At 39.8% G+C, this 72,089-nt stretch overlaps 2 protein-coding genes across 2 annotated transcripts; one reads left to right on the plus strand and one right to left on the minus strand.

The window, feature by feature from the left end:
• The first annotated feature begins 28,903 nt into the window (after positions 1–28,903).
• LOC145095228 (pentatricopeptide repeat-containing protein At5g39680-like) lies at positions 28,904–32,087 on the plus strand. The gene is made up of 3 exons (XM_079033145.1): positions 28,904–29,040; positions 29,132–29,274; positions 29,861–32,087. The coding sequence occupies exon 3, from the start codon at positions 29,916–29,918 to the stop codon at positions 32,085–32,087; it is 2,172 nt and encodes a 723-aa protein (XP_078889271.1). The 5' UTR covers positions 28,904–29,040; positions 29,132–29,274; positions 29,861–29,915.
• Positions 32,088–34,601: 2,514 nt separating this feature from the next.
• On the minus strand, positions 34,602–35,876 carry LOC145094407 (GEM-like protein 7). The gene is made up of 3 exons (XM_079032620.1): positions 35,498–35,876; positions 35,128–35,402; positions 34,602–35,031 (listed from the first exon to the last, which is right to left on the minus strand). The coding sequence occupies exons 1-3, from the start codon at positions 35,664–35,666 to the stop codon at positions 34,846–34,848; spliced, it is 630 nt and encodes a 209-aa protein (XP_078888746.1). The 5' UTR covers positions 35,667–35,876; the 3' UTR covers positions 34,602–34,845.
• Between the last annotated feature and the right edge of the window lie 36,213 nt (positions 35,877–72,089).

Genomic DNA, 72,089 nt, shown 5'->3' on the forward strand with positions numbered 1-72,089 from the left:
CACAAAGGCCCAAGTCCTCCTGAGAGCGTACGCCCAGCGTACCTTTTCTATACGCTTAGCGTACTGGGAAAAAGGGTTGTACGCACAACGTACTACATTGTACGCCCATTGTACAAACGGCTGATGCACAAAATCCATTAAGTGCTTAATGCTTCAAACCAAGGGACCAAATTACAGATCTGAGCTCTACCTAACGTCTAAACCCATAAAGCCACTGACTTGGTGACTTTGCATGCCCCAAACAAACCCAAACTCCAAAAATGGCATTCTACTTCCATAAAAGTGACCCTAACTCATGCGTGAACTCATTAAGACCTTCAAGATGGCAACTGTACATCTTAGGGACTCAAATAGCACCAAGGGTGGTAACCCCAAGTCTAAGAATCGAATTAGAACCATAAAGCTTCATCCTTGGGACCAAAAAGGAACCAAAACCCAAAAATGGTAGATCTAAGAGATGAATGATCAAGTTCAAATCTTTATACCTTCATCAAGCCGAGAATGAGTCCTAAAAGCCAGATCCATAAGCTCCTCCTTGATTCTCATCCTTGCATCAAACTCCATCTTCTTGAAAATGGATTAAACATACCAAAAATGGACTCCATAAGCTCCAAAATACCACTATGGATGATATATGACGATTTCTAGGGTTTAGAAGGGTGGAGGCTGAAGATGAGAGGGTTAGGTTATGAGATAAGGAGCTTAAATAGGGTCCAAGGCCCTAAAATAGGGTTCTGATCTGACCGGCGGTACGCCCAGCGTACTCCGAGGAACATTCGCGACCACCCGAGGAACATTCGAGACCACCCTGGTCAGTACGCCCAACATACTTCCTTCTTCACTAGTACGCCCCCACGTACCCTTTAAGTACGCCACGTGTACTCGGCTAGGCCTGAAAACCACGTAACTTCCGAAGGCCATAACTTCTTTGTTATAAGCCCGATTCCGACAATCCTTATATCCACGGAGAGGTGAAGAGAAGATCTAAACTTCTATCAACTCATATCTTCCTTAAGACCTTCTGAACAAAAATCTATTTTCCACAAAAGCCCGAACCGACACTTTACTGAAATACCCCTAAGCTCCAAAACACAAACCGAATACCCGGATCACTTCTGATACATCACCCGCACCCAAATAGGCCTAGATATTACCTTCTCAAGAGCCATAATCCTTATAATGACCGAACTTCGAGCCACAACCTCATACTAGAAGTCAATTCGGAACAGAGCGTTACATATTGATCAAACATTGTCACCATTGCCAATAACATAAATAATTAAATTTCCTTTCAAACTTTGTGAAAATCCCATTTCAACTGCATATAAAGTGAAACAAAACCACTAATAATTTTTTGAAATATAAACGCACACACAAATATGATTGATTGTATTTAGAATCAACACTATGGAAAACTCGAAAAACCATGCCAAGAAACTGTAACAATAACGACACTTACAGTAGATATGCACTAAGGGGTAAAATTGTCAAATTACAAAATTGTAACACCCGTTTATTTATTAGTTAAATAAATAAATTAATGAATGAATGGTAGCCTAAAATAAATAATTATATATGCATGGTGTTGGGTTCGAGGAGTTAATTGCCACATTTTTAGAAGTCGGGGGGTTTAAAGTGTGAGTTTGGGACTCATTTTATAAATATTTATGAAGGCATGGACTATTGGGTAATTATTGGGACTTAATATGAAGAGATGTTGGGAGCTAAGGGCTAAATGGTAAATTTTGGATTCAATTTGTAAAGAGTTTTGAAGGCAGGGGTTAAAATAGTAAAATTTAGATTTGGATTGTAAAGATTAGAGATGGGAGGGGCTGGAAGTGTCAATACTCACGAAGTTGTATGGGACACGGGTATTAAACCCGTTACCTCCTCTATGCCAAACCCTAAACCTAATTGCTATGTTTCAGCCGCCATGTGAAACCTCCAGCCGCCACTCCCACTTACTCGACCTCCGGCGCCGCACAAGCACCTCCGTTGAGGTCGTCAACCGCCTGATACCGCCACAGCTCTGCCGCCAGACATCTTGGGGCGCCGAGAACAAACCTTTAAGCTATGAATGGAGTCTGGTGCCACCGCTTCTATCTCATCTCCTTCCTTTGCCGCTGTCGTCTTCTACAGACAAACGACATCTGTTGCCGGCGCTACTCTGATCGTTCTTCGCCACCTCCTGCCCAGCACACACCGACAGAGTCGCTGAAGCTGGTTCCTCCGTCACCGACCTCCTCCTCCATGTTCGAGGTGTTGCTGCGTGGTGGGTGCTCGTTCGTCGCGCGTGTGTGTGAATCGTTGCTGCAATCATGTTTGTATGTGCATTTGTTGGCTGGCCGGATGTTGAAGAGAGCCACCATGGCAGCCAACCATGGTGGCTGTCGCCATTTGTTTTCTACCACCTTTGACCACCGTGTGTGGGGCGGCTGTAGGTATAAATTGGTGTGTGCATTTTCATTTCAGTGGAGATGTGTTGGGTGTTTTGTTAGCCGGAATTCATGGGAAAAGTCGAGGACCACCACTGCCACCACAAGGTGGTTAAGTGTGTATGTTTAGCTTAGTTAGTGTGTGTGTGTGTGTGTGTTGCTTTGGTATTTTCATTGTAATATGTAACCGAAAAGAAAAATAAAGAAAAGAAATTGAAAACCACCACCTTAGGGTGGTGGCTGCCATCTCCTGCCGCCACCGGCCGTCGTGTCGGGTGGCGGTGTGTTTGCCTTGTGAGTTGATTTGTTTAGGAGGGGTGCTTGAAACCCAAATGGGCCTTGTAAGCTCAAATGGTCCCAATAAAGTTTAATGTACTCTAATGGGCTTAATGAAAACCCTAATGGGCTTAATATTATTCTAGTGCGCTTAATATGCCCAATAAAGCCCTAATTAATCTAAAAGCCCAACAAGTTGATAATGGGCTAGTAATTGGGTTGGAAACCCTAATTAGGGTTTGGAAAACCCTAATGCCATCGAAACCCTAATTTTGGGAATTAATCGAGACACACGAGAATTATTTAATAATTTGGAATATTAAATAATAATCATTGGCAAAAAAAAATTAATATAGGCAATATTGGACTTAATGGATTAAGTCCTTAGTGGATTACGTCCCTAATGGGTTAAGTGAGAAACACTTAACCCTAATCATCATTTTATGTGAAACCTTAATTTCGCTTGGGTTTATTGTTGGGCCTTGATGATTGGATTATTATTGGGCCATCCAAAGTCAAGCAATTGGACTAGAATAATTATTGGGCTTTGAGGTAAGGCCCATATGAGGAGTTAGGCCCAATTTGGAAAATTGGGCCATAGATGGGCCATAGTTTGGGCCTTAATGATTATATGTGATGTTGGGCCTTAGAATAAAGCCATGTAAGGGGTTTGGGCCCAATTTGGAATATTGGGCCATATGTTGGACTTTGAGTCCTATTCGACTTTGGGCCTATGAATTGGGCCTTGGGCTTAAATAAGCCAAGCCTGGGGTAATGTAGTAATTATCCAAGTATGTATTATGGTTATGTGTTGGGACCCAGTTATTAATTGGGTGTTGTTTTGGTGTTGACAGTTCTGGAATCTGTCATCCAACAGCTGGGGTTGAGTCTGCGGGACTTCAGCAAGTGTGGGATTGTGTCTACGGGACTTCAGCAGTGTGAGGTGAGTTACCTTCCGATAGCGGTGGGTCTACGGCCACAATACCGGCCCACCAGTAGGAGTTGTATGTTAGATGATTGTCTTTGTGATATCATCTAGGTCTGCTACTATCTGATATGTTATATGTTGGCATGATATGTTATATGTGATAGTAGTAGAGTTTGGTTGTTAGGACCGAAGGGTAGGTCAGACACCCCAGATATGTCTGACAGTATGTGATGATATGTTTATATGCTGGCATGATATGTTATATGTGACAGTGGTAGTAGGAGGGGAATAGTCCCCAAGTTCGGTTGTTAGGACCGAAGGGTAGTTCGGACACCCCAGATATGTCTGATAGTATGTTTATGTTATGATATATGTGATAGTAGTAGCAGGGTGGAATAGTCCCTGAGGGTCGGTTGTTAGGACTGACGGGTAGGTCAGCACCCCAGAATGGCTTGACATGGGTAGGTCAACACCCCAGAATGGCTTGACACGGGTAGGTCGGCACCCCAGAATGGTCGTACCGGGTAGGTCGGCGCCCCAGAATGGTCGTACCAGGTAGGTCGGGCACCCCAGAATTCCCTGGCACTTTGTATGCTTTGTGATTGTATGGTATGTGGTATGATGGGGGAACTCACTAAGCTTCGTGCTTACTGTTTTCAGTTTTGGTTTCAGGTACTTCGTGTCTAAAGAAAAGGAGTCGGCTTGATCGCAACGCATCACACTATGTTTTCCACACATGAGATCTTTGGGGATTACACTCTGATATGGTTTTATGATAATATGTTTTGATTACTGACACTTTGGTTTGACACGAGATATTATTATGAATGTTTTTATACTGATGGTTTTATGTAATAACTTATTTAAAAATGAAATTTTTGGCCTTAAATTTTGGGATGTTACAAGTTGGTATCAGAGCCTTGGTTTGAAGGATTCAGGCACACTCCTGGGTGTGTCTGAACTCAAACTATGGGCTTGGTATGAAAATTTTTAAAAGTAAAACCATTTTATAAAAAGGAGTTTGAAAAGAGTCTGAAAAGAGAAAAGAACTTTAAGAAGAACAAAATGTGTGATGCGTGCAATCAGCCGAGCTCAAGTAAGTCTTCCCCAAGATATCCATACATGTTATGTTATGATATGATATGATATGATTATGAGAACTGAATGCTAGATTAGGGCTGAGGATCTAGGAGGATACCTTATATGCCTATTGTATGTGCTTGTAGACTTGCATGTTAGTACTGATCAGTCAGTAATAGGATAGCCTGTTTAGGTTATGCCTGATTGTATGAGCATTTGAATTGCATGTACAGATTCCTGATTAGGGGATAGAATGATTTGATTGGAATATGATGTTTAGATGTTCCATTGTCTGAGTGTTGCTTGCTTTGTGCTTTGTGGGACTCTTAGTAATGTGAGTTAGCTATTAAGTGAGTATGCTAAGTCACATGTGGCACAGGCTAGATAATCTCAAAGTGATAGATTTGACCCTATTGTGCAGCTCTCGTTTGAGTCTAACCGTTATAGGGATCAGTCTGTTACTTGAAGGATTATCTAATCTCTATTGCATGTGGCTATATTCATGAGGTAACTAGTTGACATTACTGGGAATCTTTCAGCAGCTGAGGACTAGGTGAGTTCGGGAACCTAGGGAAGCCTAGGATATATTTCAGTGAGTTAGTAGTGAGGCTCAGTTAGACTTGGGTGTACCAGTTAAGGAAGTGACTTGGAGGATCCGGGAGGATTGTTGAGGAAAGTATGGATAGGTGTGGAAGGTAGTATTGGGCCCATACTACTTAAAGCATGGGATTCATACTCGAATCGGTGAGAGTCTTGGAGAATTTGAGAAGCTTTGTGACCCAGTTTGAGGACAGAGGATGTTCTAGTTTCTGCAGCTTAGCCATTGGCAAGTGAGTTAGTGAGCGTGGCAGGGTGTCAGACCCTAAGGGATTTGATTTCCATGAAGTTGCAGACGCGAGATCGGTTTGGAGCACTTTGAGAAGAGAGGTTTCTGCTAGGTACGTAAAGTAAGGGTCCCGGGAAGAGACATATGATTTTTGATCATCAGGTGAAAGCCCAGCAGGGCCGGAGTCAGTGCAGCACGTACAGGACAGTGCAAGAGGGAGTTTGTCACTCTAAGGGTTTAGGCTGCCACAGGGTAGCGGGATTGGTCATGTCAGCAGAAGGTGATCAGTATTTCTCCAGATGTTGCGGGTATGTCATCTTCTATTGCTACTAAATGGATGTTGGGGATACGTATCGCGTTGGAGTTATGAGTGAGTGTGGATAAGTTAGATCTCGGGTCGGTTTCCTGCTAGCATTTAGGTTATCAAGGATCATATATGCCATCCTGCATGCCGAAAAGTCCTTGATGAACCCACAGAGGGATGCATCTTGTGGAGCGGGTTCCGCGTGTACCGTTATCATTCCGGATCTTTGTCGAGATCTATGCAGGAGTATTGTTTGGAAGATCCTCGGTCAGGGTTAGAGTGATAGTTCTCAGTGTAGTCAGCGTTCAGGGATTCTATCATCGTCCAGGTGTGGTCGACAATTGTCCATGGATGAACTTTGGAGTTCAAGGCACTACCGTTGCTAGGACAAGACTGGTAACATGATGAGGGTAGTGTCAGTTGCGGGTGTTAGGTGCATAAGTAATTGGTCATCGGATGTTCAAGAGAATTGTGTTTTCACATGGGCTGTGTTCGGTTAGAGTTCAGTAGTACTGCAAGATTGGGAATAGGAACAAGGATGCATCATCTAGAGTGAAGATTAAGGTCTTCAATTGACAACATGTGAGATGGATTGAGGTGCCAGACTCGATCAGATTTCAAGAGTACTCATCAAGATTTCCGAGGATGGGAGATCTCAAGGTTTAATCGGTGATTAAACGCTACCATTGGCAGGCACAGGTTGTCATCAGTGGGATATTAGAAAGCGAGAAGGATTGGGAATCCTTCAATTCTTGTGCGCTGTGAAGAATTAGTCGAATCTAAGTGGAGGAGAGACTTTTTATAAAGTTCTCCAAATGTGAGTTCTGGTTGCGCGGGGTGCAATCTCTTGGGCACCTTGTCAACCAAAAGGGTATTCTAGTTGATCTGGCCAAAATAGAGGCCGTGATGCAGTGGGAGATTCCGAGGTCTCCATCTGAGATTCAGAGTTTCCTAGGTCTATCGGTTTATTACCAGAGATTTATGCAAGAATTCTCCGAGATTGCAGTTCCTTTGACCCGACTAACCAAGAAGTCGGTGTCCTTTTTGCTGGGGGCCTGAGTAGCAGGCAACCTTAGAGACTCTCAGACAGTGGTTGTGACAGGCACTTATTCTCACCATGCCAGAGGGTGTAGATGATTCTGTGGGTTACTGTGACGCTTTGATCATGGGCATGGGTGCGGTACTGATACAGTGGGGTCACGTGATATCAGGTTTCAGGAACCAGGTTAGAGTTCCAGTTAGGATTCAAGCTCATTTGTGTGTTAGGTCGAGTGCATGTTCGACTGGTATGGAAAGTGTTGTAAGACTACAGGGGTAGCCGTAGCATGAACTGATGGGTTTTGGTCATAAGAACATCCTATGTGCTCATACAAACCCTAATGCTTGGATCTAGGTTTCTCTATTGTACATGCAAGTTATCCAAGACTATAAACCCTAGATCTAGCATATCATGATCAGTATAACATATAAATTAGGGTTTAGATCATACCTTGATTGTTATATAGCAATAACAATCTCAAATCCTTCTTGTATTGACTTTAGAAAGCTTAGAGTCACAAATGTCACTCCTCTAATGGTTCACAAACACCAAGAGCAAGAGGATGAAAAGGAGAAGAGAATGAGGTTGCTCAAAATGTGTGGAAACCCTAGACAACAAGTTCACCATGTTTTTGGAGCATAAGGGTTCTATATATAGTGAGGCTATTAGGGTTATCTAACCAGGAAACCCTAATTTGGATGCTTAAGCCCTAAGCAACCCATGGACTCCTTCCTTAAAGGTCCTAGGACGATTTCTAATGGTTTTCCCATAGAATTCGTCCACTCCTTTAATATGGAGTCCATTAGCTCAATATTCAACTATCATACAATTGACAGTTCAAGTCCCTTAAGTTTAATTAATCTCTTTTAGTCACAAACTTAATTCTTATTAATTCTTGACTAATATTAATTAAACAATATGATTTCTCCTTTAATATATTATTCTCATAATATATTAATAGATCATATTTAATCCTTTCTCTCCATAATTCATCCTATCAAGTTGCTTTGGTGAAGGCAACCCAAAAGGACCATGCACCATCGGGTCAAGTACATACCAAAATAGTTATGGAATTAGACACTAATCCAATAGTCTCCCACTTGGATAAGTCTAATAACTATTATGCGTATGACTTCAGATGCTGATCTGCAATCGTAGCTTTCTAAATCCGCTGTCAACTCTGATCCTATCAGATACGCGTGTCCTTTAGATAAGGGATCATATATTCCTCCATTCTAGATATTGTATAGATATAAGACATGATTTCTAATCATTCTCTCTATACTATTTCTCGACTTCCGATTTATGACGACTGACTAATTGAACAAATCAAATTAGCCCTAGCCCGGCCGAGCATTTACATTTGTCATCACTAAATCATCGAGGGGCCCAAAGATATCGCTTTTATATCCTACTTTGGATAAAAGGAACGGATAAACATTGATTCAATGCTCGCTTGCACTCACTCACCGAATCACACACAACAATATGTTTTATGACACCAAGTTACTGGTGCGTTTACATTTTATCAATGTGCAACCGATTTGCAAGATACAACTCACACATCTCGGTTTCAAGAATATAAGTTGTTATCGTCTCACCAATCACTCGTGATACAATTCATGGAGTGATCCAAGTGAGCGTGGGTTTAATCCAATGCTCAAATCATATTCATAAGCACTCATGAACGTTGCAGCAAACATTTGCTTATGTCTAATTGTAACAGCCCGGATTCCCAGGTATTATTTATTCTTATAAATTTGGTGATTTGTGAGGAGACTCGGCGAGTTGGAGCTCAAACTCGCCGAGTATGATCGCGGTTTGGGCACGGGTTCGCGTCCGGACTCGGCGAGTCCAAAAGGTGGACTTGGCGAGTCCACGCTGTTTAATGAAACCCTAATTTTCAGGGTATGAGACCTATTTAAAGGGGCTTATGGCCGTCATTTGCGGCCACCAACCCCAGAGAGAACCCTAAAGAGTCTTTGAGCGTTTTGTGAGAGAGAAGAGGAAGATCCTTGACTATTTGTGGGTGTTTTGCATATAGAAGAGGATCAAGGCAAGAGGAGACCAAAGAGGGTGCTAATCCAGTGATTCCTGAGCTCAGAGACTTCATTTGAGGTAACCATTCGTTCCTTTCTCGGTCCTTGGTGTAAATCTTAGAGTTAGGGTTTCTTTGTGGAATGATCCATGGAGTAATTGGCCTCTTCTCGTGTTGGTGCTTTAGATCTGGACCCAAAGAGGTCCAGAGACTCTTTTCCATCAAGCTTTATGAGTGTTAATGGAGGCCATGAGCTTAGAATAGCATTCTAGAGACCATATCATCAAATAAGGCCTTTGAACCTTTGCATGAGCACCAAGATAGTAACTTTACGTGATGTATGTGCTTGGAAGGACTGGATCTATGAGTTATTGGAACGGATCTGACCTCAGGAGTGAGTTTAAGTTTATGCATGGCATAGACTCGCCGAGTCCGAAGAACAGACTCGGCGAGTAGCATGAAGATTGTCCATAACCACTCAGCGAGTGGTCTTGCCGAGTTAAGGGGTTGACTCAGTGAGTCAGGGAGATTCAGAGAGGGTTGACGGGTGGACTGAGTCAAGCTAGAACTCGTCGAGTTGTTCTTGAGACTCGGCGAGTTGAGTCGTGGTGGCCCCGCGATTCATGCCAGGTGGAACTCGTCGAGTTAGGGAAGTACTCGACATGTCAAGAGAGGATCCTAGGGAGTCAGTGAACACGTATAGACTCGCCGAATCGCTCTAGTGCACTCGCCGAGTCTGGTCAAAGTTGACCGTTAACCGTTGACTAGTGTTGACTTGATAGGGGTAGTCAACCTTAGTTGTGAAAGTGTTAATTAGAGATATATTGTGTTATAGGGGGACTATAGCTCGGGGGATCGAGCGCGAGTGATTTGCGGGATTTGAGAGTTATCGAGATACGCGAGGTGAGTCTTCTCACTATACTTTAGCTTGAGTAGGTAATCAGAGTTATGTGACAGAGTATTTGTATGCTATATGTATGTTATGTGTTGTACTGCATTATTTCTATGTGATTTATGTTGTGCATGTTTATAGAGTTGGAACCGGAAGGTTCACAGAGATTAGAACCAGAGGGTTCACAGAGTAGGGTCTACAGACCCACAGAGTTATAGCCTCGAGTGGCTAATATGTGTTATGTGTGGTATATTAGGGAACTCACTAAGCTTTGTGCTTACAGTGTTGGTGTTATTTGTTTCAGGTACTAGTGATGATCGTGGGAAGGCGCCGGCTTGATCAGTACACACACACGGTATTTTTATGTTATGTGATCTTGGGATTCTTTATATCTCATGGATTGGAGTTTCAAACATTGATGTTTTTATGAAAATTAAATGAATATGTTTTTATATTATGCAAAAAATTATTTTGAAATTTACGGTGTTACAAGTTGGTATTAGAGCCTTGGTTTGAGGGATTTGAGTACACCTTCAGGCGTATTTGAACTCAAACTGAGGATTTGAGAAGTATTTTCAAAAAGAGTAAAAGATTTTTGGAAAAACGCAGAGCAGAGTTGTGTGTACGATCAGTCCGCGCCCGAACGGTGATTTCCCAAAATACCCTCATGTTATGTGATATTGATATTGATATGATGTATTCTCATGCTAGAGTAGGCTATGTACTCCTATTAGGACTAGAGTGGTCTGATTTGTGATGCCTTAGCCTAGGGAGAGGTGAGCTGCTATGATATGCTTGGGAGTGAGTAGGTAGCAGCGAAGGGCTTATGAGAGATCTGTTAGAGAGTGGATTATGCATGATAGAGTACTTGGAATTTGGGATCCGAAGAGGAGGACTTGGGGTGTATTCTGATACGGTGCGGACAGTAGTATTGGGCCCGTACTACTGAAAGCACCGGGGCGGAGTACAACCCAAGTAAGAATCTTTGGAATACCAAGGATCAAGGAGGAATGAGTTGTCGAGTGTGAGTATGCTCGAATGGATTCTAATTTATCGTATGTTGTATTTCAGAGGTAGATCATGGTGAGGACATGTATTATGCCTGAGAGCAGTGGGGCCAGTGATGAGGAGATCCGCCAGATCATCCATGAGGAGGTGGTTGCGGCCATCAGGGCAGAGATACCAGAGATGTTCGGGTCTATTAAGACCACGTTGATTGAGACCTTCGACGAGCATTATGCCGCTCTTTCTGAGGCTGCTGTTGAAGCGGCCACCGCAGCTATTGCTGCCGCGAGGCCGCAGGGTGGTGATGCATTGTTGTTCTGAGAGTTCAGCAACACAAAACCGCCAGAGTTTGATGGGACCCAGGACCCAGTGGCGGCTATGAGATGGATTTCTGATATAGAGGGGTGTTTCTTCACTTGCTCATCTCCTGAGCATTTGAGAGTTCGGTTCACGCTGAACCAACTTCACTTAGGAGCAAAGGACTGGTGGAAGTTTGTGACGGCACACATTACGCCTGCTGAGCTTGCAGCAGTGACCTAGGAGAGGTTCACTGTCATGTTCCGAGATGAGTACGTTCCCCAGGTAGAGAGGGAGCGTTTGGCCCAGGAGTTTTTGACCCTCAAGCAGGGTACTGAGTCTGTTACGGTGATTACCAGGATGTTCCATGAGAGGGCAATGTTCTGCCCTGAGCACGTGTCCACTGAACAGGCACGTATGAGCCGATATTTGAGTATCTTGAGGCGAGACATTCGGGAGTTCGTGGCGAACTCCTCGTACCGGACATTTGCCAAGCTTCAGGCAAATGCCCGGAAGAGGGAGATTGAGCTAGAGACTCAGGCCAGGGAGGAGGTGGAGTCTCAGGGGAGGGATCGACGACCGGCGCAGTCTCAGCCGGCAGCCAAGCGGGCCAAGCCCGCTGATCCCAAATCAGGGAACCAGAAGGGCTGCACTTGTGGGAAGTGCGGCAAGGGTCATGATGGAGTCTGTAGAGCAGGATCTTGCTACAAGTGTGGCAAGGAGGGGCATATGGCCAAGGACTGCCCCAAGGGGTTTGCGGTGTGTTTCCATTGCAACCAGACCGGACACCAGAAGGCAGAGTGTCCGCAATTGCAAGGATCACCTCAGGGATCTGCCCCTGCCGCCATCAGAGCTACCGAGAGTCGGCCAGTGAAGGTCGAGGCGCCGAGGGCACGAGGGAGAGCCTTTCAGTTGACCGTGGAGGAGGTCCACGCAGCGCTCGATGTCGTGGCTGGTATGTATTCTTTTGTGTATTTATTTTGATGTTGAGATATTATGCTTATATTATGTTATGCATAGATACTTTCCTTGTGAATTATGTACCTGCCTTGGTGTTATTTGACTCGGGTGCGAGTCGGTCTTTTGTATCTTTGGCTTTTAGTCAGCATATCAGTGTTAGTCGTGAGGCATTGAGTCGGCCTCTGAGAGTTTCCATAACTGAAGAGAGGGTGATATATGCCACAGAGGTTCTCCGGGGGTGTGTGTTCGATATTTTTGGTGTTGAGTTCCCGATTGATTTGGTTCCTATTGCGATGGGTGATCTCTGTGTCATTGTGGGCATGGACTGGTTGAGCAGATTTGGTGCGGTTATCGACTGTGAGCGACAGCTGGTGACCATACGAGACCCTAGGGGGGAGTTCTTACGGTGTACGGCGAGGGTACCCGTTCTAGATCAGCGTTTTGTTCGGCCGCTAGGGTGAGGCAGTGTCTACAGCAGGGTTGTAAGGGTTTTGTGGCGTGTGTGATGGATACGCGGGTGGATTCCGAGAGACCAAGGTCAGTTGAGGAGGTTGTGCGTGAGTTCCCGGATGTATTTCCAGAGGAGTTGTCGGGTGTGCCTCCTGTGAGGCAAGTGGAGTTCAGTATCGATTTGGTTCCGGGGGCCGCGCCTATCGCTAAGGTGCCTTATCGCGTTTCACCTCCAGAGATGCAAGAGTTATCCTCGCAGCTTCAGGAGCTGCTGGGGAAGGGGTTTATTCGGTCGAGCAGCTCGCCGTGGGGAGCACCTATCCTGTTAGTCAAGAAGAATGATGGTTCACACCGGATGTGCTGTAACAGCCCGGAATTTCAGGTATTGCTTTAAAACTATTTTGGGGGCATTTTAGGAAGGGACTCGGCGAGTTGGAGCCAGACTCGCCGAGTAAGACCGCAGACTTGGTCGCGGGTTCGCAACTGGACTCGACGAGTCCAGATATGGACTCGGCGAGTCGACGCTGTTCAGCAGAAACCCTAGCCGTTTGGTTTTGGATCGTATATAACGCCTCTTAGGCCGTCATTGTCCGTCTTTTGGCCGATTGAGAAGAACCCTAATCGTTGTGGACGTCTAGAGCAGGAGAGAAAGCTATTGGGACTTGGAGGAACTTGTTAGGCAAGAAGAAGAAGAGTTTGGCCAAAGGAATATCAAGGAGGATCGAGTCCTGAGGTTTGGGGACACAGAGAGTGCGTTTTTAGGTAATACTCGGACCATTTCTGTTATTTTGATGTGTATACGAATCTAGGGTTTATGAAACCCATTTAGTGATTAGATGGGTTATTATGTTATTACCCAGACGTTTATACCCCAGTAATAAGATGTTTAGAAGTCCAGAAAGTCCCATGATTGTATATCTCGGGACCATATGTATTTCAGGAAGCAGTTGCTCGTCTGCATGGCATGGACTCGCCGAGTCCAATGATCAGACTCGGCGAGTAGCTTGAAGATTTATTGGGACTCGCCGAGTTGTTCTTCAGACCCGGCGAGTAGCTTGAAGATTCACTGGGACTCGCCGAGTTGTTCTTCAGACTCGGCGAGTGGAGTCGGGGTGGCCCCGCGATTCTTCCACGTGGATCTCGTCGAGTCAAGGGGGATACTCGACGAGTAGATAAGGAATCCCAGAGAGTTGGAGGACGTCTAGACTCGCCGAGTCGCCATGGTACTCGCCGAGTCCGGTCGAGCTGACCGTTGACCGTTGACCAGAGTTGACCTAAGTCTGACTTCTTAGGGATAGTCACACTTAGAAGGTATATGTGTTAATGAGATATGTGATGTATAGGAAGGTTGTAGCTCGTCGGATTGTGCACGAGTGATTTCAGGATTTGCTAGCTTTCAGCATTCACGAGGTGAGTCTTCTCACTATACTGTACCCGGAAGGGTTTGACTGTGTGACCGGAAGGTCAGGTATGATATGTGATATGTATGCTATATGTGGTAAGATATTTGTTATATGTGTTATGTATGTTATGTGGGCCGGAAGGCAATATGTTATGGGCCGGAAGGCGAGTATGTTATGGGCCGGAAGGCGTGATGTTGATGACCGGAAGGTCAGAGCCTGGAAAGGCGTATGTGCGTAAGTTGTATATTGGGGAACTCACTAAGCATTTATGCTTATAGTTGTTGTGCATGTATTTCAGGTACTAGCGAGGACCGTGGGAAGGCGCCGGCGTGATCGATACACACTGAAGAATGCTTTTATGATCTTGGGATTTTGATTATTTGTATTTGACGGAATACTTAAACTATTTATGCCTTGTTTGAATGGAAATAAATATATTTTTAAAATGAAAAATTTGTTTGAAAATTTGCGTTGTTACAATTGGTATCAGAGCCTTGGTTTGAGGGATTCGGGTGCACCTTCGAGGGTAACTGAACTCAAACCGAGGATTTGAGGAAATTTTTTTAAAATAAAGGCATAAACTTTTGTAAATGGTTTTGTGGTAAGCAAGAAGGAAGCAGTGTGTACGATCAGTCAGCGCCCGAACGGTAAAGATCCCCAAAATACCTTACAATATTATATGATATGAATTGTTATGCATGCTAGAAGACTAGGTATTCATGATAGGACTAGAGTGGCCTGATTTGTGATGCCTTAGTCTAGGGAAAATTTGCCTATATGAGATGCGTTGCTAGTATGTGGGTAGGTAGTGCATATCAGAAGTAGAGTACTCACTATCCGGGGTTTGGGGAGGAAGACTTGGGATGAATACTGATGCGGTGTGGTCGGTAGTATTGGGCCCGTACTACCGAAGACACCGGGTCAGTGGGAGGCCCAAGTAAGAATCCCTAGATATCGGAGACTGAGTAGGGTTGCGTTATCGAGTGCGAGTACACTCGCTGGAGTCTCTGATAGTTTTATGTTGAATTTCAGAGACATCATGGTTAGACCACGCCACGGAGCGAGTTCGAGCGGTGTGAGTGACGAGGAGATTCGTCAGATGATTCACGAGGAAGTAGCGGCGGCGATCCGGGCTGAGATCCCGGAGATGTTTGGGTCTATTAAGACCACCCTGATGGAGACGTTCGATGAGCGGTACGCCGCATTGACTGAGGCTGCAACCGCTGCAGCTACCGCAGTTGTGGCCGCTGCTAGGCCACAGGGGGGTGACTCGTTGCTGTTCCGAGAGTTCAGCAACACGAAGCCACCAGAGTTCGATGGGACGCAGGATCTGATTGCTGCGATGAGGTGGATCGCAGATATAGAGGGGTGCTTCTACACTTGTTCATGCCCGGAGCACCTGAGGGTACGGTTCGCTTTGAACCAGCTCCGTCTGGGAGCGAAGGACTGGTGGAAGTTCGTGACGGCGAACTTCACTTTGGCAGAAACTGCGGCAGTGACATGGGAGGAGTTCACTACCATGTTCAGGGATGAGTACGTTCCCCCGGTGGAGCGGGAACGATTGGTTCAGGAGTTCTTAACCCTCAAGCAGGGTACTGACTCGGTGGCGGCGATCACACGGAAGTTTCATGAGAGGGCGATGTTTTGCCCCGAGCTGGTGGCCACAGAGCAGGCTCGGATGAGCCGGTACTTGGGTGTTCTGAGGAGGGAGATCCGGGAGTTTGTGTCAAACTCCACTTACCATACTTTTACTGAGCTGCAGGCGAATGCCAGGAAGCGTGAGATCGAGTTGGAGACTCAGGCCAGGGAGGAGGCCGAGTCTCAGCAGGCAGACCGGCGGCCGACTCAGTCTCAGCCGGCAGCCAGGCGGATTAAGTCCGCCGATTCGAGGACGGGAGGTTCGAAGAGCCGCACTTGCGGAAAGTGCGGCAAGGGTCACGATGGGGCGTGTCGAGCCGGTGCTTGCTACAAGTGCGGAAAGGAGGGGCACATTGCTAGGGAGTGCCCCAAGGGGTTTATGGTTTGCTTTCATTGCAACCAGACCGGCCATCGGAAGGCCGAGTGCCCTCAGCTTCGTCAGGGATCTGCACCTACTGCCAGGACTACTGAGACTCGACCGGTGAAGGTCGAGGCCCCGAGGGCTCGTGGGAGAGCCTTTCAGCTGACTGCGGAGGAGGTCCGCGCTGCGCCCGATGTCGTGGCAGGTATGTTGTAATTCATGTATTTATTTTAATGTCGAGATGTTATGCTTATGTTATTGTATGCGTAGGTACTTTCCTTGTGAACTCTGTGCCTGCCTTAGTGTTATTTGACTCGGGTGCGAGTAGGTCCTTTGTGTCCTTAGCCTTTAGTCAGCATATCAACGTTAGTCGTGAGTCGTTGAGTCGACCTTTGAGAGTTTCTATAGCTGACGAGAAAGTGATTTGTGCCACTGAGGTTCTTCGGGGATGTGTGCTAGAGATTTTCGGGGTGGAGTTCCCGATTGACCTGATTCCTATTGCGATGGGTGATGTCTGTGTCATCGTGGGCATGGACTGGTTGAGCCGATTCGGCGCTGTCATCGACTGTGAGCGTCAGTTGGTGACTATACGAGACCATAGTGGGGGAGTTCTTTCGGTGTACGGCGAGGGTACCCGTTCGGGATCAGCTTTTTGTTCGGCCGCTAGGGCGAGGCAGTGTCTACAGCAGGGCTGTAAGGGTTTTGTGGCATATGTGATGGATACGCGGGAGGTTTCCGAGAGACCGAAATCAGTTGAGGAGGTTCCTGTGGTGCGCGAGTTTTCAGATGTTTTCCCCGAGGAGTTGCCGGGAGTACCTTCTGTGAGGCAAGTAGAGTTTGGTATCGATCTAGTTCCGGAGGCCGCGCCTATTGCTAAAGTGCCTTATCGTCTTGCACCTCCAGAGATGCAAGAGTTGTCCTCGCAGCTCCAGGAGTTGCTGGGGAAGGGATTCATTCGACCGAGCAGCTCGCCATGGAGAGCACCTATTCTGTTCGTCAAGAAGAAGGATGGTTCACACCGGATGTGCATTGATTACCGGGAGTTGAACAAGTTAACGGTCAAGAACCGTTACCCGTTGCCGAGGATCGATGATTTATTCGATCAGTTGCAGGGAGCATCTTGGTTTTCCAAGATCAATCTGAGGTCAGGGTACCATCAAGTGAGAGTGCGGGATGGGGATGTCCAGAAGACAGCATTTAGGACGCGGTATGGGCATTATGAGTTTGTGGTGATGCCTTTCGGGCTCACCAATGCCCCGGCTGTGTTCATGGATCTCATGAATAGGGTATGCAGACCGATGTTGGATCGGTCAGTGATTGTATTTATCGACGACATTCTGGTGTATTCTAGATCTAGAGAGCAGCATGAGGAGCATTTGAGGGAGGTCCTCGAGGTATTGAGGTCGGAGAAGCTTTATGCAAAGTTCTCCAAATGTGACTTCTGGCTGCGGGAGGTCCAATTTCTAGGGCATGTTGTCAATCAGAAAGGGATATTGGTCGATCCGGCCAAGGTTGAGGCGGTGATGAGTTGGGAGGTGCCGAAGTCACCCTCCGAGATCAGGAGTTTCCTTGGGTTGGCAGGGTATTATCGGAGATTCATTAAGGATTTCTCCAAGATCGCCGTGCCGCTCACCAGATTGACCCGGAAAGGTGTTGCATTCTCATGGGGGCCCGAGCAGCAGACCTCCTTTAAGACACTTCGCCAGAGGTTGTGCGAAGCCCCGGTATTAGCTCTCCCGGAAGGGATGGAAGATTTTGTAGTATATTGCAACGCATCGATTTCGGGACTGGGTGCAGTGTTGATGCAGAGGGGCCATGTGATAGCATATGCGTCGAGGCAGCTAAAGCCTCATGAGGCGAGATATCCCACGCATGATTTAGAGTTGGGGGCAGTAGTGTTCGCTCTCAAGATTTGGCGTCACTACTTGTATGGGGTTCGATGTACGATATACACGGACCATAAGAGTTTGAAGTATTTGATGGATCAGCCCAACCTAAATATGTGTCAGAGGAGATGGTTGGATGTGGTCAAGGATTATGATTGCGAGATCCTGTACCACCCAGGCAAGGCTAATGTGGTAGCCGATGCATTGAGCCGTAGGGTGGAGAGCACTCCATTGCGAGATGTATGTTTGAGACTGACTGTGATGACTCCAGTATTGGATGCTATTCGTGGGGCACAGGCCGAGGCTGCGCTACCAGAGATGCAGAAGAAAGAGCGGGTTGTGGGGCTAATTTCAGAGTTCGTTAAGGATGGACGAGGGCTTATGACGTTTCAGGGTCGGATTTGGGTACCGTTCGTGGGTGGTACGCGTATTACTTTGATGGAAGAGGCTCATAGATCGAAATTCTCGATCCATCCCGGTGCTACGAAGATGTATTTGGATTTGAGGAAGGAGTATTGGTGGCCCTGTATGAAGAGCGACGTCGCATGGTTCGTTGAGAGGTGCTTGACCTGTCGTAGGGTTAAGGCCGAGCACCAGAGACCATCCCCAGACAGACGGTCAGAGCGAGCGGACGATTGCATTTTAGTACCGCATACCATCCCCAGACAGACGGTCAGAGCGAGCGGACGATTCAGACACTGGAGGACATGCTTCGAGCGTATGTGTTAGACTTCGGGGGTAGCTGGGATACATATTTACCCTTAGCAGAGTTTTCCTACAACAACAGCCATCATTCGAGCATTGGTATGCCACCTTTTGAGCTGTTGTATGGTAGGAGGTGTCGGACCCCCATTTGCTGGGGAGAGGTGGGGAAGAGAGTGATGGGCAGCACGGAGATCGTGCTCCAGACGACAGAGCAGATTCAGCAAGTTAGACAGAGGTTATTGACCGCCCAGAGTCGGCAGAAGAGTTATGCAGACAGGCGCCGATCCGAACTGGAATTTCAGGTTGGCGACTTCGTTCTCCTGAAGGTCTCTCCTTGGAAAGGAGTGATTCGATTCAGGAAGAGGGGCAAGCTGGGGCCCCGGTATATTGGGCCATTTCGTGTGATTGCAAGAATAGGCCGGGTAGCCTATAGGTTGGAGCTGCCAGCAGAGTTGGGACAGATCCACGACACCTTCCATGTGTCGCAATTGAGGAAGTGCATAGCCGATAAGTCGGCGGTGGTTCCATTAGAGGATATTCAGGTGGATGCGAGCCTGAATTCTACTGAGAGACCAGTGGCTATCAGGGATCGGAAGATCAAGGTTCTACGAAACAAGGAGGTACCTCTGGTGTTGGTTCAGTGGCAACACCGGAAGGGATCGGAGATGACTTGGGAGCCGGAACGTGAGATGCGGGAGCAACATCCGGAGTTATTCGCAAAGTGAGACTTCGAGGGCGAAGTCTAGTTCTAGTGGGGGAGAGTTGTAACAGCCCGGAATTTCAGGTATTGCTTTAAAACTATTTTGGGGGCATTTTAGGAAGGGACTCGGCGAGTTGGAGCCAGACTCGCCGAGTAGGACCGCAGACTTGGTCGCGGGTTCGCGACTGGACTCGACGAGTCCAGATATGGACTCGACGAGTCCAGATATGGACTCGGCGAGTCGACGCTGTTCAGCAGAAACCCTAGCCGTTTGGTTTTGGATCGTATATAACGCCTCTTAGGCCGTCATTGTCCGTCTTTTGGCCGATTGAGAAGAACCCTAATCGTTGTGGACGTCTAGAGCAGGAGAGAAAGCTATTGGGACTTGGAGGAACTTGTTAGGCAAGAAGAAGAAGAGTTTGGCCAAAGGAATATCAAGGAGGATCGAGTCCTGAGGTTTGGGGACACAGAGAGTGCGTTTTTAGGTAATACTCGGACCATTTCTGTTATTTTGATGTGTATACGAATCTAGGGTTTATGAAACCCATTTAGTGATTAGATGGGTTATTATGTTATTACCCAGACGTTTATACCCCAGTAATAAGATGTTTAGAAGTCCAGAAAGTCCCATGATTGTATATCTCGGGACCATACGTATTTCAGGAAGCAGTTGCTCGTCTGCATGGCATGGACTCGCCGAGTCCAATGATCAGACTCGGCGAGTAGCTTGAAGATTTATTGGGACTCGCCGAGTTGTTCTTCAGACCCGGCGAGTAGCTTGAAGATTCACTGGGACTCGCCGAGTTGTTCTTCAGACTCGGCGAGTGGAGTCGGGGTGGCCCCGCGATTCTTCCACGTGGATCTCGTCGAGTCAAGGGGGATACTCGACGAGTAGATAAGGAATCCCAGAGAGTTGGAGGACGTCTAGACTCGCCGAGTCGCCATGGTACTCGCCGAGTCCGGTCGAGCTGACCGTTGACCGTTGACCAGAGTTGACCTAAGTCTGACTTCTTAGGGATAGTCACACTTAGAAGGTATATGTGTTAATGAGATATGTGATGTATAGGAAGGTTGTAGCTCGTCGGATTGTGCACGAGTGATTTCAGGATTTGCTAGCTTTCAGCATTCACGAGGTGAGTCTTCTCACTATATTGTACCCGGAAGGGTTTGACTGTGTGACCGGAAGGTCAGGTATGATATGTGATATGTATGCTATATGTGGTAAGATATTTGTTATATGTGCTATGTATGTTATGTGGGCCGGAAGGCAATATGTTATGGGCCGGAAGGCGAGTATGTTATGGGCCGGAAGGCGTGATGTTGATGACCGGAAGGTCAGAGCCTGGAAAGGCGTATGTGCGTAAGTTGTATATTGGGGAACTCACTAAGCATTTATGCTTACAGTTGTTGTGCATGTATTTCAGGTACTAGCGAGGACCGTGGGAAGGCGCCGGCGTGATCGATACACACTGAAGAATGCTTTTATGATCTTGGGATTTTGATTATTTGTATTTGACGGAATACTTAAACTATTTATGCCTTGTTTGAATGGAAATAAATATATTTTTAAAATGAAAAATTTGTTTGAAAATTTGCGTTGTTACATGTGCGTTGATTACCGGGAGTTGAACAAGCTGACAGTCAAGAACCGTTACCCGTTGCCGAGGATCGATGATTTGTTCGATCAGTTACAGGGAGCATCTTGGTTCTCCAAGATTGATTTGAGGTCTGGATATCATCAGGTGAGGGTGCGAGATGAGGACGTCCAGAAGACAGCGTTCAGGACGCGTTATGGGCATTACGAGTTTGTGGTGATGCCTTTCGGGCTCACCAATGCCCCGACAGTGTTCATGGATCTCATGAACCGAGTGTGTAGGCCGATGCTGGATCGGTCGGTGATTGTATTTATCGACGACATTTTGGTATATTCGAGATCTAGAGAGCAGCATGAGGAGCATTTGAGGGAGATTCTCGGAGTTCTGAGATCGGAGAGGCTTTATGCCAAATTCTCCAAGTGTGATTTCTGGTTGTGGGAGGTCCAGTTCCTAGGACATCTCGTTAACCAGAAAGGGATATTGGTCGACCCGACCAAAGTTGAGGCGGTGATGAGCTGGGAGGTGCCGAGGTCACCCTCTGAGATCAGGAGTTTCCTAGGGTTGGCAGGTTATTATCGGAGATTTATCAAGGATTTCTCTAAAATCGCAGTGCCACTCACCAGGTTGACCCGGAAGGGTATCGCTTTTTCATGGGGCCCCGAGCAGCAGGCCTCCTTTGAGACGCTTCGCCAAAGGTTATGCGAAGCCCCGGTGTTAGCCCTCCCGGAAGGGATGGAGAACTTTGTGGTATACTGTGATGCATCGATTTTGGGGTTGGGGCGGTGCTGATGCAGAGAGGGCATGTGATAGCATATGCATCGAGGCAGCTGAAGCCTCATGAGACGAGATATCCCACCCAGATCTAGAGTTGGTGGCAATGGTGTTCGCCCTCAAGATTTGGCGTCACTACCTGTATGGCGTTCGGTGTACGATATACACGAACCATAAGAGTTTGAAGTATTTGATGGATCAGCCCAACCTAGATATGCGACAGAGAAGGTGGTTGGATGTGGTCAAGGATTATGATTGTGAGATCCTGTACCACCCAGGCAAGGCTAATGTTGTAGCCGATGCACTGAGTCGCAGGGCGGAGAGCACCCCGCTGCGGGATGTATGTTTGAGATTGACCGTGATAGCTCCAGTGTTTGACGCCATTCGTGGGGCACAGGCCGAGGCTATGCAACCTGAGATGCAGAAGAAAGAGCGAGTTGTTGGATTGATTTCAGAGTTCATTACCGATGGTCGGGGGCTTATGACATTCTAGGGGCGTATCTGGGTGCCGTTTGTCGGAGGAACGCGTACCATTTTAATGGAAGAGGCTCATCGATCGAAATTTTCGATCCATCCTGGGGCCACTAAGATGTATTTGGACCCGAGTAAAGAGTATTGGTGGCCCTGTATGAAGAGGGATGTTGCGTGGTTTGTTGAGAGGTGCTTGACCTGCCGTAGGGTTAAGGTCGAGCACCAGAGGCCGCATGGTAAGTTGCAGCCGTTGGAGGTTCCCAAATGGAAGTGGGAACAGACGGACAGAGTGAGCGGATGATTCAGACGCTCGAGGACATGCTCCGGGCATGTGTGTTGGATTTCGGGGGAAGTTGGGATACATACTTGCCCTTGGCAGTGTTTTCCTACAACAACAGCCATCATTCGAGCATTGGTATGCCGCCCTTTGAGCTGTTGTATGGGAGGAGGTGTCGGACCCCCATTTGCTGGGGAGAGGTCGGACAGCGTGTGATGGGCAGTACAGAGATCGTGCTTCAAACGACAGAGCAGATCCAGCAGGTCAGACAGAGGTTGTTGACCGCTCAGAGTCGTCAGAAGAGTTATGCAGACAGACGCTGGTTCGAGCTTGAGTTTCAGGTCGGCGACCTTGTGCTCTTGAAGGTCTCTCCTTGGAAAGGAGTGATTCGATTCAGGAAGAGGGGCAAGTTGGGGCCCCGATATATTGGTCCATTCCGAGTGATCGCGAGGGTAGGCAGGGTAGCCTATCGTTTGGATTTGCCAGCAGAGTTGGGGCAGATTCACGACACTTTCCATGTGTCGCAATTGCGGAAGTGTATAGCCGATGATTCGGCAGTGGTTCCATTAGAGGATATTCAGGTGGATGCGAGCCTGAATTATGCTGAGAGACCAGTGGCAATCAGAGATCGGAAAATCAAGGTTCCGAGGAACAAGGAGGTACCCTTGGTTTTGGTTCAGTGGCAGCATCGGAAGGGGTCCGAGATGACTTGGGAGCCGGAGTGTGAGATGCGTGAGAAGCATCCGGAGTTATTTGCAGAGCGAGACTTCGAGGGCGAAGTCTAGTTCTAGTGGGGGAGAATTGTAACAGCCCGGATTCCCAGGTATTATTTATTCTTATAAATTTGGTGATTTGTGAGGAGACTCGGCGAGTTGGAGCTCAAAATCGCCGAGTATGATCGCGGTTTGGGCACGGGTTCGCGTCCGGACTCGGCGAGTCCAAAAGGTGGACTCGGCGAGTCCACACTGTTTAATGAAACCCTAATTTTCAGGGTATGAGACCTATTTAAAGGGGCTTATGGCCGTCATTTGCAGCCACCAACCCCAGAGAGAACCCTAAAGAGTCTTTGAGCGTTTTGTGAGAGAGAAGAGGAAGATCCTTGACTATTTGTGGGTGTTTTTGCATATAGAAGAGGATCAAGGCAAGAGGAGACCAAAGAGGGTGCTAATCCAGTGATTCCTGAGCTCAGAGACTTCATTTGAGGTAACCATTTGTTCCTTTCTCAGTCCTTGGTGTAAATCTTAGAGTTAGGGTTTCTTTGTGGAATGATCCATGGAGTAATTAGCCTCTTCTCGTGTTGGTGCTTTAGATCTGGACCCAAAGAGGTCCAGAGACTCTTTTCCCTCAAGCTTTATGAGTGTTAATGGAGGCCATGAGCTTCGAATAGCATTCTAGAGACCATATCATAAAATAAGGCCTTTGAACCTTTGCATGAGCACCAAGATAGTAACTTTACGTGATGTCTGTGCTTGGAAGGACTGGATCTATGAGTTATTGGAACGGATCTGACCTCAGGAGTGAGTTTGAGTTTATGCATGGCATAGACTCGCCGAGTCCGAAGAACAGACTCGGCGAGTAGCATGAAGATTGTCCATAACCACTCAGCGAGTGGTCTTTCCGAGTTAAGGGGTTAACTCAGTGAGTCAGGGAGAGTCAGAGAGGGTTGACGGGTGGACTGAGTCAAGCTGGAACTCGCCGAGTTGTTCTTGAGACTCGGCGAGTTGAGTCGTGGTGGCCCCGCGATTCATGCCAGGTGGAACTCGTCGAGTTAGGGAAGTACTCGACGTGTCAAGAGAGGATCCTAGGGAGTCAGTGAACACATATAGACTCGCCGAGTCGCTCTAGTTCACTCGCCGAGTCCGGTCAAAGTTGACCGTTAACCGTTGACCAGTGTTGACTTGATAGGGGTAGTCAACCTTAGTTGTGAAAGTGTTAATTAGAGATATATTGTGTTATAGGGGGATTATAGCTCGGGGGATCGAGCGCGAGTGATTTCCGGGATTTGCGAGTTATCGAGATACGCGAGGTGAGTCTTTTCACTATACTTTACCTTGAGTAGGTAATCAGAGTTATGTGACAGAGTATTTGTATGCTATATGTATGTTATGTGTTGTACTGCATTATTTCTATGTGATTTATGTTGTGCATGTTTATAGAGTTGGAACCGGAAGGTTCACAGAGATTAGAACCAGAGGGTTCACAGAGTAGGGTCTACGGACCCACAGAGTTATAGCCTCGAGTGGCTAATATGTGTTATGTGTGGTATATTGGGGAACTCACTAAGCTTTGTGCTTACAGTGTTGGTGTTATTTGTTTCAGGTACTAGTGATGACCGTGGGAAGGCGCTGGCTTGATCAGTACACACACACGGGATTTTTATGTTATGTGATCTTGGGATTCTTTATATCTCATGGATTGGAGTTTCAAACATTGATGTTTTTATGAAAATTAAATGAATATGTTTTTATATTATGCGAAAAATTATTTTGAAATTTACGGTGTTACACTAATGCTCTTTAGACAATCCACACACCAATTCACGACAGTCTTCATTCATACCTACTTCCAACATATGAACGACTGTGGCCCGTTCGAATAATTTGACTGTTCTCAACCAATTAAATTATTCAGGAAGTCAAAACATGCAAAGTGAAACACAAGAATAATACTAATCCCATATGGCCTCAAACCTTTGAGCATAAATAAAACACCTTTTATTTATCACCATATCAATTCCTCATTATTTGTTGTTTCGGGTGATCAACTTCTTACTTGAATTATTACTACACTTGTCCCATGCTCCCAGCATGCACACAATGTTTACCTATGGTTCTTACTTTGTGAAATAGATCAAATTGAACACATTTCCAATCATACTCATTTCACAACTCCTAATCCTTTTTCATAAGTGAAAGAATATCAAATTCTTGCCACTTATGGAATATGCTAGATTATAACATTTTATGCAACGATTCTTTTGTAATGTCACTGCACTAAAGTCACAATGACTATTGCCAATGAAATTACAAAGTCCTCTATCGGAGATTGTTACAAGACAATTCCTTAGATATGATGTCTCTCACTCAAAGTACATTCCTTTGAACATCCTTTAGCATAAAAGTTTCTAATCTAGACATAGATTTTCAATATTCAATTCCCAATATGGACACGTTTCCATATTTTCCATATGACAACTCATTCTTAATAGAATCTTATCTATTCATAATAATGTCGATATGGTCCATCCAATACTATACTTCTAACTACTCACAAGCGACCAATCCTCGGCGAACTTTGGATTGTCCTTTGATAGTTGTTTAATTATCTTAGTCAAAACCGATTCTTGTCCTTTTTCCTTCTAAATGCGCTAGACATTTGGAAAATTTTAGAATGGTCAAATATTATAGCATTTGCAATCGATCCTATACCCGAAGCGTATGGGACACGAAGCACAATGTCTTACATAAAGATTTGATACTTCATCAATCTTCTGCCATAATATTTTATGTGCTATGTTCTCAAAATTCGAACTATGAAGAGGAATGCCGTAATCATAATCGAAACTTGAGAACACACTATGTACCTTTGACTAAATTTATTAACATTCCACAACCTAAATCTTTAAATTTGAAATGAAGCATAATATTCTCTCCCTTAATTATAGCAAAACAACTTTTCAACTATTGCAACTTTGCAAAGTATAACTCTTGTTTTCTATAATTAATATTGCTAACTTGCAATACTTTCCATAATAATCATACTATCATAACATTTATGCTCCCACTATCATGATGATTATTATAAACACAACACTTATGCTTCCACTAGCTTTGACATGTATTCAGAAACCAGCTTAACTTCCAGAAAAACAATAGTTATTGAATTTCTTAAGTTCATGTTTCTAATACCTAACGCTTTGATAATCCTTTATCTAAGCTTATACACATTTCCCTTAGATAGCTCATATGTATGTCTAAAAAATTCAGACTAATTGCCAAACCTCACAATTCAAATCATGGAAAGGGATACTGTAACCATAATCGAATTCGAGAATACAATTTCACAATCACTATCTACTTAAAATCTATATTAGTGAAAGCATTTCCTCACAGTCATTTTCATGAAGGAGGGAATCTTATGACATTTAGATTTTAATGGTGTATGTGTTCCTATCCATGTGAATTTGTCAAAAACAAAGTTTGCGACAAATCCAAATTCATATGGACCGAACTTTCTTAATCTTGATTTCTTGCCTTATGGTAGCACAGCTGCCCACCATGTCTTCCAAGTAGTTAAGCGGCTCACCCTTTCCTATCAATGTACTTTCCATTGATCAAGGTGCCTGCCTTTTATGCATTCAATTGAGAACTCATAGAACTCACGTGCATAATTAACTTAATTGGAACGGCACAGAAACAATATAGTGTCGACACGATAGGTTTAAACCTCAACTCGTGTGCTAGTGATGATCGATAAGGTCTATTTTGATTTGTTCTTGAAACCTTTCAAGACCATTAAGACTCCCACTGACTCCTTGACATATAAGATTCTCTTATCAATAAGCATTTCTTGACAAACAAATATTCAAGAGTTAGTGTATTATTTATCAAAACACTTCATAAATTGGTCCCAGTTGGTTTTTGTCTTATCCAAGACATCACAACTTTCCACATTTGATGAATGTTATAAACCTTCCTAATACTTGTCACTCAATGTCACAATCTTAACTCTAAGACTTGTTTTGGAACGAAGTATGATTGACTTCTTGATTTAACCATTTCTTCAATTCTTGATTCCTCTTCTTAGACATATAATTGTACTAAGACTCACTTAGAGGATCAATTGAGATATGATTTTTAATCCTTAAGACCTATCATAAAGCATAAAAGGTACTCTCCCTTCTTCTTAGAATAGAGAAACTTTTACCTTTCTGCCTACTTGATTCTTTTTATTCGTTCTGCTATTGATTTAAACTTTTTCAATCAATTTAGAATTACATTTAATCTTATAAGTATAATCATATTTACTAAACCTTTAGTAAATCATGACGAATATCTTTGTTACTCTTATGGTGGATTTGATCAACACACAACTTTGTGTATTCGATCTCCTAGTCCTTCACTTGACACTTTGTCAATGAATTAGTCTAATTTCCAAATATGAAATTTCTAGTTTTAGACAAAAACTGAATGATCATCTATTATGTTAATCAGTTTTGTAGTTTTGTAGATAGAGAGTACGGAATCGTTAAACGACCTAAAAATCGCTAAACTAGCTATAAAAATGAGTAAACTTTGTAAACTGTAATGGTCCGTGAGTGGTCACCCATTCACCCATGTGTATAGGGTTGTTCAGTATTTTGATAAAACCAAATTGGACAATTGGACAATTTGGTTCGGATATTTGGATTTTTTTGATTAACTTTTAACAAAACCGAATTATTATTTTCGCTTACGAATTGATTTTGGTTTATAAAACAAGAATCGAATAGTCTAAAAAACCGAATAACATTTTATTATTCATATGTTTTTAATATATGTCTACAATTGTTTATTAATTTAGTAATTTATTTTTTCAAATAGATTTAAAAAGTTCCACCTAATAAAAAAACTGTAATATGCATTTTTTTTTAAAAATTATCTATAAAATATTAAATTATAATATATTTTTAGTAGTTGTTTATAAGTTTTAAACCACAACTAAATAATTTTTGTTTCTTCTATAAAGTTGGCTAATATTTTAATTATATATGGTTTTAGAATATTTCGATTTTTGAAAACCGGATTATAAAAACCAATCCAACCGAATTGTAATTTGGTTGAATCGGATCGGATTCGTTTAGTTTGGCCTATTTGAATTCATATTTTGAAAACTGAAATCAAATTGGATTAATTTGATTGGAATGGATCGAACCGATCCATCCAAAACGAATATCATGCATAAGGCATTTTCCCTCTTATTTTTGCACCATATTTGTTTTTTTTTTTTTTTTTTTTTTTTTTTTGTAAAATCCTCTCAATCTAACAATTTATTGTAGCAATATTTTCTTTGAATATGGTATCTCCCGATTCCTAATACATAAAACTTAAAAATAAACATTTTTTTTGGAAAAAAAACCCTAAGATTTTTTACCTCAAAAAATCGTAGGGAACTTTGAAGGTCATACCTACAAAAGTCTCTACGAGTATTATTTATTTGCATTTCCCCATGTCAAAATTACAACATAAAACTGTTCTTCCTTTGAAAATGATCTTTCAAGATTCCTAATATAAAATTTCAAAATTATGTTTTTGTTAGTTTGCAGGTCAAACTTGCCATTTTTTTATGTAGTTTTGATGATTTCGCAAGTATATTGGCAATTTTGTAGTTGAGACCTACCAAATTGGTGGCTATTTTTGGAATATGCTTGATTTTTACTAAATTCGTGGAAAATCTTTATGGGATGTTGTTTTTTAGTTTTTTTCTCATTCAAATATCACTTGCAAGTTGCAACACAAATTAGAAAATAATCCACATACCATAGTTATGTCGTTATGGCTAACTCAAGCTTTGATTTAAATAAAATGTTTTCCTTTAACGAAATCTATCACACATTACTCAATAGTCAATACTCAATATATAGCAATAGTTATCAAGATTCAAGGATCAAGACTTGGAACACAATCAAATATAATGAGGGCATTCCCCTCGACCGACATTTCAGGTATTATCTCTAAAACTCGTCTTCATCCTCATTATACTCTTCTTCACCTCTCTCTGTAGCAACGACTATTTTGTACTCGTGTGTTTGCCAGCAAAAGTCCAACATAATCCTGCTAATGCCTTCTCGATCATCTATAAGCACTTTCGAGAGCGAGCTTTTGCAATTCTTCTGGATTTACTGGCTGTAAAGATCGGATCCTTCTCTAGTATTGTTTCTTGCCTTTGGAATTTTTAGGTAAATGGTTTACAGTGGTGTAAAAGCTTTAGTGTGCTTTATTTATTTATTTTTTCTGTATTAACCGGCTGTAAAGATCGACTTTTTTACCCTAATAAATACAACCTTATGTGCTCTCCTTCGTTTTTAGGCATTATGCAAGGATGATATTCTTATTTAGGATAATTATTTTTAATATTATGTGTCTGTTTTGATATAAGAAACTGAATCATATATAATAAAGCTACGTAGATCCTAATTTGATACATTTTCCTAATAAACAACAATTACTAACCTAAACTCTCATGGGCTGTTTTTGGTAGGAATCCTATGGAATTAGGAGGAATTGGAATTCCATCACTTTCTCATGTTTGATTCAACTTTTGAGAATGAATTGAAATTCTTAATGAGATGAGCTTTCCATCATGAAGAGGAAGGAATTAAATTTCAACTCATGAAGGAAAGTATAAGATTACCATTTTACTCCTTTTTATTTTAAAACAACATATGAAAGCCCTATTTCTAATTGCTTGATCAATTTCGGTTTATACAAACCAAACGTCACCTTGATGGAAAAATATGTAATCTATGTCACTTTTGATTTCAGTATTTAACAAGGAGTATTTTAAGGGGAATCAGTGAACAAAGGTGGAAATAGAGTAATGTCTTCCCTGATTCGTCCCACGCATTTCCCTACGCGTCTTCTACAGGACGATGTTAAGCTTCTAAACTACTGCGGGACTAAGAAACTTGAGATGGGCAAAGTAATCCACGCTCGTTCGATTGTGTCTAATGATCAGTCCGGCACTAATGGTGTGTTCTATATTTTGTCAAAATTTAAAGCACTGATGTCTGCACGCCGTGATTTTGATCAAATGAATAAACAAAACGTAGTTTCGTGGAGTGACGACCTAATTTCGGAGAAGTTCCCAAAGGGGCTTGCTTTTCGTTTTCTTAGAACATATAAATCAAAATGGGTTTCAAAGCGTGATCGGGATTTCCGCCTTAACCACTATAAATCTGCACTCGTGCTTACGTCTTGTATAATAGTTGAGGACGTTTTTTTAGGCAGACAGTTGCATGCGTATTTATTGAAATCTGGATTAGAGTGTCATCCGTACGTGAAAACTCCACTTGTACACTTGTATCGCATGTTGTCGGATGTGGTAGGGGCTGTGGAGGTTTTAGTTTCTATCCCTCAAACGGATACCTCCACATATAATATGTTCGTGGTTGAAAAAGGTTTCTTGGATGAGGCATTGAATATCATAAGGAAAATGATGGCTGATGATATGGTGTGGAACAAAACTACTTATATAGGTATGTTTGGTCTTTGTGCTCGCCTTAAATATTCCGAATTGGGGAATCAAGTTCACAACAAGCTGCTAAAGAGTGATGTCGAGCTTGATGTGTCTGTATGTAATGCAATGGTCAAGATGTATCGGAACTGTGGAAATGTTGGAGATGCTCTGAATGTTTTACGTGCGTATAAAGCTCGAGACGTGGTTTCATGGACAACAATGATGCATGGTTCCTCAGATTATGAGGCTTCAATAAAATTATTTTCGAAAATGCAACATGACAATGTTGTTCCAGACGAATCTACCTTTTGTGTAATACTCGATGCTAGTGCTCAGTTATTCTCTATGAGTTTGGGAAATTTATTCCATTCATTTGCAGAGAAGACTGGATTCAAGGGTGATAAGAAAGTCCAGGATGCCTTGATCAGCATGTACCTAAGGACTGGCGACATTAAAGCTGCGGAAAAAGTGTTTTTTAGTATGACGACTGATGATATCAGAACCTGGGATATGATGATATGTGGATACTGCCTTCATGGTTTTGGAAACGAGTCGTTGGCTTTGTTTCAAGAAATGTTGGAATCAGGGGAGTTAGATCCTACTTATGCGACTTTTGTTGCTGTTCTCAGTGCCTGTGGACAGTTGGGGCTTGTGGAAGAAGGGTTCTACTATTTTTATGAGTTAATGAAACAGAAGGGCATCGAACCTGATTCAGTGCACTATACGTGTATCATGAAAATTCTAATCAAGGCTGGACAACTAGATGAAGCTTTTAATTTCATGGCATCGACACCATTAATCAAATTTGATTCCTATGCTTGGAAGATCATGCTCAATGCTCATGTTGATAAAAACAATATGGTTACCCGACTTGCAGATTTGGTCCCTGATGAATGGTTGGCTGATGAGAAAGAAGCTTTACAAAGTTTTGGAGCTGCAAACCTCACTGAATTGACGAAAATAGTTAGGGATAGAAATAAAGAACCTGAGCTGAGCTGGGTTGAGGTTAAGAGGCAAACACATAAGTTTGTTTCGGTTGTCAGTGGTGACCCAGAATTTACTAAGCATCATAAAATGATGAAGTCTTTGTTTGCTAGTATTAAAGCAGATGCTGGTAATGTACTGGAAGACTCATGTGAATGTGATGGTTATCACAGCGAGAAGCTTGCAGTAGGTTATGCCCTATTGAATGCACATGACATGGCACCAATCTTTATTATAAAGGCCTCCGGGAAGATGTGTGATGATTGCCACTCTTTTATGAAATTAATCTCAAAAGTCAGAAAAAGTTTGATCACAGTGAGAGACGACGGGTATTTCCATCACTTCCAAGATGGAAGTTGCTCCTGTGCTTGGAAGATCATATATACAGCCATTCTTCTTATGAATCTCACTTTTATTCTTCTTATGAATCCTCACAATATCTTCTTATGCATATATATACAAACCATAGGTCGTGTAATTTACTCTATAGATTATCATCATGAGAAACAAAATTTTAAAGTCTTGACCATCTTATTCTTAAAAAAATAACTATCGTTTCAAATCAAGGTATTAGACATTGATGGTTCCTTTGTCAATTTCATATTATTGTGTAAGATACAAGTTTAAATCCAAACCCAAGAAAAACAATGTCCATCCAAATTGAGCTAGGCCCATTTATAGAAACAAAAGGAAAGGAACCCACTACCGTTAGAAATTGTATATTACACCCAGATTAAAAAAAACAAATATACCAATACATGGATTTTATTGAAAATGAATAACAAATAAAGAAGGAAAAGAATACCAATACATGATTATATCTAAACTTTTTCGTTATCTTTTTTTTTCGCAAAGGAATTTATTACATCTTGGACATGGTCTGTTTCTATCTTTCTAATAAAAAAAAGACAAAACAGCAAAAATGATCCCTGTGGTATGCAATTTTTTAGGGTTTTAATCCAAACCACGGCTTTTTTGGATTAATGGTGTTTTTGAGGTATTTTGGTTGTGGTTTTGGTCCCTTGCTAAACTGACTAATATGCCCTCCTAATATTTTTTTAATCTTTTTTCTATTTAATTTAATTTTTTATTAAATTAAAATATAGGATCTCTCTCTCTCTCTCTCTCTCTCTCTCTCTCTCTCTCTCTCATCGACAAGCCAAGAGGCTGCCAAACCTCCTCATGCCAAACCTCCTCACCCCACTTGATCCACCATCACCCCCAATACTCACCTCTTCGTTGCTACCTGTGTTCGAGCTCACACAGCCGCCGACGAAGCTAGAACAACTAAGAGAAGACACGCCGGAAAACCAGCTGTCCTCCCCCGCTATCTTCGTTTCAGCGCTGAGCACACATGATAGTGAGAACAAGGTAGGAGGGCCTACATTTGGATCTAAAGTCGTTGTCGAAAACCCGGAACCGAAGGCTCCATGTCTGGTAGGTAATTAAGTTTGGGTTTAAAGTCCGTTGACGTCTCTATTGACCCATTTCGTTTAGCACGTCACCAATCTAGAAATGATTTCTGGTGGGTGATTCGATTTGGGCTTGAGCACCCTTTGATTCGATCTCAACATGTTTTTTCCGATGAGGGATCTGAGCACACTATGTAGTAGTAGATCGTTTTTTTGACGAGGGAGATGCATGTAGAGATAGTTCTGAAAGCTTTAAAGATCAAGAGGTATAGAAGAGTTTTCTGAGGAAGAAGATGAAGAGGAATTTGGTTCTAACAAAATTCAAGGGCAAATCTCCGACAAAATTCTTGTAATTTTACTAACCCTCTTAATCTGGAGTCGGAGAAATACCGGAGAAAAGACGGGAAGAAGCGTTGCTCTTAAAGATCTGGTGGAGTTTTTTCTTGTTTGTACTTGAGCTTTAAAGATTTTGGTTTTTTATTGCAGATGTTTGTGTTCATGTGTTAGGTTTGTTCTGGTGCACACCATGTGTTCACTGAAATGCTTGACCAAGGAATCAAACCCAATGTAGTTCATACACACAATTGATTCTTGCAGTAAACTTTTGAGTTTTTGGGAGGGATGATTGGAGAAGATGAAGAAGGTGATTGTTTATTATGTGTGTGTGTGTGAGAGAGAGAGAGAGAGAAAGAGAGGGAGACTTTTATTTTTTTTAATTAGTTAAATAAATAAATAAGTATTTAGATTTTAAAAAAATGAAAGAAATGAAAAATAAATAACTCAAGGGTATTACAGTCATTTCACTATTCAGAGGGACCAAAAACACAATGAAACTAGCTCAAAAGGACCACGAAACCAAAAAAGTCAAGTTTTGAACTAAAACTCCAAAAAAATGCATACCACAAGGACTATTTTTACAATTTTGTCATAAAAAAAGTTTTTGAGATTTCTTTCAATAGTCACACAATTACCAAGAATAAATATGACAATCTTCCCATTTTATCTATCTATTTTTATGGTGGAAAGGAATATTGTTGAAAATTGTTTAAGCCTTATTAACAGTAGAGTATAATCAAAATTAGTGATCAAATTTTAAGTGATAAATAGTTTGGTTTTATATATTAAAAAAATGTATTAGCAATCATACAATTATGAAAATATATCTATAAGACGTAGTCGAATATAATTGTAAGAACTTTAAATATTTTTTTTAATTATACGACTTAATCCGATTCAAACCCGTAACTAATAATTTTTTATTTATTTTTTTAATAATCAATTTAACTTAAATGGTGAATCATATGGTTTTACGTTCTATACTCACCACTGGTGGCTGACAACTTGCCACATGGTCATGAACCTCTGTCGTGAGCCCCATGACCGATGGCCTAATGGTATGGTTTAAGTGTGGTGATGAAATGATGTTGATGCAATACATTTTTGATGTGATGGTGTTGTGGATATACCCAATGCCTAAGGGAGGAGGGATTCATTCCCTCCCAACCCAGTGACCCACTGAACTCAATGTCACATCAGCTTTTCTCTTTTATTTTTCTTTATTTTTTATAAGCCGCAACATACGGAAACCTATATTTTTCAACCCACTCAGTTAAAAAAATATATACAAAACAATCAAGGCATTGACTGTTAGTTGTCTTGAAATTAAAAGTTATTTTCTTGTAGTGACGACCGGTTAATCGTCTTTAACCTTAAAGTTAGGGAAGACGAGACATTGAAACCCTATATCAACATATATACATATTTTTTTTCTCATAATTGAGAGAATTAAAGTGGTTCTGCAACGAAAGCGTGGAAATTAAATAGTCAAATAAACTATGACTAAAGGACTATTTGCATTCGAAATATACATGGAATTTGGTGATTTTCTTTCAACTTCAGTTGCATAAGCAATCGTGACTAGTTGCATGATGGAGGTATCTTAATATTTTCTTATAATTTATCAACCCCATAAACCAGAAGTTGAAATCATCAATCGTTACTAACTCCAAGCAATTGTTCCATGTTCTCTTCATGTTCACGCTCTCTTCAACTCCTTTAATTTTTCCTAGTGGGATAGAAACCTACACAGAACAATTTCAAGGTCATGAAATAATTCAAAATCTGAGAATTGCATGCATGAGAGAAAAGTACTTCCGATCGAATCCCCTCCTACATACCTTATATTGGAACTTTACCAGCTCGCCTGTCCTAGAATACGTTATGATGGGCCTATCACTGCAAAAAGCAACCCTTTCTGTAGACACAAACAGCACACCTGCAATGGCACCTGCTGTAGTGTACAAACAGCATTGAGAAGCCTGCAACAGTTTCTCTTCTTCTTTGATGCTGAAGCGCTTCCTAAATAGTTTGCGTTGGCTCCCAAATCGGAAGATTTTGGCACCATGGTTCAACTTGTCTTTCATGATTTCAATTAGTTTGGGTCCTAAACTCACTGCATACAAGAAAATAATGATATTTAATGATTCATAGATAGAGAGAACTTGAGTTGTTTATTATTATATACAAGTTTAGAGAAATAAACTTTACCATAATCTTTAATCCAGACTGCAAAACTGTCTTTTCTCTCTATGCCATTGATCTTGGAAGAAGTAGTAGAAAGAGGGCAATGGGGTTGGTAAGGTTCAGTTGATAGTAGTCCCTTTGTTGATGATCTAATTGGAATTCCCATAACATGTTGTAAGAATCTTGGATCCATATTTTGATGGATTGCTTTGGTTGCGTTTCTGGTCTGGAACAACTTATTCAGAAATAGTTATATCTGAATTAGCTAATTAATGCCAAGTTGTTTGGTAATGTGTTTTGAATAATGCATGGTGATATATATAGGCATATAAAGATGTCAAGAAGTAACATATATATTTTTAGTTGGGTGAGCGTCATCTATGTCTCATCGTTACTGCAGGTGATTAGAAGTGAGCAAATTAAAAGAATAGAATAAAGTAAGATTGGGTGAATTCTATGATTGAATTGACTTGTGTGCTCAACTGAGAATAGAAAAGTTGGTGGTTTCGCTTTTGTTGGTTTTGGGGGAGGGGAGGCTGATTTTGCTTCAATTCATGATGTCGACACTTTCCAAGTCATCTCTATATATTAATTAGTTGGTTGTAAATTCATGTTGATGGGTGCATACATAAAGCAGATTGTAGTCTTCCTGCCGACAAGTCACATGGAAATTATATAGCTAACCAGGCTAAGGAACCTGAAATGGAAATGCTAATTAAGAGTAGTACTACTCATGTCTTTATCTTTGATATATCAAAATGATCTGTAAAGTGGTGGCAGAGAAGCTTTGTTATCTTTTAATTTCCATTGTGGTTGTATTCATCAGATCTTGGAACACGTTTTCCACTGTTTGCAAATCACAAATAGCCCAACCCATGTCACTATCAAAAGATATGAGATATGATGCAATATATATACTGTCAGTGTCGATAAAGTATCACGTTTATATATTATACAATTCCTTTTGACCTAGATATTTATTTTCTGTTTAAAATATTAACATTAACTCAAATTGATATTTACCTTTCCATCATTTTTGGGATTGAACAAAAGAGTCAGTCTTTTAGTTTGTATAGTTGGACTATTGGATTGAAACCACCATTACTACCAGCTTGACACACAAAAGAAATATAATCCGTTATGAGTTGCTGAACACACCAGCCATGCAAGCCCCTAAGGTAATCGATCTTTACAACTCAAGGATAGTCTTCTCGCGTGGGATCACTTAAGTGCATCTACCAACCAAATAACAACTTAAGGCCTTAATTACTTGAAGCCACTCGATCCCTCAATAGGTTCTTTTTTATTAGGGCCACCACCTTTACTATTTTATAGTGTTTATTTTGCATAAGAATATATATTTTCGTTTACCGTCCCTACATATTACATATAGATTAATTTATTTTTTGAAATATATAATTACAATTTATATTATATATTTAACAAACTATTCCATTAAATAGACCTTATAAATACCTTAAAATACGTATTAATATTGAATATATTATAAAGTTACCAAATTATAAGACATTAAAAATGATTTACAATACGAATTAAGTGCAAAATTATAAAATAAGTTAAACACTAAATCATAACATTTATAAGGGCAGTTTTTTTGCTTAGCGTTTAGTCGTAAATGTTAGAAAATCGTTAGTCTGAAATGTCCAAAATGTATAGTCTGAAATGTATGAAACTAATGCATAGTCTCAAATGGGTGATTTTTATGGGTTAAATATATTTGTAAGGGCAAATGTTGTTGGTTCGGTTATGTATGAAATGTATAGTTTGAAATATTTTTCATCGGTATAGTCACTACAAGAAAGAAAGAAAAAAAAAAAAAAAAAAAAAAAAAGGTATCAAAGACTGATATAATCAGTCTCTGATAGTCAATAATCAGTCTCTGATGAGAATCAATGTCTGATTTTGCTAGTCCACATCTAGTTCTAGTCTTAGATAGTCAATTTTTTAAGTATCTAGGACTGAAAATCAGTCCCTAATTCATCAAAGTATCAAAGACAGACAATCAGTCTTAGATAATATCTCATTCAGTCTTTAATTTATTTTCATCAAATCCTCGATTTGATGTTATATCAGTATCTAATACTATTTTTAGGGACTGAATATCAGACTTTTATAATATATTAATCAGTCTCTAGTATTTTCATTGAAATCTCTATTTTGTGTCGTATCAGTCCCTTATAATATCTTTCAAGGACTAAATATTAATCTTTGATAATATCATGTTCAGTCTATAATATCTTACTTTCAAGGCTCCAATTATTACTTATTAGTCCTTGATATATCATTTGGGACTGCATACCAGTCTTCTAAACTATATAATGTAGTCTTTGATATTGTTTTTCAGTGATTGAATATCATTCTCAAGTACAATGTTATCTAATCCCTAACCTGGTATTTCAAGGACTGAAAATCAGTCTTAGATATAATGTCATTCAAACTCTAACTAGATTTTTTAGGGACTGGATATCAGTCTCAGATACAATGTCCGTCGGTCCATAACCTGATTTTTCAGTGACTGAATTCAGTCCCTAACATGGTTTTCAGTGACTGTATATCAATCTAAGATTCAATGTCATTCAGTCCCTAACATGATTTTTCAATGACTGGATATTAGTTTTTGATACAATGTCATTCAATCTCTAACATGTTTTTTTTAATGATTGAATATTAGTCTCAAATGAAATATCATTCGGTCTCTAACATTATTTTTTACTGACTGGATACCATTCTCAGATGTAATGTAAGTTTAGTATTAATAACTAGTTGTAAATGAGTTTAAGACTAAATGTAGCGAAAATGGAAAATGTATCATAATCTAGACATCATATACAAACTTAAAACAATAATATATATATATATATATATATATATATATATATATATATATATATATATATATATATAAGCAACGTGTCAATAATTAAACTATATGTGAAAAAAGTTCTAAATTTTCACCAAAGGTCATGACTATTACTCTTGATCTGATATATCTGTCGTCATCATATACATGAAGTTCTTCTTTATTAGGTGAGCACAATATGTTTTGAGAATCCGGGAACATTGGGTTCATAAACTGAAGCATCTTTTCACATTTCTCCTTACTTTTTCTTTTTTTTCTCGAAGCTCCTCCTCGAGTGTAGTAACTTTACTTTTGAAAGTTACTTCATCTTTTGAGGCTAATTGAGACGTTTCCACTGCTTATAAGATATGTAGATCTTTTTTTCCACATAATAAGTCCACTTGAAGCCTCCCATCCAGATAGTAATGTTTTATGTTTCGCACAAACGATGTTAATGACTTGTTCCTCTATGTTATATTCTATTTATGGAGTAATGCTTATTCCCGCCGAAACTAATTTGGTACATTCATCCTCTTTCATTTTGAGAATACTTTCCTAAAACAACATAAAAACATATTGTAATAACTTATATGTAACATCGATATCAATATATTACAATTGAAAACTAATATTAGTTAAGAAATCATTCTTACATATTGAATATGTGTCTCGTCATTTATCCATTCCTTTGTAGGATGAAAATACAAATTATGATATAATTCGATTGGGGTGTGTTGCAATTGAGTCTTTTTAAGTCTTTATTTTTCTGCAATAATAAAGGTTACCATAAGAACAAGTATAATTGGTGTTTGATGGTTTATATGTCTCCCAATAATCACACAAATAAACCATTTTGACTTTGAAGTGATACATATAAATAAGATTTAATTGCATAAAAGGTGTGTATATGTAAAGAGTGAATAAGTTACCTGTGCTTTATATCCATCAGTGAAGGAAGAGTTGGTGAATGGGGACAACAAGCACCAAAACCGAAAACACCAAGTTGAGGCAATGATAAAAATTGAGGGATGACATAGATTTCAAAGTCAAGTGTACCCAATTCCTCTTAATCAGTGTTGAAACTTTAACTTTTTAAATTTTGGTATATTTTACACCTCTAATTCAAATACTTGCATGAGCTATGATAAAAATTGATACGACATACTAAAATCAAATTTCATAAAATCTTGGATTTAAAGTTAACTCAGGCCCGTCCCAAAGGGTGGGCGATATGGGCGACCGTCCAGGGCTCATCATTTAAAGGGGCCCAAATTTTTTTATGGAAATTGTTATATTTAGAAGATAATACAAATAATTTTCTTTTAATTATTGATTTATTATAAAAAACTTGATGACATTTGTGTTTTTTAACGACCCATTTTTTTCTCTCGCCCTGGGCCCGAAATATGTTTGGAACGGTCCTGAGTTAACCATTTTGACTTTGAAGTCGATACGTATATCTTGACTTGAAAGAAATAATAGTATTAGCTAAAAAGCTTCAATTAATTATCCAAGAAGAGTATAAGTCACATTTTGATTTCTCTATAGAGAATAATATTCATGCTAAAACCATAAATTAGCAAGACATGTTGTACCATGTGTTCTTAGTTTTTTGCTATTGTAGGTCAATTTATCAAATTGTAAATTAATATGCATTTTGACATGAAGTCGAGTAATTGGGGAAAAGTAAAACCCAAAACATAATTTAACATGTCCTTGTAAATTTTGAAATATTTAAAATAGAAATGGGTAAAACTGGAAAATAGTTATAATGTCCATGTATTCTTGATCAAAACAGGTTTAGAAGCTTAGATTTGCTTTTCTGGTTTGGTTTCTCACCCTTCCAAATCAAATTATATGAGCATATCATTATCATTTTAGTTTATATAATCATATATAACCTATTTACCTAAACAAGTGGACAAAAAATGAAACGGATCAAACTTAACTCTGACGTTAAATTTTTTATCCATTAGACTAGCAGCCTAACAATGTTTTCTATTTATCAAGATATATCATACCTCAAAGTTATAAATTTGGATATAATTATCAGATGAAATTCATATCATTTTAGACAACCTACTTTATATAATCATTTCAAAAATGGTCCCATGGGAAAATCATGTAAAGAATAAAGGGTTATGCCCTGTTGATGCTTTTACCTATAATTTTGCAAATTTTATTTTATTCAATAACATGGCTAACATTGATAATTGATTATATCTTATTTGGAGGGTGTTTGGGATTGCTTTAAAAACAACTTTTTGGCTTTTTACTTTTCCAAAAAGTCAAAAAAAAATTGAAAAGTTGTTTGGAAAAGGAAAAAAATCTTTTGAAAACAACTTTTGATAAAGGGAAAAGAAACGTGATTAAGCCACAATTTTTGACTTTTGAAACTTTTGCCCTTTGAAAAACAACTTTTGTCTTTTTTACATCCAAACACATTTTAAACTTATACTTTTGAGAAAAGATCTTTTATAAAAAGTTCTTTTTAGAAAAGGACTTTTAGCATGGAAAAGATCTCTCAAACACCCCCTTCGTCTATGTGAAAGGCCCTTTAAGAATCATTCACAATGCCTTGACTCCTTGCAGTCGCTAGTCTTCCTTCATTTTTGGTATGGTTTTGATAGGGTTTTGTGCGGGCAAATGTGATGGAAATATGGAATAACCGTTCAATCCATCTATATCCATGGAATCGGCAATTTCGGCAGAGATCTTGTCGATACCAAATACCATCCAGATTTAGGCGCATTCCTCCTTATTTGATTTGAATTTTGGAATTAATTTGTTTTACTCTTTGTTTTATACTTCTATTATATATTACGTTTGTATTTTTATTTAGTTACACTAATTTTGAATTCATATTTTTAATTTGCTTTTAATTGATGTTTTAATTTTAATTTTAATTATTTTATAATTTCATTGTTTACTTGTTTTTTTTAACCGTTTTTTCCAAAACTAGTTGGAAACCGGTAACAGATACCTAAAAGTCGATAGTTGAAAGTTATACTTTTTTTTGTATATGATTATTTGGCCAAAGTAGTTTTGACGTTTCGAAAATTTGTAAATTTACTTAATAACAAAAAAAAGGACAACAAATATGATGAGAATATTGTTAGTAATGATTAAAAGATTTTTTATTTCAATATTGTAAGCGTCTTTGATAGCGCCTTGCATACTCCCAAACTCATACCCACCCATCCACACCTACCCACCCAACATTCACTCGTACACATATCTACTACAACCCCAGCCACATTTATCCTTAATTACATGTACACCCACCCTAAACCATTTACCCATATCTTCTTAGGCACATCCACCAAAACTCATACCCGGTTTAACGAAGGGATCCACAAGTTGACCGTTGATTGGGATAGGATGAGGAATCCCAGATAAAAAATGGAGATGGATTAGGTCATATCCACGCCACCACCCTAAATCACCCGACCCTAGCAAAAACCGCTACACCCTCCCACACCCTCTTATATCTATACTTACCCTCAATCTTAATCACCGCATCCGCCCACTACTACCCACCCACCCATACCTAATGACACCTACCCCTTATGTGTACTTATGCATATATGATTTATATGGATTTACATGGGTGGGCGGGCGATGATAGGTAGTGGGGGTAATTAGTTAGGGTGGCGATGGGTGGTGGATGATGGTGGGTGTTAGTGATGAGTAGTAGGTGGTATATGTGGTGGTGGGTGGAGAGGGTGGTGGTGGTGGGTGATGAGTAGAAGGTGGTGGTGGGGTGGGTGGTATAGGCAGTGTTGGTTGGTGGTGGGTAATAGGTGGTAGTTGGTGGTAGGTGATGGTGGTGAGTGGTGGGTGGGTGGGTGGTGGTGGTGGTAGATGGTGGTTGTGGATGGATGTGGTGTGTAGTTGTAGTCAGTAGTAGTTATGGTATGTGTGGGAGTAGTTACTAGTGGGTAATATTGGTGGGAGGTAATGGGTAGTGGGTGGTTGGTGATGGGTGGTGGTGGTGTTTGGTGGTGTCTGGTAGTGGGTGGAAGGCATGTTGGGTTGTGGTGGTATGGGTGAGTAGTGGGTGGCAGGTAGTAGTTATGAGTGGGTAGTATGTGGTGGTGGTGGTAGAGGGTGGTATTGGGTGGTAGGTGGTGGTATTGAGTGGTGGATGGTAGGGGTGGTGGGTAATGGGTGGTGGTGGGTCGTCGGTAGTAGTAGTGGTGGGTGGTAAGTGGTGGTGAAGCGTGGTTGGTGGGTGGTTAAGGTGGTCGGTAATGATGGTAGTGGGTGTTCCGTGTTGATGGAGGGGATGGGTGGTGGGTGGATAGATGGTGGTGGGTGGTGGTGGTGATGGATGATTGGTGGCGGTAGTGGGTGGTGGGTCATCGGCGGAGCTTTATAAGGGCAAGGGGGGCTGTGTCCCCCCCTAATTTTTTGTTTATAAATAGTCCTTATAGTTTCATTTTATACATTTTAGGCCAAAAAATATAAAAAATTTTCTGTGCCCCCCCTGTTTACCAATTTTTATACATATTATATTTTCGGCCCCCCGAATCAAACGTTGAAGCTCCGCCCCTGTGGTGGGTGGGTGGTAGATGATGGTGGTGGGTGATGTTGATTGGATGGTGAGTTGTGTTGGTTGGTGAGTTTTTAATTGTTTTTAATTATTTTTTGCTTTGTATAAACAATCCTATTAATCTTAGTCGTACCACCAAATCTCTCATTAGTCTTGGGGAATGTTTGATAAGGGACTAATTGGGATGAACATATGATCCGTTGGACCGGACCGGACCGGAAAAAAATTGGGATCAGACCCGGACCGGACCGGACCGTACCATATTTTCTTATAAGTGGGACAATTTTCGGGCTTTGTTTTATACAATAATCGGGATTAAGATTTATAACACGGACGGACCAGAAAACCAAAGATTATTACATTTTTTGAGCGACGTTCATTCAACGAGTTTACACGAAAAGCCCCTATCGATTCAAGTGGCTCTTCCATAGTCGATGTACACTGTTGAAAGAGTGTTGACCGAGTCTTATTCCGGAAAAAATGTTGTTTTGTGCCTCTGACCCGGTCCAAATCTCTGACTTGGGCCAGAACTAAAAGAGTGCTAACCGAGTCTTATTGTGCGTGTTTCCTTTTTTTCCTTTGCCTTCTCCATCGAAGCCACTTCTTCCATCGCCTTTAATTAGTTCTCCAGTTTGTCCATCCATCGAACCTCCCTCCTCCGACCTCCATCCATCGTTGATCCTTCATCCTTCGACCTCCATGTATGAGAACGTCAATCATGGAGAATGTTCTTGACACAAATTTCTTCAATCAACAATCTTTTTCTTCAAATTAGGTGCAACACGTTTCATTCTTCTTCTCTTCTCTTCCCCTCTTTTTACCATTCTATTAAACGTCATGTATGTTATACATTTAGCATTTTAATTCATTCTCCAATTTTATTATCGTTAGATGAAGATGTATGGTCAAAATGTTGATGGAATCCGGGATTTACACAGTTATATGATAATTTGGTAAAAACCAATTGGATAGATGATAGCTTAGTGCCAAAGCTAGGGTTTAAGGAGGAAACCCTAATCCCTTTGCTTTGCTGAGTAAGCAGTCCATTCCTCCCCCCCCCCCCCCCCCTTTAAGGGGATTAGATGAAATTCATTGGGCTTTCCTAAGTAATTTTCGCCCACCTCATCTATTGAGGTTCATGGGCTTCTTTCCTCAACTTCAGATAAATAACCAAACAGACCCTGCACTTTTAATTAATCTAGTAATCCCAAAACTAATTCCATTTAATTTGTGATTAATTATTAATTAAATATTACTATTTATCATTAATATATTATTATAATAATATACTAACAAATCATTTATTCCAATTTAAAAGCAAATAATAAATCAACTTTCTCTCCAAAAAAATCCTAGCCAATTGCTAGGTTCGAAGTGTATTCTAATGGTTTGTTGATTCCATAGTGCTCTTAAATTCTCATTTAAGTATTACCTTTGTTGAGTTGGAAGAGTTTACATAATAGAAATGAGTATCATGAATTGTTCATATTTTGTCACTTCTATTTATAGGGTAGATTGGTCATGTTATGTCACTTCATTTTGAGTTCTGTAAAACCATGTTACGAAGATTTGATTTCGTGTATGTCTATTTCAACAATTGCAACAATCAATTCTAGAAAATAATATGCAGTTATCCATTTCCTTTTTCAAACATAAAAATACACTATAGTTCATTTACCCTAAATTAATGAGATAGTTGATATTTGTGCAAAATCTTATTTGACCTGCCAATATTTGCAAGTGAAATTCTGGAAAGAGTGGAGAAGGTTGAGCAGAAAGGTGCCAAAGAAGAAGCAAGACGAGAATTTTAGGTTTTAGGGGAAAGAAGCTTACATATCTAATTGCTTTGATGATAGAACCTTGATTCCATTAATTATTTATAAAGTTGGGTAAAAAGAAAGAAATCAAAGCATGGTGTTAAAATATATAAATAACTAAAAGTATGTTTCCATATTTAATTTACCCTGAATAATTTATACTGAGAATTTCACAAGAAATATGAAGCAAAAGTTTGTTATTACTTATTAAGGAAAAAAAGTGAAAATAAGTTTATATTCTCTAAAACAAAAATAACACTAAAGTTAATCTTAGGTCAATGTGGCATATTAAAAAAAATGAGTCTAATTTCAATTCTATTAAATTCAAATTTAACTTTATTCCATTTATCTACAAACTTTATTTCCACCTTTATACGTAATGACCACAAGGAAAATTATACTTAACATAAGGTTTAAGTTTCTATGCATAAATTACAAATACAAATAACAATAACAATTGCCTCCTAACCTTTGTAAATAAAATAATGTCCGAAAATAATAACTACAAACCCTAATAAGGTCCTTGCACTGGCATACGTCTATCAGTGACTGAAATTCAATATCTAGTATGTATTTATCAAAATAGTATTCGTAACTGATTCATTAGTCTTTAATATATGGTATATATGACTAAATAACATTTACCAAAGACTAAAAATTCACTCCCTCATGATTTCTATTCAAATCCAAAAGTGGTTTGTCTCCAAGACTCGATTTCAGTCCCTAATAAGTTTCCTTCCAAATAGTATTCGTGATTGATTCATCAGTCTCTGGTATATGGTATCTACGACTAAATAATCAGTCTTAGATACCAAGATATAACAGGTCATAAGTGCTCATTTGAATTTCAAATAGTACATTTCTATTAGGGACTTAAATTTAGTCTTTAGAAAGTTTCATGTACGTAGGATAAATTGGTGCAATTGTATCAATGACTAAACTTCAGTCCCTAATAAGTTCCTTACACAATCAAAACTGACTCAAGTCTACCAGTGACTGAAATTCAGTCCCTCATACCTTTCCCTCCAAATTCAAAGTTTACGCTAAACTATTTGAGACTGAAATTCAGTCCCTAATGTGTTTCCTACCAAACCTAAACCGATGCAACCAGATTAGGGACTGAATTTTAGTCTCGAATAAGATCGGCCAGTCTTTAATGATTCGCACATTAAAATCGGTCCTAGATAATATCTGAGACTAATTAATCAGTCCTAGATACATTATATCAAAGACTGATTAGTCAGTCCTAGAACTCTCTTTGACTTATTGTTCTTACGAAAAAACCCTTTCAACCCTTTCTTCATATTTTCATGGCTACCATTCACGCTTTGGGGAGAGATCTTACCACTAAAGAATGGGAATCTTTTGAGTTCCGATTCGGGTTCGTTCCCGAAACACGGAGTGCAAATCCCCCTACCTGATACATCACTGTATAGTCCTCCTGAGGGCAAAGTCGGCATCCCAATCGCCTTTTTCGAGGCAGGTCTGCGCTTGCCCACCACTAACTTCTTCAACTTGATCATCCGGGAATACGGGTTTTCAGTGAGAGAGTTGACCCCTATCGCTATAAACAAGATGGTGGGTTTTGAACTCCTCTACTGTGCCCTAGGCCGCCTGCCGATTGTTCCGGATTTCAAGCACTTCTTCAATGCCTCTACTCAGTCGGGGACTCGAACCCTTTCTTGTCAGTGGGGAGTCCCTACTCTTATCCACGATAAGAAGCCCAAGAAGAACTAGCAGGAGAAGTTGTTATGAGTGAAAAGCGATCTCGTGGTGCTCAGTTACCTGAGGGCTAAGGTGTACGTCGACCGTGCTCCCACACTGTTTGGCGTTGCCAAGGAACTGGCTGATGTCCTAGAAAAGATCAACATCAACGGTGAAGACTGGCTCGACTGATTCTTGGTCGCCGGCGGGATGAGCGCCACTTGGAGGGCTCGCGGGAAAATGCCTGAGTTCTTCGTTGAGAAAGAGGGTATTTCTCTTGCTCCTCTCTCCCCTCCCCCCCCCCCCATTTTTTAAATCTCCAAGTCATGTTTAAATCAGTGTTTTGGATAACCAACATTGTTTTTTGTTTTGTTACCAGGTGTAAAGGAGTTTGTTTCTTTAAACAAAGCTCTTCAGGGTCTGTTCAATGGTGAGCTTTAGTGTCGTGACGTCGATCTGGTGGAGGCTCTTCCACCTCCTATTTATGGTCGAGGAATCGAGGTGACTGTCAGTTCCGACAGTGTTATTGACACCAACGAGGATCCAGATCTGCAATACATTGTTGTCACTTGTGTTTCTCAGAAGGATCCTACATCGTCCGAGTCCCCAGAGAGTCTTCGTCGGGTCAAGAGGCGTTTTGCTTTCTTGGAAGCCTCTTCCGGTGGTCGAACTGAGACAACCAGCACTGGGCCCCCTCTACGTAAGAAACGTAATCTGAGTTTCTTACTGGAGGGTACCAAGGATTCCAATTGTGCCCCCGATGAAGGTCCTCCGAAACTGCCGAAGGGGGCACAAACTAGGGCGACTGAACCACCCTGTCATACGGGAGAAAAAAGCATCGAGAAAACCAACCCTGTTCCTATAACTGGGGGAGCTGAGGCGAAGACTGGGTCTTCGCCTCCCCAAGGTGTCTCCTTAACCTCTTCCGGTAAAACTGCAACCATCCCCCTTCTTGTGGGTTCTCATCCAAATGCCTAGAAGCCAACTTGGAGACTAACTGCCTAAGATCTTGTCTCCGATCACGACATCGCTCTCGAGTGGTGTCAGCTTACTTTTCCTCCTGCTACCACTAAGACCTTAATTGTCCTACTAGACGATCACATGGCCGACGGCTTACGCTACGCTGCCGCCCAAGTGTCATCTTACTTGGTCTCGACCGCTGAATGTATCTCGAATATGGAGACCCTCCAGGCTGACTCTGACAGGAAGAGCATTGAATGCGAAGAGCTGAGAGCCCAGGTGGCGAAGTTAGAAGCCGACAAGAGCAGCTGGGAGGCTAAGTAGGAGGTGGTGCTGCTCGAGAAGGTAAGCTTGGCGGATCAAGTGGCAAAGCTGGAGGAAAAGGTGGAGCGCCTGAACAATCACGTGGGGGCCTTGAGTTTGGAGAACATCGGTCTGAGCGGGCGAACGGAAAAACTGGAGGTTGATTTGGTTGCTGAGAACGCCACAAAGAGAGCGTTGGAGAAGGATATTTCTTGGATCCTTAGTGATGGGCTCAACTGGGTGGCGGACAGGGTAATCGAGAGCCCCCGGTTTCTCCAAGTTTTGGTTCATGCGTGGGTGGCTTGTGTGGCGGCGGGGGTGGAGCAGGAAAAGAGGTCTGCTAAGGAGCTGGTGATTGCTAGGGAGTTTAACCTGTAGGTTGAGGTGGACGTGGCCACCAAGGTCCAAGAGATGGAAGATGCTCTGGTTGCTTTTACCGAAACATAATTTCTTGGCTATCTTTGTCTGGGTAGTCTGGATATAGTCGGGCTTCGTGACCTTTGCCAAGATGCTCCGAGCGATGGATTGGTCCCTGGCCCCAACTCTTCCCCTGGTGATGGTAATACTCCCACCCACAAGTAGTGTTGTTTCTTTGATTTGTTGTGATGTAATCTTAGTGAACAATTTTCTGTTTCCCTCTTTTTTTGTCTTTGCTGCCCTCAGAAGTAGCCTGAAAGTCCGAGAGTCCGACAATCTGACAATTTCTACTTTATATTTGTGGGTATGAATGTTTTTTGGTACCACATATTTTCTTGTTTGGTTGCTTTGTGTATGGTTTATGTTAGCCATCACATGGTATTTACGTAGGGTTTACTTACACCCCTGGCTTGAGTTCTGTTATTGGTGAACTCTTTGTGCTTCAGTAAAGCTGGTCTTTGATAAATTTGTTCTAACTTGCTACTTAAAGACCCTAGGTGTAGCCAAGATCGTCATCTTGAGGCTCACCCGGTTTGTTTATTATATATTTTTTTTTTTATTTGTGTGAGGTTATGACCCTTCTACACTCATGTATATCCGCTATAATATAATTGTTGAACATGTTTTGGGAGGAAGGTTATGAGCCTTCTTTATGCAAACTCCCTGGTTGCCTCCTTGTAACGATTTCGCTCGTGTGATGTTGGATGATCAGTCCTTGTTGTCACATGGTAAATGTACACAACCTCTTTGTTTTTGTTTTTCAAGCTTGAAAATAAGGGGCATCTGAATTTCCCTTTCTGTTTACTCTAGTTTTGTTTAGAGCGTCATAAGATTGAAAGTAGTAAAGTAATGTTTGCAGATTACATTTACATGTTAAAATTAATATACAATGCCTTAGCTAGCACTGATTCTACCTTTAACACTCGTTTTAAGAGTAAAGGTGACACAAGCTCTATGCATTCCACGTTCTTGCAATGGCATGCCCGTCCTGAGTTTCTAGGACATAAGCACTATTCTTATGGAATTCCACGATTTTGTATGGTCCTTCCCATGTGACATTGAGTTTACCCAATGGTTCAGCATGGCTAGACTCGTTCTTTCTTAGCACCCATTCTCCGACTTTGAAGTTCTTGACCCGTACTTAGCGGTTTTAATATTCTTAGTTCGTGATTTGTATAGTGCCTGGCGCATTTGTGCCGCCTCACACTTTTCATCGAGCATGTCCAGGTCCTGGTGTCGCCCTTCCTTGTTGGTTGTTTCCTCGAAACTCTCTGTTCCCAGGGAGTCAGCTATTATTTCCAATGGCAAGATTGCCTCCGTCCCATAGGTTAAACTAAAGGGCGTTTCTCCCGTGCTTGACCTTGTTATGGTACGATATGACCACATAACGGTCGGGAGTTCATCCACCCAGGCAGAATTTGATCTGAGTAACCTTTTCTTCAAACCATTAAAGATGGTTTTGTTTGATATCTTAGTTTGTCTGTTGGCCTGAGGGTGAGTTACCGATGTGAACCGGCGATGGATTTTCTTGTCTTCGCACCACTCTTTGAAGGGACTTCCTTCAAATTGAGTGTCATTGTCACTTATGAGGATCCTAGGAGTTCCAAAACGGTCAAAGATGTTCTTGGTCATGAATTTTATCATCTTCTTGCCAATGACGGTAGCCAGTGGTTTCGCCTCTATCCATTTGGTGAAATAGTCTATGGCTACCAGCAGAAACTTCAAGCCTCCCGGCGCCGATGGGAATGGACCCATTATGTCGATTCCCCATTAATGGAAGGGCCAGGGGCTGGTGATGCTAGTCAATGGCATGGCCGGTTAGCTTTGGAAAGTGGTGAATGCTTGGCACTCCTTGCATTTCTTATTTAGGATCACGGCGTCGTTGTACACGTCCGACCAGTATACCCCCAGGCTGAGTATTTTGCCTGTGAGTGCGCGAGCACCTTTGTATGCTGTTGAGTCCCCAGAATGGCTTTCTTCAAGGAACGTCTGCTCTTTTATCTTATAGATGCACCTGATCCGTGGGCTTAAATATCCTCTTCGTTAAAGTTGATTGTCCCTGATTGCAAAATGCAGTGCTTTGATTTTGATTTTTCTCGCCTCCTCTGGTCATCCGGGATCACGCTGTGGCGCAAGTAATCGACAAAGGGTTTGGTCCATTCCGGAGGGGCCAATATTGTATTGACCTTTTGGTTATCGATACTTCTTTCCAAGAGTACTTTAACCAACACTTTCTTTGTGAGATGGCCATACGAAGTAGAGGCCAGATTGTTGAGGCGTCCGCCCTTGCATTTTTCCCCTGCGAGATTTGTTTTATTAAAAAACTTTTGAATGTGCTGGCTAAATTATGAACCACGTCTAGGTATTTCTGAATCCTAGGGCCATTTGCTTCATATGTTCCGTTTATCTGGTTTGTGACAAGTAACGAATCACTGGGAGAAGTTATTTGTTTTGCGCCAACCTCCTTGGCTAGCCTCAGACCTGCTAAGAGCGCCTCGTACTCTGCCTTGTTGTTTGATACTTGTGTTGGATTAGTGTCTAAGTCCATAACTATATTTGGTATGTACTTGACCTGATTGTGCATGGTCCTTTTGGGTTGCCTTCACCAAAGCAACTTGATTGGAGGAATAATAGAGAAAGAGGTTATTATGGTTTATTAATATATTATAAGACTAATGTATTAAAAGAGAAATCATATTTGTTTAATTAACATTGGTCAAGAATTAATTAAGAATTAATTTTGTGATCAAAAGAAGTTAATTGAACTAGGGAGACTAAATTGTAAGTATGTGATAGTTGCAAAGTTGGGCAAGGAAACCCTAAATGATAGGGTGGACGAATTCTAAGGATAAGGCCTTAAGAATTCGTCCATAATGGGATTCTAGAATTATCTTATGGGCTGCTTGGTGGCTAAGTAACCAGATAAGAAAAATGACTGAAACCCTAATTCCTACACCTATATAAGGACCCCATGGGCATGAGAATTCGGCTACACCCTAACCCTAGAAGTCTTAGAGCCGAATTTCTCCTATCCCCTCTCTCTCTCTCTCTTGTTTCATCCAATTGCATTTGGTGTTTGTGATTCATTAGAGGCACAACATTTGAGGTGCTAAAGTTCTCAAGGCTTCAAGATCTACAATCAACAATCAAGGTCATCATCTAGATATGTTTTCTTATGTGAATTTCGAATCATGTATGCTAGATCAAGGGTTTGTAAGTCTTGGATGAATTTCATGTACAATAGAGAAACCTAGATCCAAGCTTTCGGGTTTGCAGGAACACTTAGGATGTTATTTTATGTAAAACCCATCAGTGATATCAGAGCCATGATTGGTTTCTTTTGTATTGATGCCTTGCTTGTTCATCCTTTCTGAAAATCATTTTTCTGCCTTCTTCCCGACCTGACTCGGCGAGTCACTATCTGGACTCGGCAAGTCAGTTCAACTCGACGAGTCCAGTTAGTGACTCGGCGAGTCGGAGCGTCTCGCAGAGGGATTTTCGGGATTTCTTGATGTTTTGTTTAAGGGTAAGTGCCTAAATCATTTTTAACTAATAAAATCCGAATTTTATTGTTAGTTTATGATTAGCCTTTCCAAAACAAAAGATAATTACCAATTGTTTGAGTAATAAATTCCTTATTTGATAATATTTGATTATTTAAATTAATTGTTGAATTATCTTGTAAATAAAATGGATTAGGTCAAATTTAGATAATCATTCAATTAAATGTTTAATTTTATATTATTTGCTATTTGATCCTATGTATTTTGAAAAGTTCAAGACTTGTCCTCAAGTTTTGAAATTAAAATTTTTTGCTTAAAAGTTTAATTTGAATTATTTAAATTTCAAACCCTAGAATTTTACAAGTTTAAAAGTTTAATAAAATCCATCTTCTCTCTCATAGATATTACCGTAGAAATTGATGCAATTCCATGAAATTACACTTTGTACCATTGTGAAGACGTTAGTGGAGCGTGTGTGGTTAACCGACACACTAATTGGGCTCTAAGCAAAGGTGGCAAATGGTGACTCATTGTTTGTCAAAGTTCGATGGAGCGTGTGTGGATAACCATTTAAAACGCAAAAAATAATTCTTTTCATTTGATTTCTTCAACTATTGATAAGAACTCAGAATTCAAGTTTCATTTCAAGTAATTAATTACCCGACACATAGAATAGGTGACTGTAACAATGAGGGCACCTTGTACATTTGCATCGTTATTCACACCCGCTTTGTGATCCTCAGCGTCCCAGTCACAAACTAGAGGGGCGTATCGAGATTTAAACATGTCATTGAAAAGTTCAATGAATCTCAAAAGATCTAGGAGTTTTCAATACATGTAAAACTTAATCTCTTTTTTGTTTTTCATGGTGGAGAATTGGTGAATCATCATTCACTTACCTTCAAATTATTTGCACGTTAGATTATGGCATCCCTCTTCTAATTTGTAAATAATGTTGTTGGATCCTAACCCTAATTTCTCATTTGGGTGTTTAATTGGGGATTCATTTATAATCAAACATTATCTCTTTTCTATTTCAGATGTCGAACGTCAACAAAAACGCTTTCGGCTCGAATTCCTCCGGCTCGTTCTCACTCATGAACTTGTGTGGGAGAGTGATCTTTGACGGATTCAATTTCAATGATTGGATCCGCAACATCCGAATGGTCACACGCTATGAAGAGAAAGAGTATGTCCTTGATGAAAAGCTGAAGGAAATCAACCTTAACACTGCCACTACTGAAGAGATCGTTGCCTTTAAGGCCCATGAGCGTGTTGCTACGAAAGTCCATTGCATCATGCTAGCAATTATGACTGCAGAACTTCAGAAGTCCTACGAGGACATGTTGATGGGTTTTAGTCATAAGACATCCTATGTGCTCATACAAACCCTAATGCTTGGATCTAGGTTTCTCTATTGTACATGCTTTGAATCCAAGACTATAAACCCTAATTCTAGCATATGGAAATCGATATTAACATATAATTAGGTTTAAGATGTTACCTTGATTGTTATGTTGCAATAACAATCCCAATTCCTCCTTGAATTGACTTTGGAAGGCTTAGAGTCACAAGTGTCACTCCTCTAATGGCTTACAAACACCAAGAGCAAATGGAGAAGGTATAAAGAGAGAGGGGAGGTATTAGAATTCGTCCCTAGGACCTCTTGGGAAGCATAGACGAATTCATGAGCCTTGGGGTCTTTATATAGGGTTAGGATTAGGGTTTCAGTCCTTATCCTTATCTAGTTACTTGCCCATCAAGCAACCATAAGATAAGCCTTGAAAATCCTTATCTTTTGGACCTTGGACGATTTTAAGGATATCCTTATCCTTGAATTCGTCCATCCTTTAGCAAGGATAACCATTGCCCTATTTTGTAACTATCACATAATTACAATTCAGCCCCTCTAGTTTAATTAATTACACTTGATCACAAAATTAATTCTCGATTAATTATTGACCAATATTAATTAAACAAGTATGATTTCTCCTTTAATATATTATTCTTATAACATATTAATAAATCATAATAACCTCTCTCTTTATTTATTTCTCCAATCAAGTTGCTTTGGTGAAGGCAACCCAAAAGGACCATGCACCATCGGGTCAAGTACATACCAAAATAGTTATGGACTTAGACACTAATCCAACAGTCTCCCACTTGGATAAGTCTAACAACTATTATGCGTATGACTTTAGATCCTGATCTGCAATCGTAGCTTTCCAAAGCCGCTGTCAACTCTGATCATATCAGATACGCGTGTCCTTAGATAAGGGAACATATATTCCTCCATTCTAGATATCATATGAGATATGATTCAAATCATTCTCTCTGTACTATATCTCGATTTCCGATTTATGACGACTGACTAATTGAACAAATCAAATTAGCCCTAGCCCGGCCGAGCATTTACATTTGTCATCACAAAACCATCGAGGGGACCAAAGATATCACTTTTATCCTACTTTGGATAAAAGGAATGGATAAACTTTGATACAATGCTTGCTTGCACTCACTCACCGAATCACACACAACAATATGTTTTATAACACCAAGTTATTGGTGCGTTTACATATTATCAATGTGCAACCGATTTGCAAGATACAACTCACACATCTCGGTTTCAAGAATATAAGATGTTATCGTCTCACCAATCACTCGTGATACAATTCATGGAGTGATTTAAGTGAGCGTGGGTTTAATCCAATGCTCAAATTCTTATTCATAAGCACTCATGAACGTTACAGCAAACATTTGCTTATGTCTAATACCTTATAGACAATCCACACACCAATTCATGACAGTCTTCATTCATATCTACTTCCAACATATGAACGACTGTGGCCCATTTGAATAATTCGATTATTCTTATTAAACTCAATTATTCTGGAAGTCAAAACATGCAAATGTGAAACACAAGAATAATACTAATCCCATATGGCCTCAAACCTTTGAGTATAAATAAAACCCCTTTTATTTATCACCATATCGATTACTCATTATTTGTCGTTTCGGGTAATCAACTTCTTACTTCAATTATTACACTTGTCCCATGCTCTTAGCATGCACACAATGTTTACCTATGGTTCTTACTTTGTGAAATAGACCAAATTGAGCACATTCCCAATCATTCTCATTTCACAACTCCAAATCCTTTTTCCATAAGTGAAAGAATATCAAATTCTTGCTACTTATAGATTATGCTAGATTCTAACATTTTATGCAATGATCCTTTCATGATATCACTGCACCAAAGTCACAAAGACTATTGCCAATGATATTACAAAGTCCTCTATCGGAGATTGTTACAAGACAATTCCTTAGATATGATGTCTTCTCACTCAAAGTACATTCCTTTGAACATCCTTTTGCATAAAAGTTTCTAATCTAGTCATAGATTTTCAATATTCAATTCCCAATACGGACACGTTTCCATACTTTCCATACGACAACTCATTCTTAATAGAATCTTGTCTATTCATAATAATGTCGATATGGTCCATCCAATATGGAATCATTTCCATAATTTCCATATGACAACTCATTCTTAATAGAAGCTTTTCTATTCATAATAATGTCGATATGGTCCATCCAATACCATGCTTCCAACTACTCACAAGCAACCAATCCTCGTCAAACTTTGGATTGTCCTTTGATAGTTGTTTAATTATTTTAGTCAAAACCGATTGCTAGTCCCTTTTCCCTCTAAATGCGCTAGACATTTGGAAAATTTTAGAATGGTCAAACATTAAAGCATTTGCAATCGATCCTTTACCTGAAGTGTATGGGACACGACGCATAATGTTTTATTTGCTATGTTCTCAAAATTCGAATTGTGAAGAGGAATGCCGTAATCATAATCGAAATTTTAAGAACACACTATGTACCCTTGACTAAATTTATTAACATTTCTCAACCTAATCCTTTAGATTTGAAATGAAGCATAATATTCTCTCCCTTAATTATAGCAAAACAACTTTTCAACTCTTACAAACTTTACAAAGTATGACTCTTGTTTTCTATAATTAATATTGCTAACCTTGCAATACGTGCCTTAATAATCATACAATCATAACTTTTATGCTCCCACTATCATGATGATTATTATAAACATAACACTTATGATCCCACTAGCTTCGACATGTATTCATAAACATCTTAACTTCCAGAAAAATAATACCTATTGAATTTCTTAAGTCCATGTTTCTAATACTTAGTGCTTTGATAATCTTTTATCAAGGCTTCTTGAACTTATACACCTTTGCCTTAGATAGTTCATATGTGTGTGTAAACAATTACCAAACCTCACAATTCAACTTATGGAAAGGGATATTGTAACCATAATCAAATTCGAGAATGCAATTTTACAATCACTATCTTCTTAAAATCTTTCTTAGTGAAAGCATTTTCTCACAATCATTTTCATGAAGGAGGAAATCTTATGACACTTAGATTTAAATGGTGTATTTGATCCTATCCATGTGAATTTGTCAAAACCAAAGTTTACGATAAATTCAAACTCATATGGATCGAACTTTCTTAATCTCGATTTCTTGCCTTATGGTAGCACAGCTGCCCACCATGTCTTCCAAGTAGTTAAGCAGCTCACCCTTCCCTATCAATGTACCTTTCATTGATTAAGGTGCCTTGCCTTTTATGCGTTCAAAATGAGAACTCATAGAACTCATATGCATAATTAACTCAAGTGGAACGGCACAGAAACAAAACAATGTCAACACGATAGGTTGTAAACCTCAACTCGTGTGCTAGTGATGATTGATAAGGTTTATTTGATTTGTTCTTGAAACCTTTCAAGACCATTAAGACTCCCACTTACTCCTTGACATATAAGATTCTCTTGTCAAAACATTTCTTGACAAACAAATATTCAAGAGTTAGTGTAGCTTTTATCAAAACTCTTCATAAATTGGTCCTAGTTGGTCTTTGTCTTATCCAAGACATCACAACTTTCCACATTTGATGAATGTTATAAACCTTTCTTAATACTTATCACTCAATGTCGCAATCTTAACTCTAAGACTTGTTATTGGAACGAAGTATGATTGACTTCTTGATTTAACCATTTCTCCAATCCTTGATTCCTCTTCTTAAACATACAATTGTACTAAGAATCACTTAGAGGATCAATTGAGATATAGTTCTTAATCATTAAGATCTATCATAAAGCATAAAAGGTACTCTCCCTTCTTCTTAGAATGGAGAAACTTTTATCTTTCTGCCTACTTGATTCTTCTTATTCGTTTTGCTATTGATTTAAACTTTTTTAATCAATTCATAATTACACTTAATCTTGTAAGTATTTACTAAACCTTTAGTAAATCATGACGAATATCATTGTTACTCTTATGGTGGACTTGATCAACACGCAACTTTGTGTGCTCGGTCTCCTAGTCCTTCACTTGACACTTTGTCAATGAATTAGTCTAATTTCCAAAATATGAAATTTCTCATTCATCGTGCAACCAAGTTGCATGATTCCAAGTTTCTGTCCAATTGAAACTTGGGTGATGAGAAACTCTTCCTATTTGGTAAATTCTCGACTTTCCATAAATAACATAATAAGAATCAACTCCATTATTGCTAATAGAAACATTCAAACATCAATTTTTCATATACGCCACTGCAAGGATAAATAAATAATATAAAAATCAAAATTTATTTTATTGCGGAAAAATTTTGTCCTTACAATGCAATTCATTGAAAAAAAAACTATGCTAATACATCTTTCTTAGCAATCTAATTCTAACTCTAAGTAGTAGCTCAAGAACCTAATCTTCGAGAAATGCGATCGAAATCCATTCTTTCACAGTTAGATTTTGCTCACTTCTTCCCTTAAGCTTCCTTTCTTTTCTTCGATCCTACAAAACATCAATTGTAATCTTATCACATTATGTATTAAGAATCTAGAATAGAAGCTTAAAAGAGTTAGTCAATGGATATTACCTAAAGCAAAGCCATACGTTTTGACTCTCCCATCTCTTAGATCTCTTAGGTAAATAGGGCAACTTCGTCTCCAATGCCCTTTCTCTTGGCAATAAGAGCAAATTGACTCTTTTGGAACGTGACATGGAACGACTTCAGACATAGCCTTTCTCTTATGATCAAACTTTTCGATCATAACATGTCTTTCGTTGCCATTCTCTATATCCATAGAGGTCTTGAAGGCGGATTCACCAATCAACTTTGTTTTTCTATTGCGCCAAACCATTTCTGATTCAGCAGCAATAAGCATATAGGTGAGATCTATAAGGGTCACATCGCGGTTCATCATATAGTACTCTCTTACAAACTCACTATATGAGTTAGGAAGTGGCTGAAGAACCCAATCAACAGCCATCTCCTCACTGACAACGGATCCCAACATTCTTAGCCTATCAATGTGTGACTTCATCCCTAGGATGTGTGCACACACCGGCTTTCCTTCTTTATGTTTACTTGCCAAAAGGGCTTGAGTGATCTTGAACTTTTCAAGCCTTTGAACTTGTGGGTTAGGGAGAACAATTGGAGGAGGAGGAGGAAGTGAAGCATGATATCTTGTTCCTCGATCGAATCGTGGAATATCATCTTCATGTGGAATGCTTGTTCCATGGGATTTGGGAAGACCATAGTTGTCAAACTTTGACATCTACAAAACGGGAGAAAACGAATTCAAGTTAGTTGATTGATTGAGTCCTTAGTAAATCACCCAAATGAGATACTAAGGCTAGGACCCAACACAATATTCTACAACTCGGGAGGGGGATGTTGTAACCTAAATTGCAGAACATTTGAAGGTAAGTGAATGACGATTCACTAATTTCCACCATGAAAAACGAAAAAGAAATTTTAAGTTTTAAATTTATGAAAACTCCTAGATCCTTTGAGATTCATTGAACTTTCAATGGCATGTTTAAATCTTGATATGCCCCTCTTGTTTGTGACTGGGATGCCGAGGATCACAAAGCGTGTGTGAATAACCATGCAAACTTACATGGTGCCCTCACATGTTACAGTCACCTATTCGATGTGCCAGTAAACCACACACGCTCCACCGAACTATGACAAACATTGAGTCACCCTTTGCTACCTTTGCTTAGAACCATTTAGTGTGCCGGTAAACCACACACGCTCCACTAACGTCTTCGCAAGGGCACAAAGTGTAATTTCATGGAATTGCATCAATTCACTTTTGCCTAAGTAACTAAGATTGGGAATTTTATAAAAAAAAACATTTAGTTACTTTGATAATTCATTATACTTATAATGGAAGGTTTCATCCTATCCTACCCGTTCGGCTAACGACCCTCCACTAGTCAAGAGTGCGGTGGGTAAGAGTGGATACCCATTCAATTGCCATTTTATAGGCAATTTCCTTTAACACCCCTTAGAGACCAGCTTCGCGAATGAGGCCTACTAACGGTAAGACTGACTTTTACTCATACATATATATAATGTTAGACTTTTAATGTTATATATAGTATAGGGTGTATTTTACACTTTTTAAAATACTAGGTGGTCTAATTTAACAATTATACTTTTAATTCAATTAAATTGTAAACCTAAAATTTTATGGATTTATTAAACCTCTTTTAATTATACACCTTAATTAATCAATAAAACCATAAGGGTGTGATTTGAACTTTTTCAAAACTATACTAGAGTTTTAGAATTTAACATTCCTAATTAAACTTTTAATCAACTTTTAAATTCCAAAACTTGAGGGCAAGTTTTGAAACATTTCAACACATTAGGGTTTAGAATTTAAATATACATCAAAATTAAACAATTTAATCAAAATTTAAATTCCAAAACTTGAGGGCAAGTTTTGAAACCTTTTTCAAAACATTAGGGTTTTAACTATTTAAATTTCAAAACAACAAAACTTTTGGGTTCAAATTTAAACTATAAAACCTAAAGGGCAAAATATGAAACTTTTCATAACAACAAGGATCAAATAACAAATAATTTAAATTAACATTTAATCACATAATTATCCATATTTGATTTGTTTAATGATTTCTTGCAAAACAATTTATCAATTTAGTCAAAATAATTAATCAATTATCTTATAAGGAAACAATCATCTTATTAATTGATAAATATCTTCAATTAGATCAAAATTATAGTCAAATATATCATATAATCAGATTAATATTGATCTAACATGATAAGGTAACTATCCCAATGCAAAAACAGCAAGAAATCCCGAGATAACCTCCATCTGACGAGTTGACTTGTCGAGTCAAGCCTGGACTCGGCGAGTTCAGCTATGGACTCGGCGAGTCCAGCCTCCAGAAACCCAAAAATCGAATTTTTTGAACATGTAATGCATCAATACAATTGAAACCAAGCTAGGCTCTGATACCACTGATGGGTTTTGGTCATAAGACATCCTATGTGCTCATACAAACCCTAATGCTTGGATCTAGGTTTCTCTATTGTACATGCTTTGAATCCAAGACTATAAACCCTAATTCTAGCATATGGAAATCGATATTAACATATAATTAGGTTTAAGATGTTACCTTGATTGTTATGTTGCAATAACAATCCCAATTCCTCCTTGAATTGACTTTGGAAGGCTTAGAGTCACAAGTGTCACTCATCTAATGGCTTACAAACACCAAGAGCAAATGGAGAAGGTATAAAGAGAGAGGGGAGGTATTAGAATTCGTCCCTAGGACCTCTTGGGAAGGAATAGACGAATTCATGAGCCTTGGGGTCTTTATATAGGGTTAGGATTAGGGTTTCGGTCCTTATCCTTATCTAGTTACTTGCCCATCAAGCAACCATAAGATAAGCCTTGAAAATCCCTATCTTTTGGACCTTGGACGATTTTAAGGATATCCTTATCCTTGAATTCGTCCATCCTTTAACAAGGATAACCATTGCCCTATTTTGTAACTATCACATAATTACAATTCAGCCCCTCTAGTTTAATTAATTACACTTGATCACAAAATTAATTCTCAATTAATTATTGACCAATATTAATTAAACAAATATGATTTCTCCTTTAATATTTTATTCTTATAACATATTAATAAATCATAATAACCTCTCTCTTTATTTATTTCTCCAATAAAGTTGCTTTGGTGAAGGCAACCCAAAAGGACCATGCACCATCGGGTCAAGTACATACCAAAATAGTTATGGACTTAGACACTAATCCAACACATGTATCCCTATTAGATGCACCAAGACTTGTTGGACTGGTACCACCAGAGCGCTAGGCAAGAAAGGTATGAGATCATCACTTCGATGATCACTGCCAACATGGGTAATGGAGAGTCCCTTACCGCTCACCTGCAAAAGATGCAGAGATATGTTGATCGCCTGCTGAAGTTAAATGTTAACTTCGATGAAGAGCTGGCAATCGACATCATCCTTTACTCCTTGCCTCCCTGCTACAACCAGTTCCGCATGACCTACCATATGAATAAGGAAGAGGTCACTTTAAGCAAGCTTCAAGGCTTGCTAAGGACTACTGAGAGCAATCTCAAAGATAAGTCTGTTGCATCAACTCATGCTCCCGTTGTTGCCCTTGTCTTGGCAATAGGGCAAAGGAAGGGTAAGAAGAGGAAGGCTCCCTCAAAGAGCAACCACAAGGGAAAGTCCCAAGATGGTACCTCTTCTAGTGGAACCAAGGCTGGTTCTGCTAAACCCAACTCTAACCCCAAGGAAGTAGAGTGCCATCACTGCCACAAGATAGGGCATTGGAAAAGAAGCTGCCTAGAATATTTGCAAGTTATCAGGGATGGGAAGATCAAGCCGTCCTTCGTAGGTATTTACACTATTAAATCTAATGATTCATCGCATGCTATTTCTTGGGTTCTTGATACAGGATGTCATTTTCACATATGTTCTGATTTACAGGGACTGAGAAGAAATAGGGATGTGGAGCGTGGGAAGATAAACCTAATCATGGGAAATAGAAGATCGTCTTCCGTCATCAAGATTAGAGTTTATTCCTTAGTCCTTAGTAATGGATTAGGTTTAGATTTAAATAAGTGTTTCTATTCTCCAGATATGGCAAGAAACATCATTTCTTTTCATGGTTTATATAGACAAGGATTTAGATATTCATTTGATAATGAAAAGGGTTCTATTTATGCTTATCTTAATGGTGTTTTATATTTTGAAGCATTGCCTTGTAATGGAATATATGAAACTATGATGGTTGTAGATAATTTAGGAAATGATCTGTTGTGTATTGATTCTTCCAATAGTTTGGATAAATCATGCTTGTGGCATTTTCGTCTTGGACATGTCAACAAGAAACGCATAGCCCAAGTCCAAAAGGTTGGAGTGTTGGAGTCATTCGACCTTAGGGATGATGACGTGTGCGAGTCTTGTTTACTTGGAAAGATGACTAAGTTACCCTTCACTGGCTCTTGTGAAAGGGATGAGGGTTTATTGGATCTCATACACACCGATGTGTGTGGGCCCTTTAGATCCACCAAAAGGGATGCAAACCGATTCTATGTGACTTTCACCGATGATTATAGCAGATATTGGTATATCTACTTAATCAAGCACAAGTTAGAAACCTTTGAAAAGTTCAAAGAGTTTAAAAAAGAAGTGGAGAATCAGTTGGGCAGGAAAATCAGGATGCTTCGATCCGATCAAGATGGAGAGTACCTAAGTCTTGAATTCCATGACTACCTCAAGGAATGCAGAATCGTTTCGCAATTGACGCCACCTAGGACACCGCAGTTGAATGGTGTAGCTGAGAGGCGTAATCGAACCTTGTTAGACATGGTTCGTTCCATGATGAGTCGTGCTTCACTAACTATCTCATTCTGGGGGTATGCCTTAGAGACTGCCGCCCATATCCTTAACTTAGTCCCTACCAAGAAGGTTGCCAAAACACCTCACGAGATGTGGACAAGGAAAGCTCCCTCGTTGGCACATATCAAGGTTTGGGGTTGCAAGGATTTCGTAAGACGAGAGACTCACGACAAGCTCGAACCTCGTAGTGAGCGGTGTATTTTCATCGGCTACCCGCATAAGTCCTTTGGATATCTCTGTTGGGTTTTTGAGCATTCTAACACTCCTAAGTGTACATGCAACCCTAAATACCTTGGATCTATGTTTTCTCTATTATACATGCAAATAAGAACTTCCAAGGTATTATCCTAATCTAGCATACAAAACAATGACCATAGCAAGATAGAATACATACCTCTTTGGTGTAGAAAGTCTTCATGAAGCTTGAGTGCCTAGTGCCCCAAGTGTGACACCTCAAATGAAATCACAATCACCAAAACACTTAGAATAACTTGAGAGAATTCTACAACTCATGAAATCAGCTAGCCCTTTTACTTCACACACTAGTTGCCGATTTTGGTCAAGAATAAGATGCTTATATAGTTAGGGTTACACCATGTAAACCCTAATTGACATGGCCTTTCATTTCCATGATCCATGGGTACAAATACACCATGGAGCATCCATGGACCATCCTATGGGTTTTAGCCCAACTTGATTATCCATTGAGCATTAGCCCACTATACAAGTATGGATGATTTACACAATCAACTCATATATTTAATTAGTCTTCTTTTGATCACTTAATTAATCCTAGATTAATTCTTGATCAATACTAATTAAATAATCTTATTATTCTTATTATTAATATACTAGAACTTATAATATATTAATAACCATAAGTGTCTTATTTCTCTCATTATAGTCTATCCAAGTGCATGATGGTATGCAACCCAAATGGACCATGCCGGGTCGGGTCAAGTCTTACCAATTATAGTTATGGACTTAGACATTAATCCAACAGTCTCCCACTTGGATAAGTCTAAAACTATTATTGCGTATGACTTCAGGAACCAACTGGCAATCGTAGCTCTCAAAAGCTTCTGTCGAACTCTGACCTTGTAGATGAACTCTGACCTTTGTCAATGACTTGTCCATTAGATAAGGGATCATATATTCCTCCATTCTAGATATCATATGGACTGAGACATGGATTATAATCATTCTCTCTGTCCATTTGTTGTTTCCCGATTTCCGATTTATGACGACTGACTAATTGAACAAATCAAATCAGTCCTGGCCCGGCCGAGCACTTCCATTTGTCATCATCAAATCATCGAGGGGCCCACAGATATCGCTTTTATCCCGAAGGCAAAAGGAATGGATAAACTTCGACTCATATGGCTTGTTCTACTACTTGTTGAATCATACACAAAGGCATGTTTTATAGCACCGAGTTACCAAATGCGTTTTCGTGCAATCAATGTACAACCAACTCATAGTAACAACTCATATCTCTAGGTTTGAAGAATATAAGATATTATCGTCTCATGATCACTCGTGATAAAATCCATGAAGTGATTCCAATGAGCGCGGGTTGAATCCAATACTCATAACTTATGAGCACTCATGAGTGTTGTAGCCCTTTGTCCAACACCTTAGACCTCTACAAGCCAACTCATGACAGTCTTAATTCATATCTACTTCCAACATATGACCGACTGTGGATGGTTTGAATAACTTAGTCATTCCGGAAGAATAACCCAGTTTATTCGGGAAGTCAAAACATGCAAAATGAAACACAATAATAATTGAATCCAATATGGTATCAACACTTTGAACATAAATAAAACACCTTTTATTTATCACCATATGATTACACATTATTCATTGTATACTGTTTCAGCTATCAACTTTATTCTTGAATTTAAAACAGTAGTTGTCCCATGCTCCAAGCATGTACACTATGTTTTCTTAAACACTAGTCATGCCATACACCAAGTATGCATACTATGTTTGTCTATGATCTTTACTTTGTGAACTAGATCAATTGAACATAACTTCAATGATTCTTTTTTCACACTCCCAAATCCTTATCGCAAATGCAAGAATTCCAAATTCATGCCATTTACTGTAATCTGTTAGATTCTAAACTTATATGCATTGATCCTCCTGTAACGATTATGCACAAACTCACAAAGACTTGGCAACAATCATTACAGAGAATTCCAAAGGAGATCAACTCCTTGGAAACATCCTTCTTGCATTAAGTTTCCTTAATCTTACACATATTGAAATTTCTAACTTTGAAACATTTCCAAATTCCATTTTGACTATCACTTCTGAACAAGAGTTGCCTCCTTACAGATTATGTCAATATGGTCCTTCCAGAATTATCACTATACTTCCAACTGTCCTTGAGCAACCAATATTTGGTAAACCTTAGATTTTCCTCGACAATTGTTTAATCCTTTTAGTCATATCCAGTTCTAAACCTTTTCCCTTCTTAATGCCCCAGGCATTTGGAAAATTTTAGAACGGATGATTATAGCACATGTAATCGATCCTATATCCGAAGCATATGGGACGCGATTCATGATGTCTCACATAAAGACTAAACCAGTCTTTTGCTATAATATTTCCATTTCTATTTGCCAAGTTCTCATAATTCAGATTATGAAAAGGGATGCCGTAATCATAATCGAATTTTAGAACGCAAATAATGGACCCATATACAGAATTTCTTTATGTTGAGCCATTCCAACATGAAATTCATATATATATCCTTAACTAAATGATTAAAACCTCACGATCTAAGCTTATAGATTTGAGATGAAGTATAATTTCCTCTCCCTTAATTATAGCAAAACAACTTTTTCCCAATTGAAACTTTTGTTTTCTATAATTAACATTGCTAACTTGCAATACTTATCATAATTATCATGCTCCCACTTACATGATGATTATTAGCATAACACTTATGCTCCCACTAGCTTTGACATGTACTCAGAAATCAGCTGACTTTCTTACTAAAGTTCAGATTCCTGATACTAGATTGTTTTTATAAGACTTTATCAAAATCATACACTTTCCCTTAGATAGCACACTTGTGTGTCTAAACAATTATGAAGAGGGATGCCGTAATCATAATGGTTAGACCTTTTTGCCACTTCTCACAAGTCCAAGTTAGTGTGCCGGTAAACCACACACGCTCCACTAACGACTTTGAGAATGCAAATATCACAATTGATATCTACGTAAAATCTACTTAGTGAAAGCGTTTCCTCACCATCATTTTCATGAATCGGAGAGAAACCTTATGACACTTAGATTTACTGGTGTATGTGTTCTTATCCATGTGAATGATCAAAATCATAGTCACAAGACAAGGATAATGACAAACCCAAACTCATATGGATTGAACTCAATCTTAATTTCTTGCCACCTGGCAGCTCAAGGGCCTACCATTGCTTCCAAGTTGTTATGCAACCAATTGAGAACTCTAAGAACTCATATGCAAAGCCAACTTTAACTGGAATGGGCACAGAATATGTCAACACGATAGATTATAAACCTCAAGTCGTGTGCTAGTGAAGAACTTCGGGTTCTCTTCTTGATTAGTTCTTGAGACTTTCAAGACCTTTAAGACTCCCACTGTCCTCTTGACATATAAGACTCCCTTGTCAAACATCCAAGAGATAGTGTGGATTCTAATCAAGACAAACACTTCACACAATTGGCCTAAGTTGTTTTATCCAAAACATCACAACTTACCAATTTCAAATGTACAAGAGTAGAAAACTTTTACTCTTACATTTGACAAGTGTTTTAAACCTTCTTTAAGACATGTCGCTCAAGTTACAATCTTGGAGTATGACTCTAAGACTTGTATTGGAACGAAGTATGACTCATCTTCTTGATTTAACCATTTCAACAATTCAAGATCCCTCTTCTTAGTCATAAGAATGCACTAAGACTTCCTTAGAGAACTAATTGTGCTATGGTTTCTTAATCATTAAGATGATCACAAAACTGATACTAAAGTACTCTCCCATCTTTTCAGATTTGAGAAACTTTTATCCTTCTGCCTAATTTGATTCTTCTTATTCGCTCTGCCTTACATTGGAACCTTTTTTTTCAATGTCTCATAATTACACTTAAGCTTGTAAGTATAATCATATTTACTGTGCTTTAGTAAACTATGACGAATAATCTTATCGATCTTTAGTGGTGGACTTAATCAGTGCACAAGACTGTGTACTCAATCCTTTAGTCCTTCACTTGACTCACACATCCATGTGAACAAGTAATTAGTCTTAATTTTTCCAAAACTTGAAAGTTCTCATTCATCATGCTATATAACTTGCATGATTCCAAGTCCCGGTCCAAATGAAACTTGGGTGATGAGAATCTTTCCTTATTTGGTAAATATAGACATTACCACAAATGAAAGAATCAACTTCATATTTCCACTCTTGCTCTTAATGGAATCATATAAGCAACAATTTTTCCTCAAAAGCCATTGTAAGGATATTTAAAATAAATAAAATCAAAAAAAATTTCTTTTATTTTAAAACTTTGCGGAAAAACTTATCCTTACAATCCATATGAAAACTTGTTGTTAACTATTCCTAAGCAATATCTCATAACTCCTAAGAAGTAGCTCAAGAATCCGATCTTCAAACTATGCGATAGAAATCCATCTACGCCATCAGATTCAGCATATTCTTTCTTTAAGTTTCTTCACCTTTCTTTGATTCTTAAAACATCACCATGTGACCCAGTCACATCATGTATCAGGAATCTCAGAATAGAAACTCAACAGAGTTAGATAGTGGACTTTACCTGAAGTAGAGTCCAACTTGTTGACTTTAACATCCTTAGGTAAATTTGGTAGCTTCGCAACCAATGCCCCTTCCTTTGGCAATATAAACATATGGACCCTTTGATAATGGTACACGAGACTATCACAGACTTAGCTTTTCTCTTTACCATTTGGTCAACCGAGTTGACTATGGCCGATCCCTTTCCATTGGGAAGAGAATGCTTTCCGGGATTTCCTGTGTCACTATTGTCAATGTCCATCAAGTTTTAAGAAAGTTGATCTTAACAAATAGATAAGATCATTAAGGGTCCTGTCATAGTCTGTTTCATAGGTGTCCCAAAGGAACTCACTATGTGACTTAGAAAGTGATTGAACCACCGACTTTCTCAAGACTTTGACACCCAACTCTCCCGGCTTGTCAATATGTGACTACATCTCCAAGACGTGACCACACCTAGACCTTGCCTTGCCAATAGGGCCTGAGTGACCTTAAACTTTTTCAAGAACTTGTGGGCTGGGGAGAATAATTGGAGGAGGAGAAAGAAGTATGATATCCATGGGACATCATCTTCATTAGGAAACCTTGTTTCAAGAGATTTGGGAAGATCATAGGTGTCTATTACAGACATCTTTTGGGAGATATTCAAGATAGTTGATTTAAAGTCCTTAATATGACACCCAATATGAAATATTAAGGCTAGGACCCAACAAACTATTTTATAACTTAGAAGAGGTATGCCGTAATCCAAGCTATAAAATATTTGAAGGTAGGTGAATGACGATTCACCAATTTCCACCAAGATAAACGAAATGTATTATTAGGTTTTAATTGGTTTTGAAACTCCTAGATCTTTGAGATTCATTGAACTGTTCAAAGGCATGTTTCAATCTCGAGTGTGCCCTTCAGGTTTTGTGACTGGGATGCCGAGGATCACAAAACAAGGTGTGAAGTAACCATGCAAATTACTTGGTACCCTTAAGTGTTTACCCCTCAATCGATGTGTCGGTTAACCACACACGCTCCATCGATACTATGATAAACATTAAGTCACCCTTTACCTACCTTGTTAAGTCCACGTTAGTGTGCCGGTTAACCACACACGCTCCACTAACGACTTAGACAAAGTGTAAAGTGTAATTTCATGGGTTAGCACCTTATTCACATTTTTCCTAAGTAACTAAGATTGGGTATTATTAAGAGTTTAGTTACTTAGTATTATCATTAATACTTTTAATGAAGGGAGAATTCTAGTCCTGTCAAACCCGTTCGGCTAACGACCCTCCACCAGTCAAGCAAGCGGTGGGTGAGAGTGGACACCCATTAAGTTGCCATTTTATAGGCAACAACCTTATACCCACCTTATAGACCGGCTTTGTGAATGAGGCGTACTAGCGGTAAGACTGACTTTACTCTTATACATATATATATTATTAACTTATAATATTATAAAGTATAAGGGTTGAATTTTAACTTTTAAAATTCTAAGAGCTAACTTGGAATTAAAGTATTCATAAGTGAAAACTTTTTCAAATTCCAAAACTTGAGGGCAAGTTTTGAAACTATTCAAAACTAATTAATTCCATAACTTATGTGTTTAAAGTAGTTTTAATCCAAAAACTCTTTAAGTTCCATAACTTGAGGACAAGTTATGGAAGACTTTAAACTAATAAAAGAACTAACTTTTTCTTTATTTTATAACTTATGGATTTAATTATGGTTACATATTTTTCTTTAATGAAGTGACTCTTGAACTTCCATAACTTGAGGACAAGTTATGGAGTCATAAAAAATTATTCAATGACACAAGACTCTTCATTTTGTAACCATTGCCAACTATTATAAGTTTTATGAGTCTTTAATGTGACTCTTCATGTAACTTGAGGACAAGTTACACAAACACATTTTATACTCAACTCTTAGATTAAAATGGATTGAAAACAACTATTTCAATTAACTTTTCTATTAATCTAAGCAACTCATAAGTACAAGATAATTCAAATCAAACTTTTTCATGTAATTAGTCTAAACCTTAAACTAATACAAAACATGAATCTATTGACAATTATCTTTGACAATGGATTAGCATGAACATTACCACATCAAAAACAAGTTTATAAGTTCAAAAACAACTTAGGGTAATGTTCCTAGTCCATTTCTAGCCAAAAAACTCGAAAATATGCTGTCTGGGGGTCCAACTCGTCGAGTGCATGAACCAACTCGGCGAGTTGGATCGAATTGATCACATTTTAGGCATGGCCTCGCCGAGTCCTCTGATGGACTCGCCGATTCTGATGATCAGACAGCACCAAATTCGTTTTTTCAGCTTCTATTGCAGGTATAACAAGAAAACAAGCCTAGGCTCTGATACCACTGTTGGGTTTTTGAGCATTCTAACACTCCTAAGTGTACATGCAACCCTAAATACCTTGGATCTATGTTTTCTCTATTATACATGCAAATAAGAACTTCCAAAGTATTATCCTAATCTAGCATACAAAACAATGACCATAGCAAGATAGAATACATACCTCTTTGGTGTAGAAAGTCTTCATGAAGCTTGAGTGCCTAGTGCCCCAAGTGTGACACCTCAAATGAAATCACAATCACCAAAACACTTAGAATAACTTGAGAGAATTCTACAACTCATGAAATCAGCTAGCCCTTTTACTTCACACACTAGTTGCCGATTTTGGTCAAGAATAAGATGCTTATATAGTTAGGGTTACACCATGTAAACCCTAATTGACATGGCCTTTCATTTCCATGATCCATGGGTACAAATACACCATGGAGCATCCATGGACCATCCTATGGGTTTTAGCCCGACTTGATTATCCATGGAGCATTAGCCCACTATACAAGTATGGATGATTTACACAATCAACCCATATATTTAATTAGTCTTCTTTTGATCACTTAATTAATCCTAGATTAATTCTTGATCAATACTAATTAAATAATCTTATTATTCTTATTATTAATATACTAGAACTTATAATATATTAATAACCATAAGTGTCTTATTTCTCTCATTATAGTCTATCCAAGTGCATGATGGTATGCAACCCAAATGGACCATGCCGGGTCGGGTCAAGTCTTACCAATTATAGTTATGGACTTAGACATTAATCCAACAATCTCTTCTATAGACCGAGTGAGAATGTTGTTTTTGTTGCAAGGAGAGGGGTTTTTTGAGAATGAGAACTTATAATCCAAGGGGAAATTGGGAGGCAAATCGATATTGTAGAGCTTCAAGAGTCGAGCGATGAAGGAACCTCTAACATTGGCGCTCAACTCGAGGAGGAAACTTCGGTTGAACCGATTGACGAATCATTACCTCTTAGATGTTCTAGTAGAGTTAGTGTTCCACCCGTGTTATATGGTTTTCATATAACAAGTGAGGGTGATACGTATATTAGTGATAGTACACTAATAAATTTGGATGAACCTAACAGCTATAAGGAAGCCATGGCAGGCCCGAAGTCTGCAAAGTGGAAAGAGGCGATGAACATCGAGATTCAGTCCATATATGACAACCAAGTTTGGAATTTGGTTGACAATGTACCAGGTCGTAAGACGGTCGGGTGTAAATGGATCTTCAAGAAGAAGACCGACATGGATGGGAATGTGCACACTTATAAGGCGCGATTAGTTGCGAAGGGCTTTACTCAAACTCCCGGAGTTGACTATGATGAGACCTTCTCACCAGTTGCGAAGATAAAGTCTATTAGGGTGATGATGTCCATTGCTGCATTTCATGCTATGAAGTATCGCAAATGGATGTCAAAACCGCTTTCCTTAATGGAAATTTGGTTGAGGATGTTTACATGGCTCAGCCAGAGGGTTTTGTCAATGTGAAGCATCCCAATAGAGTGTGTAAGCTTGAGAAGTCCATTTATGGACTAAAGCAAATGTCTCGCAGATGGAATCTTTGTTTCGATGAGAAAGTCAAAGAGTTTAGTTTTCTGCAAAGCGAGGATGAATCATGCATAGATGTCAAAGCCAGTGGGAGTATATTAAGATTCCTCGTATTATATGTCGATGACTTACTACTCATAGGAAACGACATCCCAACACTGCAGGAAGTGAAGTCTTGGCTTGGGAAGTGCGTCGCTATGAAGGACCTCGGAGAGGCTGCCTATATTTTGGGAATAAGGATAGTGACAAATAGGAGTAAAAGACTAATAGGACTTAGTCAGAAAACTTAATTCGACAAGGTACTAAAACGTTTTAGTATGGAGAATTCCAAGAAAGGGGAGTTACCAATCCAAAGTAATGCTAAGTTGAGTAAGACTCAAAGTCCGAGTACCGAAGTCGAGACGGCAGAGATGAGCCGAGTACCTTACACTTCCGCAGTTGGCTCGATCATGTATGCTATGACTTGTACTCGCTCTGATGTGGCCTTCGCTTTGAGCATGGTTAGCAGATATCAAGGGAACCCTGGCAAAGCACATTAGACCGCAATCAAGAATATTCTTAAGTACCTTCGGAGGACCAATGAATGGTTTCTAGTCCTCAGTGGGAGTGATGACTTGAGGGTGCGAGGGTATAGTGACTCCGGTTTTTAGACCGACAGGGACAACTACCGTTCGCAGTCGGGTTGGGTCTTTACTCTAAATGGAGGAGCAGTGACTTGGAAAAGTTCCAAGCAGGAGACCATGGCTGATTCAACATGCAAATCAGAGTATATAGCGGCGAGCGAAGCGTCCAAGGAGGAAATATGGTTGAAGAACTACATTGGAGACCTTGGAGTTGTGCCAACCATACAGGAGCCTATGGACATTTTCTGTGATAATGAAGGAGCGGTTGCCTTGACCAAGGAACCAAGGGATCATGGTAGATCTCAACACATCGACATAAAATATCACTTTATTTGACATCGGGTAGAAGAAGGACTC

This window comes from Lactuca serriola, chromosome 3 (assembly GCF_051521515.1).
Source record: "Lactuca serriola cultivar US96UC23 chromosome 3, Lser_US96UC23_V15, whole genome shotgun sequence".
In the NCBI taxonomy this organism is placed as follows: domain Eukaryota; kingdom Viridiplantae; phylum Streptophyta; class Magnoliopsida; order Asterales; family Asteraceae; genus Lactuca; species Lactuca serriola.

Coding starts and splice junctions, on each gene's coding strand:
- LOC145095228 (XM_079033145.1), top strand. CDS start 29,916: ATGTCTTCCCTGATTCGTCCCACGCATTTCCCTACGCGTCTTCTACAG.
- LOC145094407 (XM_079032620.1), bottom strand. CDS start 35,666: ATGGATCCAAGATTCTTACAACATGTTATGGGAATTCCAATTAGATCA. Junction 35,403..35,497: donor AGTCTGGATTAAAGATTATG/GTAAAGTTTATT, acceptor TCTTGTATGCAG/TGAGTTTAGGACCCAAACTA. Junction 35,032..35,127: donor TGGTAAAGTTCCAATATAAG/GTATGTAGGAGG, acceptor TGTTCTGTGTAG/GTTTCTATCCCACTAGGAAA.